Consider the following 56,155-nt stretch of genomic DNA (forward strand, 5'->3'; position numbering starts at 1 on the left):
ATATGTTCTCCAGCGGCCCCACCACTCACCAGCCGCGCAGCTCGATTCTGGACCAGTTGCAGTGGCCAGACCATCTTCAAAGGCAGCCCCACGTACAGCACATTGCAATAATCTATGCGGGATGTTACCAGTGTGTGTGTAACTGTCATGAGACTCTGCTCGTCCAGGTAGGGCCGTAGCTGGTATAATTTCCGCAGCTGAAGGAAGGCGCCTCTGGCCACCGAGTCCACCTGGGCTTCCAGAGTTATACTGGGATCCAGGAGTGGACCCTGTCCCTTAGGGGGAGTGTAACCCCATTCAGGCAGGGAAATGGCCCTCCAGCCTGTGCGGTGAAGCACCCACGAACAGCACTTCCGTCTTGTCTGGATTGAGTTTCAATTTATTAACCCTCATCCAGTCCATTATCAGATCCAGACATGACTTCAGCACAGAAACTGCCTCACCTGGATTGGTGGAAAATGAGAGGTACAGCTGACTATCATCAGCATATTGCTGACTCCTCAGCCCAAACCTCCTGATGACCTCTCCCAGCGGTTTCATGTAGATATTAAACAGCATGGGGGACAGTATTGAGCCCTGAGGAACTCCATGACATAAACGCCATGAGACAGAGCACCACCCTCTGGACATGGTCAGCCAGGAAAGAGCGGAACCACCATAAAGCAGTGCCCCCCCCCAACTCCCAACCAAGGCAGAAGGACACCATGGTTGATGGTGTCGAAAGCTGCTGAGAGGTCCAGGAGTATCAATAGGGTCACATTCCCCCTGTCTCTCTCCCAGCAAAGGCCTGAAACCCGATTGAAATGGATCCACAAAATCTGTTTCATCCAGCAGCGCCTGGAGTTGCCCAGCCACATCCCGCTCCAACACTTTGCCCAAATAAGGGAGATTCGCCACTGGTCGGTAGTTAACCACCAGCCTTGGGTCCAGGTTAGGCTTTTTAAGGAGTGGCTGAATTACCGCCTCTTTCAAGGTGGTATGGACCACTCCCTCTCTCAAAGAGGCGTTCACAGCCTCCTGGACCCAGGTGCGAACCCCCCCTGGCAGATCTTCCAATTAGCCAAGATGGGCAAGGGTTGAGCAGAGTGGTGGTAGAACGGACAGATCCAAGCACCCTGTCCACATCCTCAGGTCTCAACAATTGAAACTCATCCATTAATACTTGACCTAAGCACGGCACACTGGACACATCCTCTGATTCTGCAGTAACAGTGGAGTCCAACCCATTGCAAATCTGAGCTATTTTTCCCTCAAAATGAATGGCAAACTCATCACAGCAAGCTGATTGGCAGTCCGGGACCTCCACTGGATTTCCCGGTTGAAGAAGATCCCGGACCACCCGAAACAGCTCTGCTGGACGACATTCTGAGGAAGCAATATGGCTGGAGAAATACTGCCATTTAGCCAGCCATATTGCCACAAAATAGGCCCGATAATGGCCTCTAAGTCATGTTCGATTGGATAGTCATTTGTACACATGGTTCAAGTTCAAACAATCATGGAGTATTTACTGCTTACCAAAGCAAGAAATCAAAATAAAACATGCTTGACAGATGGCCATCAATCTTTCTTTAAAAAAAACTCTTAATGAAGACCACTCTACACCTTCTAAGGAAGTCCTTTCCACTGTTGAACATCTGAAGTGTGTTTGTGATGACCAGCTTGTTCTCTTGACAAAACTCTATTAGCCGTTGCTCTGCTTCGTTTTGAACTCCCAGGCCAAACTTACCTGTTGTTCCTTTTATCTCTTGACTCCCTGCTTTAGCATTCCAATCCCCTAGAATGAGGACATCTTTCTTTGGTGTCAGTTCTAGAAAGTGTTGTAAGTTTTCATAGAATTGGTCAATTTCAGTCTCCTCAGCATTGGTGGTTGGTGCAAAAACTTGGATTACTGTGATGTTGAAAGGTCTGCCTTGGATTCATATTGAAATCATTCTATCATCTTTGAGATTGTATCCCAATACAGCTTTTCCCACTGTTTTGTTGATTGTAAGGGATACTCCATTTCTTCTACAGGATTCTTGCCCACAATAGTAGATATTATAATTGTCTGAATTGAATTCACCCATTCCTGTCAAATTTAGTTCACTGACGCCCAGGATGTCAATGTTTATTCTTACCATCTCCTGTTTGACCACATCCAGCTTACCAAGGTTCATAGATCTTACATTCCAGGCTCCTATGCAGTATTTTTCTTTGCAGCATCGGACTTTCCTTTCACTTCCAGGCACGTCCACAGCTGAGCGTCCTTTCGGCTTTGGCCCAACCACTTCATTAGCTCTGGAGCTACTTGTACTTGTCCTCCACTCTTCCTCAGTAGCATGTTGGACGCCTTCCAACCTGAGGGTCTTATCTTCCAGCGTCATATCTTTTAGCCTTTTGTTTCTGATCATGGGGTTTTCTTGGCAAAGATACTGGAGTGGCAGTGCCAATTCCTGCTCCAGGTGGATCACATTTAGTCAGAACTCTCCACTATGACCTGTCCATCTTGGGTATCCCGGCACGGCATAGCCCATAGCTTCTCTGAATTACTCAAGCCCCTTCGCCACAACAAGGCAGCAATTCGTGAAGGGGAAGCAGTTGATACGTATTGTGAATAAATAAAATCACTGGGCAAAATCCTAATGTTGCATACATAAATTTCTGCTCACAGAAATGGATTTTCCCAAACTTTCCTTCTCATAGTGTGTCCCTGCAATCTGCTATAGAAGGCCGCCTAAGTATATACAGTGAAATTTATGCAGTTCAGGGAGGAACAACCCTCCTATCTGTCTCACTGAAGAAAAGCTATTAGCAGGAGAGGCTGAATGAAGGAGGATCACTGAGAACTACTACATTTAATCTCACATACATAGGTGCCAACACTTTCTCCATCTACGTTAGGGATTTAATATCCATTTAGCCAATTTTATCCCTGTACAAATGCAGAAACTGCACTCTTCAGCTCATCACTTAGCAGGATCCAATGACATTAAAATCTTTCTAAACAACATGTAAGTATTCAAGAATTGTAAAGATAATTGAAGCAATCAAGGTATTAGTGTGTAATTAATGTAAACAGATGAAGAAATAATCAGCACAAATCCTGAAAAAGAAGCCTCAAATGGGCAACTAGTGTAGTAACTGAATCATAATTAGCACTTTGTCTTAAAATGCACAATTGCATTCTCTTAAGACGAAAACATAATGAACCAACTCCCATTGTAAAAAAATTAATAGAAGGTTATATTTGTTTTTCTGCTATGCCACAGGCCTGTCAGAGATTAACTATACTGTAACTGTAATTATGTATAGGATTCTGATCTTGAAGAATGGTGCATTTATTTAAGCTGATTAAAAAGGTCTTAAATGCCCTGAATTGTAAAGCAGTGGCAAAAAACACCACTCCAATTTAATGTAGTTAAGACACAGTTCTTCTTGCTTCAGAGGCGCTACTATTTTGTGCTATTGTGTTTGAGCATTTGGAAACAGTTATACTATTTATTTTTGTTGTTAGCTGCCCTGAGTAATGCTTTCCACTAAGTCGGGCAGTGTGTGTGTGTGTGTGTGTGTGTGTGTGTGTGTGTGTGTGTGTGTGTGTGTGTGTGTGTGTGTGTGTGTGTGTGTGTGTGTGTGTGTGTGTGTGTGTGTGTGTGTGTGTGTGTGTGTGTGTGTGTAAGTAAATAAATAAATAAATAAATAAATAAATAAATAAATAAATAAAACAAGCAAGCAAGCAAGCAAAGCAAAGCATGCTGCTTATATAATGGCCCATAGCACTTGCAGCACTCTCTGGGCAGTTTACAATTTAAATATACAGGCTACACACTGCCCCCACTCCAGTGAGCTGGGTACTCAATTTATCAACCTCGGAAGGATGGAAGGTTAAGTGAACCTTGAGCTGGCTAATTAGGATTGAACCAAGGTTGTGAAGTGTTTAGATGATTGCTACTGCTATAAAATCTGCACCCAGAAGCTTGGAAGTTTGTGGAAGCAACAAGTCAACACTCTGGCTCACATCCACGCTCCTGCTTATCCTGGACCCTTGGCTTTGGAATCTGACTGCTGACTATGGTTTGTGTTTTGGCTTTGGCATTTTGGTATCTGATTTGCATCTTCTGGACTTCTGATACTGGACTGGTTTATTGGACGGTTGACTGTTGAAACCCCCTGGGAACGTGACAAGAGTTAATGACATCGACTGTACCTTCATTACCTGTAATAATAAACAACTTATATTTAGTTCTTTTTAAAATGAAACATTGCCTGGTCTTTTATCATTAATAATAAACAATGTTGATGTAATCAACTGATGGCAGTGACACAACACATGGCTTGTGCCCTTTGCTTGGTAAAACAACCAAGGGACAGGCGGGAACGTGACACAACCATGTTCAGATATTTAATTATTTGACCACTGAAATCAGACTTTATACCACAAATTATACAGAATAAAGAATTTCAAGTGTGCTTCTTAGCTTTATTGAAGGTTAATAACCATCTTTTCTTGTTACATCGTGCCTCTTGTTGCCTTTAAATAATTATCCATGGATACCTTTCTTTGAGACATTATTATAATTGGGACACTAAGTAAACTGTATGGATGATAACATATCCAATTTAATCTACAAGACATTTATGCTCCATCTAAAATTTCCACTAAGCAGAGCTTTTCTTTGAAGATTCTAATGCCAATGACCAAGTGATATTTCTTGGGTTTAGTGGCTGAGTTATGAATGAAATATAGTGATGAGACCGTCTGATTTTTTTATTCCCTAAAACACCCACTCTGTTGTCACTGATGTTTCTGTGCAGATTGAATGTATGTGTGCAATGAAATATTAAAACACATATTTCTGTCATTTTTGTTTGGTTGTATTTCTGTCAGCTTCTGCACATGAAGTTGAGGGAGCACCTTTGTCTCAGGCAGCAAAACAGGTTGGTTGATCTTGGAACAAGTACTTTTTTATTCCTAACAAACAAGGTGAATGACACTTCCTGGATTGGTGATGGTAAGCGTAGAGGGAAACAGACAGAAAGTGGTGGCCATGGTATGTCAGTGCCACACTTGCTTTCATTAGTCAATCATGTATAAACCAAAGTGAATATTTAAAGTACCGTATTTGCCGGCGTACAAGACGACTGGGCGTGTAAGACGATCACCCAACATTTCCACTCAAAATACAGTTTGTTATATACTTGCCGTATAAGACTACCCTCTCTTCCGCATACCTTCCACACACCAAACAAAAGGTGCTATTCATTGTCACCATTGTACGGCTGCAGCGCAACCGCAGCGCCTCCAGCCGGCCCCTGCATCTCCCTGTGACTGGCACTAGTGCACAACTGTGAGCTCTGCATAGACAAGGGGCGGGCTGGAGTGCCGCTGCTTCCCACCGAGCACCTCTGTCTCACTGCTGATGTTCACCGCAGCCGCGCTGGATACTGCGCGATACTGGACGATATGTAGAATGAGGTGGGCAGGCATCGGAAGGCCACTATGGGCAGCTATGTCTATCCCAATTGAAGTGTACCAGGTGTATAAGACAACCCCGCCACTTGGAGGCATGTTTTTCAGGGCAAAAAAGTAGTCTTATACACCAGCAAATACAGTATTTCCTGCAACTTTAACTCCATTGCAACCTGTTAATATCCATTATAGGTACTTTTTCCATAAATACAGCTCCCAGGTGGATCACATACATTTACTGGTCAATTCCATAACTGAACAATGTATATCTCTTCTAATAATACACCAATAAGCACTGAAAACAATTCAGGATTTTGTTTCATAATACATTATCTCTAAGTTATGACATTCACCTTTTCATCTTCATCAACTTCACTTTCATTGACTATTGTTACTTGCCCTAACATTTAACAATATATGTCAATGTTCAATTGATGTGGGATCAATTCAGTCAAAAGTTTCTCTCTGCAATTGCAGACAAGTCAGCAATGCATAATTCCACGTAAGAACCTGAGAGACTACTTCTATGCTGAAATTGCTCAAACTATGTAGAAAAATCCTTGGAACAACTAAAAGCTGGGATTCTACTGCCCTCTAGCAAAAAGATAAAATACTGAACCATAGTACTGTACTGTATAGTACTTTCCAATGAAGCAGCTATGTTACTCTGCCTCAGCATGTTGGCAAAAACTGTGGGGGCGGGAGAAGGGGGAATAATAACAATATTGTCTTAATGTTTTAAATTTTACCTATATTTCATATATGTCCATAATTTTAAATTTCTGATAAAAGACTTCAGCCATACACAACTCCTTCTCTTTTGACGGAGCGTCTAGCCCCTGCGTCATCCAAAATGTAATGTACACCAAAATCATTCTTGGTGTAAGCTTCAAGTTTCATGTGACTTGCTGGACTACGAACTGAAGAACCTGGTTTTCTCAAAATATCTGTACAGTCAAAGATCTTTCCATACAGTAACTACTGCAACAGTACATCCCAATCACTTGAATTATTCACTTAGAAACTTGTGGATCATAGTTTGCAAAATTAAATTAAATTAGGCCATTTGACGGTTACTGATAAGGAGTGATCTATCCTGTGCACTCTCCAACAAAGTTCAAGATCCTGGGCAATGAATCTGTGAAAATTTCTAAGAGCCAACTTGCAAAATTATTGGTTGGGATCTGCTTGCAGTTAGCCTTAATATTTCCTAGTGATTGATGGTCATTGATGAGTAAAGTTCATAGGTGTCAGGGCATACTGTTTCTTTCAATATGTCTTCTTAGAGAAAGAATCCAGAACCTCCACAATAGAAGAGAGCAGAATAGATCGGCCATTAGAAGTGACCTTGACTTGGTGTTGTGGCGTCCTTAATATTCACACACCTTCCAAGGTTGGATACCAATAATACAGTAAATTTCTTCCCCACCTCTTTCCCAAGAGAATTTTCACCCGCCAATACCAACTTCTGCTCATCCCAGTATGGCAACTAGGCAGATAATGAGTTAAGTCCAAGAATTTTGCTTGCTAATTACTGAGAGTCACCTCTTGAGGACACCGATTTTCCTTGTATCTTTCATAGCCTGGGTTCCAAATGTGGGGGTCACATCCCCAGGGGGGGCATAGTCTTTTCTGGGAGGTCCCCACAATTATTATTAGATTAACATGTATTAAGTTAATTATTTTTATGTATTCTCAAAGGCTTTCACGGTCGGGATCTGATGGTTATTGTAGTTTTTTTGGGCTGTTTGGGCGTGCTCTGGAACACGGCCAAACAGCCCAAAAAACCTACGTACAGCCAAAATAATTTTTATATTCATTATTTATTATAATAAATGTAAAGTATAAAGTATACACTATTCTGTTTTATTTTAATCTTCTTGGCCCACAAATAGATACATTTAATCTGAACTGGCACTACAGGCAACCCAGAGTGCACTTAGTTCTGTCTGTAGCCCTTTAGGCGCAACTGTTAAGAGTGGGAAGAAAGCTTTGTAGGCTTCCCGCCGCTGACCTAAACCCCATGCCAGCCTGAAAATATTTTAAAAATAAACTCTAACGTCAAGCAGTCATTGATTCTACACTCACTGTACAGTATTCTGTTCTACAACAACAAAGAAGTCCCATTTTTAAAACCCCCTCTCTGTCTCATATATTTCAATACAACCGCCGTCTTCCCGCGTTACCAGCAGTAGTGACGTAATCACCCTGCCTTCCCTCAGTTTCAAGATGGCGTTTTTCTCTCTCTCTCTCTCTCTCTCTCTCTCTCTCAGAGGCACACAAACGGCCATCTGGTACTCGGTCTTCCCGCTGTCTATGGTCATGCGGCGAGGTGCTCTATCCCTCACGCGAACTCGGTGGTAGAGGAAGTGGGTCGCTGCCATACCTGGCAGTGCTTATGACGCGAGGAGAAAAGGAACAAGCGGACGAAGGACTACAGGGGGCGCTGTGGTCATTTGTGGGCCGGAATGCTACTGCGGGGAGTGAGCGAGGACTTGATCCGGGGTGTGTGCGTGCGCTCTCCGCATCGGCGGCGGCGGCGGCGGTAGTGGTTCTTTTTCGCGCTCGCTCTTTTTTTACGGTACCGTCGGTTTCCCGCGTCAGTGGCCGTTGGGGCCGGGGCGGAATGTTTCGCAAGGCACGACGCGTGAACGTGCGGAAGCGGAACGACTCGGAGGAGGACGACGAAGAGCGAGACGAGGGGTCGCCGTCCTCCTCGCAGCCGCCACTACCAGCAGCTGCCGAAGGGCCTGCGGGGGAGGCCGAGCCTCCAGCTCCGAAGCCCCCGCTTCTGCCCCTTCCGACGGGCTGCGTGCCCCTCGTCTCTCCTGCCGCCGCCGCCGCCGCCGGCTTCGCTTTTGGCGGAGCTGAGGCGGTTGGTCGGGGAGAGGCCGGCCTCATGGCCCCCCATCTCAACCCGCCCCCGCCGCCGGTTCTCCTTTCTCTCCCGCCTTCCCCGTCGCAGCAGCCGCCGACGTCGGGAAACAACGGGCTTCTCTCGGCGGCTTCCAAGCTCAAGGAGCGGAAAAACAAGAGCAAGGACGCCGCCGCCCCGGGCCCGCCACGCGGGAGCCTCAGTCTCCTCAGCTTCCAGGATGAAGAGGAAGGTAAGGCGAACGCGGCCCGCTTTAGTTTTCGCTGGCGCGGGAAACCCACGGCATCCTCCTCCTCGGTCCTGGAGGCCTTGCTGCTTCTCCGGCCCACTGCCGGCTTGGTGGCGTTTGAGGCGGCCCGAGTTGGAGGGTTGCCTGCTGCTCCCCCTTCGAGGCCACTCCCGGCTGGCCTTCTGGAGCGGCCTCGGAAAGTCGGGCCCTTCATTCACGCGGTGTGCGTTTTTGCTTTCCAGAAAGTATTTCCGCTCGCGACGAAAACCCACCTGCGGGCCGGGTGTACTCTTTGAAGCATTTGTCACGTCTTGGAAAAGTGTGAAGATTGTTATTTTGTTGCAGGAAATGCATATACAGTACTTCTAAGCAGGCAGGTGTTCAGTACGGTTCAGACGTAAAGGAGATCGGGAATAGTCTCTGCATGTGAGAACTTTCGGGTGAAATTGGTAGAGGAAGCACTCCTATTTCATTTTCAGTCAACATCTAGTATGCATCTGTTTTCTAGAACTGAAGCACCATGAGAGGACTTTAAAGGGTTTAGGTCTCTGGCTGCAGAGCCGAAGGTTGAGAGTTCAATTTTCCACAGTGCTTTCTTGATAAGGACTGAACTCGATGATCCCTAGGGTCTCTTCCAGCTCTGCAGTTTGAAGATTATTACTAATAATATCTCTTCCTGTTCCCTTTTCTGTTGGAGGTTGTGTGTCATAATGATTATCATAGAAAAGTGAAGTTGGAAGGGGCCTCTAAGGCCATCAAGCCCAACCCCCTGCTCAGTGCAGGAATACAATCAAAGGATATCTGCCAGGTGATGATCTAAATTTTTCTTGTATGCCTCCAGTGTTGGAGCATTCACCAACTCCCGAGGTACCTGCTTCCACTGTTGTACGTACTGCTCTAACAGTTAGGAAATTTTTCCTGATAAAATCTGGCTTGCTTTAATTTGAGTCCATTGCTGCATGTCCTGCACTCTGGGATGATCGAGAACAGATCTTGCCCCTCCTCTGTATGTCAGCCTTTCAGATATTTGAAAAGTGCTATCATATCACCCCTCAACCTTCTTTTCTCAAGGCTAAACATGCCCATTTCTTTCAGCCTTTCCTCGTAAGGCTTGGTTTCCAACACTTGATCATGCTTGTTGCCCTCCTCTGAACCTGTTCCAATTTGTTACCATCTTTCTTGAAGTGTGGTGTCCAGGACAGGACACAGTACTCAAGGTGTGGCCTAACCAGTGCTGAATAGAGGGGGCCTAGTACCTCGTGGAATTTGGAAACCATACTTCTATTAAAACATTCTAAAATAGCATTATTTTGAATCCAGCAGTTGTAAACAGATCTTGTTTTGCATCCAAGCAGTTTCCCAGGTTCTTCAGCTAATACCTTCTCCATGTGTTTCTTTTTCTATTTTCCTTGAATGATCAAATTATCAACTAATTTATTCTTTTAAAATGTTTTCGAAAATACATTTTGGTTTGAGAGATGAAAATATAAATGAGAACATTTGATCTGTAAAAGACTGCCATTTTCAGTTGCTGTAATCTTTCTTGGTTATAGATGTCAAAGGAAGAAGTCACATCTTAGGTTTATGTGGGATCCTCTGAGAAGTTTTGTCTTTGGGTCATATATGGCAACAATAATTGGGAATTCTATCTCCTACCAAAATAAATTTGCAACCAAGACTTATCTACCTACCTAACTACCTTCATTCATTCATTCATTCTTGGTCTTATAAAAGCAAGTACATATTTCAGTCTACCAACTTGATGTTTTCTTTCATGTGTTACCTTGTTTCCCCAGAAATAAAACCTAACCTGAAAATAAGCCCTACTATGTGTTTTCAGGATGCTCGTAATATAAGCCCTACCCAAAAAATAAGTCCCAGTTAAGTGAAATCCTACCCTCCACCATTGTACAGCAACCAGAAGAAGATGACATGACTGTATTTGAATAAACATAGATCGTTGTACATGGAAAAAATAAAACATCCCCTGAAAATAAGCCCTAATGCATTTTTGGAGCAAAAATTAATATAAGACCTTGTCTTATTTTCGGGGAAAACACGGTAGTTTTGTTTCACAACTGCTCCTCTATGTCACACTCCCAGGATAACAGTTGAATCAACTTACTGTCCAGTACCCTGTGGCATAGGGGATAATTATCTACTGATCTGCAGCTGATGGGAACCATATCCATGGGCTTCACTCCTTTGCTTTGAAAAGACTGCCCTAGTAAAAACCCAAGTGAGAAGTATTTTCTAGATGTTTGCAAGCTAATTAAATAGTTCAAGTTCCTATATTAAAATATCTCAATTAGCGTAGACAATTAATGGAATTTAACAGATATTATCTTATTGGAGTTCCATTGATTCAGCCAATCTACTCTAGTTGGGGCTGATTATTAGATTTAGTCCATGTTAATTTTTCTTCTGAATGGAACAATATTTGTTAAAACTAAAGATATATTAGGATAAAAACACATTATTACTTACCCTTTAAGTTTGAAGTTATAACCTAAAAATTACCTACGTTCAAAGTCCTAAGGTGTTGGGCAAATATATTACTTTCTTTAAACTATACATTTTCCCTTCTTGAAATATTCTTATTTAGCTAGTATTCTAATCTCATCTAATTTCAGGCACCATTCTTTCTGTCTTGTATTCTGTTGATACCAAAATTGAGAGGGGTTGTTATAATATACAAAACTTTACGAATGAAGCATAATAACGTCTGTAGCATGATTAAGATCCACTTGCGAATTATAGGAATGATTCAAAATAAAACTTTGTATGAATGAAGATTAGACAAACTCAGGTTTTCTATTAGTATCCATAGCAAGAGTAGAGCACAAATCCATCAACCAAATAAAAACAACTGGGACAGGAGGTGAAATGTGGGGGGAAGTTAAAGCTCTGAAATAGCAACAGTGAAAATCCAACTAGTAAGGAAATTTTTTAAAGCCCTCCCCCCCATCAAAGAGGAAGTCAGACAAAGCTGCCAGGCACAACATTTGAAAGCAGTTGTTCCCTGAAGTAATGACAGTTTTAGACCTCATTGTGGAATAAAGACTACAAATTATATTTTTATACTAGGAAACAATATATTCATGTAATTTACGGACCAATAGTTCTTGGGCTGGCACTCCGGTTTTGTAAAATTTCCAAAGGCTTCTGCAATTCCCTGATATGTAGATCTAGAGATTAATAGCAATAAGTGATGAAAAACATACCTAAAGTCCTTTCTGGAGGTGTTTTTTTTCCTGGCGCTGTCATGTTGGGAATGCTTGGAAGCCTTAACGTCTCCTGGATTCCTTTTAGCAGTTTCTTTGAGTGATGTTTAATCCTTTAGATTGGCAGCCCTAGCTATTGTCCCTCTGCAGTGTTGTAGCTTTGCAGTGCCATAGAGGGTTCCCCTCAGATGTTGTTCCATTGTGTATCTCATGTGATCCTTCTCAATTGTGTTCCCTAGAATTGATGGGAGCTGCAGTCCTACAACATCTGAAGGGCCATTTGTTGCTCACCCGTGTATCAGAGCATACTCTACTGTTTTGTCCTTTGCATAATATATTTGTGTTTGGTTTCTATAACTGCAAAATTGGGAAACAAGACAAGGCAGATGGGATTCTGGCAATATATTTCCCCATTCAAAATATTTCACATTATACAGTGGATATAAAAAGTTTACACACCCCTGTTAAAATGTAAAGTGTCTGTGATGTAAAAAAATGGGACAGAGATAAATCATTTTAGAACTTTTATCAACCTTTAATGAGACCTTTGAATTGTACATTTGACCAAACTCCGGGAGGCAGTGGAAGACAGGAGGGCCTGGTGTGCTCTGGTCCATGGGGTCACAAAGAGTTGGACATGACTTAATGACTAAACAAGAACAACAATGAACTGTACAACTCAGTTGAACAACAAACTGAAATCTTTTGGGTGGAGGAAAGTAAAAATAAAAAACTGGAACAATATGGTTGCATCTGTGTGCACACCCTCTTATAACTGAGGATGTAGCTGTGTTCAGCAGGAAACAATCACATTCAAACTTATGTTAAGTAGGTGTCAGTACACCCTGCCATCATTTAAAGTGCCTCTGAGGAATCCCAAATAAAGATCGGCTGTGCTAGTAGGTCTTTCCTGACATTTTCTTAGTCACATCCTACAGCAGAAGTCATGGTCCACAGAGAGCTTCCAAAGCATCAGAGGGGTCTCATTGTTAAAAGGTATCAGTCATGAGAAGGGTATAAAAGAATTTCTAAGGCATTAGATATACCTTGGAACACAGTGAAGACAGTCATCATCAAGTGGAGAAAATATGGTACAACAGTGACATTACCAAGAACTGGACGTCCCTGCAAAATTGATGAAAAGACTAGAAGAAAATTGGTCAGGGAGGCTGCCAAGAGGCCTACCTTAACATTAAAGGAGCTGTAGGAATATCTGGCAAGTACTGACTGTGTGGTACGTTTGACAACAATCTCCCGTATTCATCATCTCTCTGGGCTATGGGGTAGAGTGGCAAGACGGAAGCCTTTTCTTACGAAGAAAAACATCCAAGCCCGGCTAAATTTTGCAAAAACACATCTGAAGTCTCCCAAAAGCCTGTGGGGAAAAGTGTCATGGTGTGATGACGCCAAGGTTGAACTTTTCGGCACTAATTCCAAAAGATATGTTTGGTGCAAAAACAACACTGGACATCACCAAAAGAACACCATACTCACAGTGAAGCATGGTGGTGGCAGCATCATGCTTTGGGGCTTTTTTTCTTCAGCTGGGTCAGGGACCTTAGAGGGAATTATGAACAGTTCCAAATACCAGTCAATATTGGCACAAAACCTTCAGGCTTCTGCTAGAAAGCTGAACACAAAGAGGAACTTCATCTTTCAGCATGACAATGACCCAAAGCATACATCCAAATCAACAAAGGAATGGCTTCACCAGACGAAGATTAACATTTTGGAATGGCTCAGCCAGAGCCCAGACCTGAATCTGATTGAAAATCTGTGGGGGTGATCTGAAGAGGGCTGTGCACAGGAGATGCCCTTGCAATCTGACAGATTTGAAGCATTTTTGCAAAGAAGAGTGGGCAAATATTCCCAAGTCGAGATGTGCCATACTGATAGACTCATGCCCCAAAAGGCTGAGTGCTGTAATAAAATCAAAAGGTGCTTCGACAGAGTATTAGTTTAAGGGTGTGCACACAGATGCAACCATATCATTTCATTTTTTTATTTTTACTTCCCTCCACCTAAAATATTTCAGTGTGCTGTTCAACTGAGTTGTACAGTTCATAGGTCTCTTTAAAGGTGGGAAAAGTTCCAAAAATTATCTTTGTCTATTTTTTTTACATCACAGACATTTGACATTTTAACAGGGGTGTGTAAACTTTTTATATCCACTGTAATAGGTACATTTCTGCCAAAGTACTCCATTGTTTAACACTTATTCAGTAATTTAAGTTTCCAGTGATTGGGAACCACTATGTGTGATGTGTACTTGGATGTTGAGGAGAGAGGTATATCCTACATATATGTCTTGTTTCTTGTATCTACCTTTCCCTGAAAATAAGACAGGGTCCAAAAAGACATTATGGCTTATTTTTAGGGGATTTGTTTTCATGTACAACAATCTACATTTATTCAAATACAGTCATGTCATTTTCTTCTGGTTGCTGCACAATGGTGGAGGGTGGGGTTTCACTTAACTGGGGCTTATGTATTTTTGGGGTGGGGCTTATATTACGAGCATCCTGAAAAACCATACTAGGGCTTATTTTCAAGTTAGGTTCTTAGTTTCAGGGAAATAGGGTAGCTACAAGAAGTGGTGGGGTCCGTTCTTGGAACAAACAAATTCCTAGCTAGATCCTGGCTGATACTGTTTTGAGGAGTAGAAATGAGATTTTCAGAAGGGTTACAACTTGATAATTTATAGAAACCAAAACAGTTTGTGTGATTCCTGTAGCATATAATACTTTTACTATAACTGCAAATTATGGGTATTTTGTTTGTGTATTGATGTTTCACTTTTGTTTTTATTTTTTTCTCCTGAAGAAAGTGAAGAAGTTTTTAAAGTGAAGAAATCAAGTTACAGTAAAAAGATAGTAAAGCTGCTTAAGAAAGAATACAAAGAAGACCTTGAAAAATCCAAGACAAAATCAGAAACTGTTTCTTCACTAGATGGTAATGATAATTGTATCAGATTAATCAATTTATATTCTGTGCTTCATCAGATTGCTCATTGAGATTACAGTGGTGCCTTGCTTAGCGAATGCTTCGTTTAACGATGAATTCGCATAGCGAGGGGGTTTCTGGGGGAAACTACTGCCTCGTATAGCGAGGCAGTCTATGGAGGAAACTCGCATAGCGATGTTTCCCCCATAGGCCCCCGGCGGGCGCTTCGGAGCGGCCGCGGGGAGACCTCTCCCGCGGCCGCTCCAAAGCGCCTGCCCTGAGAATGCCGGCTGGCTGGCCAGCGCTTTGGAGCAGCCGCGGGAGAGGTCTCCCCGCAGCCGCTCTGAATCGCCGGCCAGCCTGCAGGCATTCTCCGGGCGGGCGCTTTGGAGCGGCTGCGGGGAGACCTCTCCCGCGGCTGCTCCGAAGCGCCTGCCCCGAGAATGCCGGCCGGCTGGCCGGCGCTTCGTAGCAGCCGCGGGAGAGGTCTCCCCGCAGCCGCTCTGAACCGCCGGCCAGCCTGCAGGCATTCTCCGGGCGGGCGATTCAGAGCGGCTGCGGGGAGACCTCTCCCGCGGCCGCTCCGAAGCGCCTGCCCTGAGAATGGCGGCTGGCTGGCCGGCGCTTTGGAGCAGCCGCGGGAGAGGTCTCCCCGCAGCCGCTCTGAATCTCCGGCCAGCCTGCAGGCATTCTCCGGGCGGGCGCTTTGGAGCGGCTGCGGGGAGACCTCTCCCGCGGCTGCTCCGAAGCGCCTGCCCTGAGAATGCCGGCTGGCTGGCCGGCGCTTCGTAGCAGCCGCGGGAGAGGTCTCCCCGCAGCCGCTCTGAATCGCCGGCCAGCCTGCAGGCATTCTCCGGGCGGGCGCTTTGGAGCGGCTGCGGGGAGACCTCTCCCGCGGCTGCTCCGAAGCGCCTGCCCTGAGAATGCCGGCTGGCTGGCCGGCGCTTCGTAGCAGCCGCGGGAGAGGTCTCCCCGCAGCCGCTCTGAATCTCCGGCCAGCCTGCAGGGATTCTCCGGGCGGGCGCTTTGGAGCGGCTGCGGGGAGACCTCTCCCGCGGCCGCTCCGAAGCGCCTGCCCTGAGAATGCCGGCTGGCTGGCCGGCGCTTTGGAGCAGCCGCGGGAGAGGTCTCCCCGCAGCCGCTCTGAATCTCCGGCCAGCCTGCAGGCATTCTCCGGGCGGGCGCTTTGGAGCGGCTGCGGGGAGACCTCTCCCGCGGCTGCTCCGAAGCGCCTGCCCTGAGAATGCCGGCTGGCTGGCCGGCGCTTCGTAGCAGCCGTGGGAGAGGTCTCCCCGCAGCCGCTCTGAATCTCCGGCCAGCCTGCAGGCATTCTCCGGGCGGGCGCTTTGGAGCGGCTGTGGGGAGACCTCTCCCGCGGCTGCTCCGAAGCGCCTGCCCTGAGAATGCTGGCTGGCTGGCCGGCGCTTCGTAGCAGCCGCGGGAGAGGTCTCCCCGCAGCCGCTCTGAATCTCCGGCCAGCCTGCAGGCATTCTCCGGGCGGGCGCTTTGGAGCGGCTGTGGGGAGACCTCTCCCGCGGCTGCTCCGAAGCGCCTGCCCTGAGAATGCTGGCTGGCTGGCCGGCGCTTCGTAGCAGCCGCGGGAGAGGTCTCCCCGCAGCCGCTCTGAATCGCCGGCCAGCCTGCAGGCATTCTCCGGGCGGGCGCTTTGGAGCGGCTGCGGGGAGACCTCTCCCGCGGCTGCTCCGAAGCGCCTGCCCCGAGAATGCCGGCCGGCTGGCCGGCGCTTCGGAGGGGCCGCGGGGAGGCCTCTCCCCGCGGCTCCTCCGAAGCGTCAGCCAGCCCCAGCTGGTAGCCTGCCCGGGCCGCCTACCCGAGCCGTTCTCGGATGCCTGGACGTCTGAGAACGGCTGGGGTAGGCGGCCCGGGCAGGCTACCAGCAGCGGGGACAGAGGGGGGGGGTATCCGGAAGGTTTCCAGGTGAAAGCCTGGAAACCTTCCGGACACCCCCCCACCCTGCAGCCGCCGCTTGAAGCCTGCCCGGGCCGCCTACCCGAGCCGTTCTCGGACGCCTGGACGTCCGAGAATGGCTGGGGAAAGCAGCGCGGGGAGGCTTCAAGCGGCGGCTGCAGGGTGGGGGGTGTCCGCTCCCAGCGACCCCCCACGGCTTGGATCCAAGCTGTGGGGGCAGGCTGAGAGGGTGGTGGGATTGGGATGCCTTTCAGGCATCCTGGGTTTGGATCCCACCCGCCGCCGGTTACCCTAACCGGCGGCGGGTGGGATCCAAGCCCGGGATGCCTGAAAGGCATTCCAATCCCACCACCCTCCCCCCGCGGCTTGGATCCGAGCCACGGCGGCTACCCCAGCCATGGCCGGACTCTAGGGAGTCAAGCCATGGCTGAGTTAGCCGCCGTGCGTCAGATCCAAGCCACGGGGGGAGGGAAAAAACCGGATAATCCATTCCTATTGGAACGGATTAACCGGTTTCCAATGCATTCCTATGGGAAATGGTGCTTCACATAACGATGTTTTCACATAACGATGTTTTGTTTGGAACCAATTAACATCGTTATGTGAGGCACCACTGTACTTAAATAGTTGAAAACACCAGTAACAATAAACCATATGGTAAAAACATACAAAAAAGGTACTCAATTATAAGATCCATAAAATTTGAATGAAAATAGAACATAGACAGCATTTTAAGTGCCTGAACTACTTTAAAAACCAGGAGGAGTAAAATTGTGTTTGTCTGGTGCCTCCTGCTTAAGGAAGGCATTCCATAAGATACAAGGACCCCTCTCTGGTTAACATGTTCTGAAAAAGAGCAAACAGAGATTTTTCACTGTTTATCTTGGTGGGGTTAGGACAGCATTGGAGAACATTTCTTTACATAGCTCGATTTGATTTCACACCTTATGGCTTTAGAAGTCACTGTTGGTATTTATAATGGAATTCTTTCTGCCCTCTTGAAATGGGCTTTGAATAAATGGAATAGATTAAAATTCTGGCAGGTGTATTCTGAAACAGCTTAAGTTTCCACATATTGTGTGAAAGCCCTGTGTACAGTGTTCATAGTAATTTAATCAGGATATTACCTCGGGTGTGGATAAAACCAAGCAATAATTACCCTCATGTCAACAAGTGATAAACGCTATTGGCTGTCATCCAGTCTGTTGCCTGTACCAGATGCTAGTTAGCTATGACATTTTACTCTGCCTTTCATTGTCTGCATCAAAGTTGGTCCAGAAGGATACAGTGGAGCCAAGAGCCATCAAGGAAAGGAGTACTAACAATGTCTTATTACTCCAGCCATTTCTCCTAATAAAACTTGTCTACCAGGGTGAATATAGTTGTTTTGTGCCATAGCAAGGCCTGAAGCTAGGTTATTAGTAGCTGAACAATAGTCATTCCAATGCTTTTAGTCTAAGGCCCTTTAAAATGTATGTTCAGACATACCCGTATTTTTCTCTCCATAAGACTCACCTTTCCATAAGACGCACCAAATTTTTAGGAGAAGAAAACAGGAAAAAATGATCTGGGAATTTTGGCCTGCTGGGCCAGTGGGGGTGAAGGTCGGGGAAGCCTCCAAAGAGTCCGAGAGTGCGTTCCAAGACCCCTCAGAGGGTCTTTTAAAAAAAATTATGGAGAGGTCCCTAGGACCCTTTGGAGGCTCACCCAGCCCCCCCCCCCCCTGCGGGGCCAGAGGAGGCAAAATCGCCACTTTCAGGGACTCTTCTGAAGCCTCTCAAACCTCAAAAGAGTCACAGAAGGTGGCGATTTCGCCCCCTCTGGCTCTGTGGGGGGGGGGCAGGGTGAGCCTCCAAAGCAGTGGTGTCCAACCTTGGCCCTCCAGATGTTCTTAGACTACAGCTCCCAGAAGCCTTCACCACCACCTCTGCTAGCCAGGATTTCTGTGAGTTGAAGTCCAAGAACATCTGGAGGGCCAAGGTTGGACACCACTGCTCCAAAGGGTCCTTGGATGTGTTCCAGGACCCTTTGGAGGCTCACCCTGCCCCCCCCCCCCCGCAGGGCCAGAGGGAGGAAATCACCACCTTCAGGGATTCTTCTGAAGCTTCCCAAGCCTCAAAAGTGTCCCAGAAAGTGGTGATTTTGCCCCCTCTGGCCCCATGGTGGGCAGGGTGTGCCTCCAAAGGGTCCTGGAACACACCCTAGGGCCCTTTGGAGGCTCACCCAGCCCCCCCTTGTGGGGCCAGAGGGGGCAAAATCGCCACCTGCAGGGGCGCTTCTGAAGCTTCCCAAGCCTTAAAGGAGTCCCTGAAGGTGGCGATTTCCCTCCATAACATGCATAAACTTTTTTTTGGGAAATGTGCATCTTATGGAGCAAAAAATACGGTACATAAATATATTCTGAGATACAGTGGACCCTCGACTTACAGACTTTTCGAGTTACAGACTTCTCTGGCTGCAAAATTTAGATTCGACTTGCAGCCAGAGAATCGACTTACAGACCAGAAAAAAAAACAAAATGGAATAAAAATAGAATAAAAACCACTGGTTATGGGATTAATTGGTTTTCAGTGCATTGTAGGTCAATGGAGATTCGACTTACAGACTTTTCGACTTGCAGCCACCATTCCAATACGGATTAATTCCTTAAGTAGAGGGTCCACTGTACATGAATCAGAAAAAAATGTATTACTTGTAAGTAGAGTAGGTTTGATTGAAATCAAATTGATTTAAACCAAAATTTAAAATTTTAAAACAATCAGATTCTTTTGACAATTTAAATTTTAAAAAATAATATTTTAAAATTTAAATCATGATTGAAATCACTTTGATTTTCAAAAATCATTCATTTTTATCACCTTGCTTCTAGGTCTAACAGGGCACTTTTTAAATATAGTAATAAAACAAAGCTGTACGTAATTGTTTTTAGTATGATCAAAGATATCAAGCTGTTCAGAAGAAAAACTTAAAAGTATAGTTTCTGTATATTTTACATTTCGTCTGTTCAGATGAAGGAAAAAAAATACCTTTCCAAAGCAACAATTAAAGTACAGGCTTCTTTTACAGCTGAACAGTCTGCAGACAAAACAGGGCAAATTAAAGATACAACTCTAGAAGATGGAGCTACAAATAGTGAACAAGGGGAAGATGAGATGGAAGTTGAAAGTGAAAAGGAAGAAGAAAAACCAAAAGCTGCAGGAGCATTTTCAAGTGCTTTGTCTTCTCTGAATGTTTTGCGTCCAGGTTAGTATATTTTTCCTTTGTGGTAGAGGTTATCCTGAGGTGGCATTTTGATCTTTCTTGATTCGTGTCAGACAAAGCAGATTGTTAAATTTCTGTTAGATGGGAGCCATCCAGTTTCAGCCCCTCCTCTTCACAACATTCAAGTCTTTCTAGAACTGTCTTATTTTTCTTAGGAGAATAGGCATTTGTCTCTCCCTCCCTCTGTTTTAAAATGATCAGAAGAAGATGGGAGCCTGTTCTCTTTATTGAATCCATTCTTTTAAATCCCTTAATAAATTATTTATGGCTGCTCCTTTCACAACGCTCAGGAGTAGATCGCAGAAAAGCACAGAATGCTGCAACAAGCTTTGCTTGTGTCAGCTCTTCTCCCCTTGGTGCAGCCAGATGGAATGGCCTCCAGGGAGAAAGCCCCCGCAGGGGAGGAAATCATCAGCAATTGATCCTAGTCAAGCTGATGGAGTAGGTTGTAATGAGCAACCATGTCTAAATTTTATCTCTCCAATGTAACAGGCTGAAATTATAGCTTCTACTGGAAGGCAGCCCATCTAGGAGAAGGAAAACTCCGATTTCAAACCTCCACTGCCTTGTGGCTATATCCACTCATGGAAAAGGCTTCAGGAGTTAACCTCGAGGCAAAATCCGGAGATGGAGTCCCGAAGGCAGCATGTGTCATTCTGCCAACTCCTGCGACATTGCTGGAACCAGTTGTATTGGCTCTTGCCTTTCCATTGGACCATTTCAGCAATGTGGAAAGGGGGGATCTGCTGCTTGGGTAACAGCCTATCCTCCATATTACCTTACCCGGGCTTCATGCTCTGGAGAGGACACTCCTCGATTCAGAGCATGTTACCATAGTCTCTCAAGACTGAAGGATGCCTATGGAATGGACTGTAACATAAGCACTTATGATTGGATGAAACTCATGCTTTTAAAAAAATCTAATACTATATTTCAGGAGAAATCCCAGATGCTGCTTTTATTCATGCTGCTAGGAAAAAGCGCCAAATGGCTCGTGAGCTTGGGGACTTTTTACCCCTTGACAGTGATACCGGGAAAGGACGCCTTGTTAGAGAAGATGAAAATGATGCCAGTGATGATGAAGATGATGATGAGAAGCGGAGAATAGTCTTTTCAGTGAAAGAGAAGTCCCAGAGGCAAAAGATTGCAGAGGAAATAGGTAAGATGAGAAGAAAAATGGCAGTAAATTAAGTTTCATATTTAGGCTGGGTCTATTGGGGAGCAGTACCTCATTTCCTTCAAAAGAGGAGTTCTTACTTTCTTAACAGGATAAATTAGCATCTGAAGATGGAAGTGGATGAATAAATGGAAAATCACGTTTCCCCCCTCCACCAATAGCCCTGTACCCAGTCTTTTGAAGGCCCCTCCTCGGTGGAATGGGTTGTGGCATGGGCAACAGCAATCACCAAAACTCTGTCAGGTTGCTAGTTTTTCAGCAGACAATATCTTGTAATTGCCTTGAACCAGGCATAAAAGTAGGATTGGAAGTCTGGGTTTTGGCTTCAGATTCTTTTTTTAAAAAGTTTTTATTTTTATTTTTAAATGTTATTAAACAAACATCCAGTCTACACAACATAAACCTAAAATACAATTACATACACATAAAACAGCAGTGCCACCTTCACCCTCAGGGCTGTCATTAACAATTTTTTTAAAAATTCAGTCCATTTTTTTCTCCAAAACTTCATTGTTTCATCCCTCGGTGTATGCCCCCTCCCTCTCCAAAATACATATTCCAAGAATACCCTCCATGTTTTCTTAAAATCATCATTTTTGATAGGTTGTTTTCTTATTTTCATATCACATGTCAATTTATCATTAATTGCCATAATCCTATAATTCTCTAGACCATTCCTCTAAATTAAATTGGTTATCATTTTTCCAGTTTCTTGCAAAGATTAACCTTGCTGCCGTAACTGTTACTACCATTAAATCCTTATTTTCTTTCAACATTTGATTTTTCTTAACTACATTCAATAAAGCCATTGACGGAGACATTTGAATATTTAATCCAGTTATTTTCCTTATTTCGTTAAAAATTTGCATCCATTCTTTCTTTCTTACTTCACATAGCCACCACATATGTAACGTCCCCTTCTCTTTTTTGCACCTCCAACATAGTGATGATACATTTTTATTTATTATATTCAGTTTTGCCAGCATTAAATACCATTTCCATATTACCTTATAACAATTTTCTTTTATCCTTATAGACATGTTCTTCATAATTCTTTAGTCCCACATTTTATCCCATTCTTCTCCTAATGCTTCTTTTATCCAAATCATGTTGCCACTGTGCTTTTAATCCTTGTGTATCCTGTTCGGTTTCCATTAACAATTTATATATATGACTTACAGTTCCCTTTCTTTCTGTGTTTTTGTCTAATTTCAATCTTTTTTTCAAAGATCTCCTCAAATTTTGTCATTTTTCTACTTTTCCCTTCCTTTTCCATTCCCTTGTCCACCTTTCTATTTGAATCAAATTAAACCAGGGAATCCTCCCAATATCTCTTTTATATTTTTCCTTTGTCTTTCATCTTTTCCATCCTATCTTTTATCCTATTTATCCCTTTATCTTTTAATATATTCTTAAAAGTTTTTCTAAGATTTTCTGAAAAATTCTTTAAATCCACAACCTGGGATAAGGGACAGAGATTGGTGGGTTCAGTATACCTCTAAACTTTTTTCAATTTTCTAACATATTTTTAAGGAAGAGGTTAGTCATCTTTTTAATCTCTTCTCCAATCTTTTCTTTAAACAATATACTTTCATTTTTTCTTCCTTATTCTGCATTTCTATTTCTGTACAGATTAAATTTTTATTACCTTTAATAATATCTGAGATATGTTTAAGTTGGTTTGCTATATAATATAATTTTAAATTGGGTAATCCAAGACCTTCCTTTTTTGTGTTGCATACCATAATTTATTATTAATCCTCACTCCTTTATTTCCATTATAGTAAAAATTTATCATTATCTGCTATTCTTTCAATTGTTTTTCTGTAATTTTTATAAGAAGCATTCAAAATATAAAGTTTAATTTAGAAATAATTTTCATTTTACATAATGCTACTCTACCAAACCAGGAAATCTTTAATTTCTGGTAATATTTTATCCTTCCAATTATCCCTTTTTTCAATCTATCCAAATTTATTTTAATTATATCCTGTAAATTCCAGGTAATATTAATCCCTAAATATTTAATAACGTTTCCCATTTTCCTTCAAATATTGTTTTCATTCTTCCTTTCTCCTCATCCAAGTGGCTTAACAATAAACATTCTGACCTTTCCCAATTTACTTTTAATCCCATTATATCCTCGAATTCCTCCAAATGTGATTTAAGCCTCTCCATTGTTTCTGTTGGATTTTAAACTATTAATAATGTATCATCAGCATACAAGTTTAACTTGCCATTTTCTTTATGTTCAGTCCCTATAATCTGTTTATCATTTCTTATTATCTGTGCCAATAATTCTATTATCGGCACAGATAATACTGGAGATAAGGGCAACCTTGTCTTGTACCATGGCCTAGTGTATTGTCTCAGTTATTCCATCATTTACTATTAATCTAGCTGTATTCTGTGAGTATAATTGGTGAATTATCTGCTTAAAATTGGGTCCAAACCCTAAATACTGTGTTTAATTAGAATCTTTAACGTATCCCATTCCATTGAATCAAATGCTTTAAATATATCTAATGAAAGTACTCCAGCTTTAGAATTAGTTTCTTTAGCTAAATGTATTAAATTAAGTACCCTTCTCATTAAATTTGACATTTGTCTACCTTGTATAAAACCATGTTGATCTTTTTCAATATAAGTCCCCATAAAGTTATTTACCGTATTTTTCGCCCATAAGGCACACCTCTCCATAAGACACACCAAATCTTTAGGAGAAGAAAATAGGAAAAAAATAATCTGGGAATTTCGGCCTGCTGGGCCAGCGGGGGTGGGGGAAGCCTCCAAAGGGTCCGAGAGTGCCTTCCAGGACCCTTCAGAGATTCCTTCTCTTTCGATCCCAGTGTGAATAACTTTACAGACAATGTAAAATTACCTGACCATCCTAGTCTCTCCCCCCCCCCGCCCCCATTTGATGGTACAGGGTGATGCTGCAATCGATAGTATGGCGTCCTGTGCATAGAAGGCCAAACAGCCATTGCTGGGTTTGACAAGTGAGCCCTGGTTTATTAAGGAATAAGACAAGCTAGATTTGAGACATGGTACAGTTAAGGACAGACAGGCCCTTAAGGTCTGTTTCTGGGCAGTATCATGTTTTGTCTCTCTACATATAATTTCCTTTTATTTCCATGAGAAAATAAAAGTTTTAAGTATTTAAGCAAACTTTGGTGTATCAGCTACCAGGAGCTATGTGGCAACATTCAAACTTGTGGAAATAGCTCAGTTAACTCAAAGGTCTTTATAATCTGGAATTTGAAATTTTTCCTCGTTGTAAGGGCACCTTTTTGCCTCTATCACTGTGTATTTGAGCATAGTATTCAGTTTTACGTTGTCTTATTAAGTATTCTGTTCCAATTTATTTTTCCCTTTTTGCTCAGGTATTGAAGGAAGTGATGATGAAGCTCTGATAGCTGGAGAACAGGATGAAGAACTCAGTCGATGGGAACAAGAACAGATACGTAAAGGCATTAATATACCTCAGGCATGTATTTAAAACATACTGCAATCTATAATTGATGATGGTGGTACCCTGGACAAATCCAGCTCTCTCATTGTTGCCTCGTCCCCAGTTGCCAATGCTGGGGGTGGGGATAGAGAGGTGCGAGGTAGGAGCATTTGAGACATTGACATGTCGCAGTTGAATGTCTTACCTTATCGTGACATCATTGTCCTTCTCATACACTCCTTTCTCAAAGTGGTCCACTGGTTCTTCTCCAGAGTTCATTATCACACAGTAGGTTGGATCCAGACCAAGCTGACTTCATTTAGTGCATGATGAAATCAGTGTGGTTTAAGTCACTTGTAACTTTGAATGGGACTCGAGATCAACTAACAGTCAGGATTCAAGTTCGTTACATAATTTTAAGGTTCTGTAAGTGAAATGATGCAGTTATAATGGTGTAATAGAGTAGTATTTTAAAGGTCAGACTGTGGAAAGACAATTGGAAGTGGGCAAAATATTTTTGATAAATATTTACTGAAAAAAGAGAATTGGCAAATGGAATAACTTACCGTATTTTTTGGGCTATAAGACAAACTTTTTCCTCCAAAGAAAGTGGGGGGAAATGTGTATGCGCCTTATGGAGTGAATATGGTAAAAAAGGGTGCAATTTAAATTCTAACTGTAGGTGGTGTAAGAGGCTCCTTGGTAGCTCTTTCACCCCAACAGTTAGGAAAAAGCTGCTGAGGAACGCCAGGTAAGCTCCCAGAGGTCTACATGGGGGTGGGGTGGCTAGGCCTGTGGGGGTGGGGGTGGAAGATGGCTCGGAAGGGAAGGGAAGGTGGCGATTTCGGCCTGCTAGGCCTGTGGGGGGTGGAAGATGGCAGGGAAGAGAAGGTGGCAGTTTTGACCCTTTCCAGCCGCTTTCTATCCCCCCCATGGGCCTAGCAGGCAGAAATTGCCACCTTCCCTTATCTTCCCAGCCATGTTCCACCCCTCCACAGGCCTAGCAGCCCGAAATCGCCACCTTCCCTTCCCTTTCCAGCCATCTTCCAGCCCCCCCACGGGCCTAGCAGGCCGAAATGGCCACCTTCCATTCCCAGCCACCTTCCATTCTCAGTTTCATTCTTTCATTTCCAAACGGTCTCTCTCCTGCCTTGCGTCACACTTAGCTGTCTCTCCCCCCCCCCGTAGAGTGATTTCTGCAGTTTGAACTGGACCCATTGACCAGTCCATGGGTCCTCCTTTACCACTTCCACCCATTCCTCTTTGGTTTCTCCTTCCCTTGTCAACACCTCCTCCCAGGTATCCAACTGACCTCGCCTGGATAACTCCTTCCCCTTCATACTCTTTCTCCTGTCAAAACCTCCCCTCCTGATTGCCCTACTTTTACTGGGGTTTTCCCTTCGTTTGTTAGTCTTGTCTCTTTCATCCCTGCAGTCAAGTCTTTTACTTCCCCAGTCTCTTTTTCAGGATCAGTCTTTCCATCAGGGGGAGGGAACTGCACACCAACTGTCAACGCCTTTTCTGGTGTTCACTGCTCACACTAACCAGGATTGTATATCTAATTACGTCAAATCTTCTAAGAAGAGCTTGTTTAATTAAAATGCTTTTGTTTTTCAATGCAAATAATTACTATTTTTCATGTCCTTTTTTGTTTTATATATACATGTAGAAAAAACAAATAACTGGGTGGGTAAACTTCGGGAGATAATTTCTCAAAACTGAATCACCTTCATGGCAGATTTAGTTTTATAATAGGGTTTTCAAGATCTCAATTTGTTATGTATCACAAACATTTTGTTCTTGTAGGTTCAAGCAACACAGCCTGCAGAAGTGAATAATCTATACTACCAGAATACTTACCAAACAATGCCTTATGGTTCCTCTTATGGCATTCCTTATACATATGCTGCTTATGGAGCATCGGAGACAAAATCTCAAAAAACAGATAACACAGTACCTTTCAAAACTCCCAGTAATGAGATGACTCCTGTTACTATTGATTTGGTAAAGAAACAGCTTAAAGACAGGTAGGGCAGACCAACTTCTTAAAATGTAAGACCTGTCCTCTAAGTTTCAGTCTGGGGGGCAGATGCAGGAATTCATCAACGGAAGGCCACCGACTGTATCGTCATTATAAAAAAGAAGAAAACAAAAACTATGCAAAAGGCTACTTGGATGACCTCTTTGGAAATGAAGATTGGGGCACCTTCTGGACACAGGAAAATAATTTTGTAACTGAGAAATTGAAAGAACTGATGTTTAGCTTGTCACGTGTTTTTATGAGAAGTATGTATCAGTCTTTCCTGAGTAGGTAAACATTTTAGATAGGAGGTTTAAAATAATTTTTTAAAAAATATTTTAAAATACTATATTGTATTATTTAGAAATCCGAAGTACCTAATGTCATTTGAACACATGAGTCCTTATGTGAACAAATATAATGATTTGAAGGTGAGTCAAATTAGTAGAAAAAATGACACTGTTTAATCTAGGACGAGTTGTTTATGACTTCTTAATGTTAAAGTATAAGAACTTGCTATGTCTTCTAAATTTTGTTGAGACCAACAGGTATTCTTGTAGAAGTCCTAACTCAGTGACAGGATGCTTCCTTGGTATGCAGAAGGTTCTGAGTTCAGTCCTAGGTACCTCCAGACATAGTTGGGAAAGAATCCTTCCTGGAGCCCTGGGAAGACAATGCCAGTTAGTGTTGATAGTACTGAGTTAGGTGAAATAATTGGACTTGGTAAAAGGTGGCTTTCTGTCTTCCCGTGGTACGTCTCAGTGCTAAATAGTCCTCTTGTATGTAAGATATGGAATCTGAAGGAAGTATGTAAAAGACAGTTTATAGTAGAGGTGGCTAAACTGACTTACATAGTTTATTTTCATCTTGTGAAATAAATGTTCCCAGGCAATTCAGAAATTGACTGAAGCGGAATAAGAAGAAATAACCACTTTTGTGTGGATGAATATTTACTAAGGATCCCTGTTACATTATAGGTTAGATAAAAATGAATGAAAGCAGCATTAATCTGAATGTGGACAGTGTTTTTGGGTGTGGAGTGACATGCTAGTTCATTCAATGTCCCATGTACAAGGAAAAGCCTTGAAGCTGTGAGTGTTGGGGTTTTTTGAAGAGATGATTCACGGCTGGAGCAGCTACTTTTATATAAAGTGAAACCAAGCTTTAAAATAAGGTTCTTGTGGTGTTTTCAAGGACTGCCCAGTTTATTATGGCATAACCTTTTGTGGATTAAAAGTTTTATACCACAATATATCTGTTTTATTGTGTTATTATTTAAAGCCACCACAGGATTCTTGCAACAAAAACAGCAGCCATGGTTGCCCCTTTGGAGATAGATTCAAAGTGTTAATACCATATTGAAAGTTTTTTTTCTGTAAGAAAGTTAACTGTAACAGATAATCCTCTATCTTATAATAGGCTTCTGGATGTAAATGTATATGTCCATTGACCTTTAGGTTGGACACGATGAAAGAATTTCACAAAGCAAATCAGCAACAATACGAGAAGCATCAGCAAAGCCGTGATGACTCTACCAAGGCAATTGAAAGACTGGAAGGGTCTTCTGGGGGTGTTGCTGAACGGTATAAATTTCTGCAAGAAATGCGAGGGTATGTCCAAGACTTGCTTGAGTGTTTCAGTGAAAAGGTAAGAATGCAAAATATATTCATTTTTTTCAGTAACAAAGTTTAGCCTGTGCTCAGACATATTTTTTTGTATGTGCCAGTGAAATACTCAGCACATATTTGAAGGTTTGGTCTTGAATGGGGTCAAAGCAATGTAAGTCACTGTTATGAATGACAGATTTGACGTTTAAGTTGTGAATTCTGCCTTCAATCCAGGCAAGCCATTATAGGTCACAGCAATAAGTTAGATTCAGTTTTTTTTTTTTTTTTTTGCATTTGTAAGGAAAACTGTACAGCAATGTTGCACATAAAGGGTCTGCACAAATTACTTAGGAGTTAGAAATGGTTAAAAAGTATATTCAAATCTCTAGTTCTCTAGTGGAATATTAAGATCCTTGACTGTTTTATAGGGAACTTGTAGCTGTAAAAATAATGAAACAGCAGTCTTTCTACTAATGAGCGACTACTACAAGATGACCATTTGTTACAAAGTCCTGTATTTGTACGTACAGTGGTGCCTCGCAAGACGAATGCCTCACCGGATGAAAAACCCACAAGGCGAATGGTTTTTGGGATCACTGTGGTGCCTTGCAAGACGGCTTCTTCTGTGGCCGTGCTTCGCAGTACTTTTTTTTTTTTTTTGCAAGACCGATGCCTTGCAAAACGAAAATAATTCATTCGTTTTGCAAGGTTCCCATAAGAATGCATTGCAATGCATTCCTATGGGAAACCGCTTTTCGCAAGACGAAAATTTCTCAAGACGACGCTACTTGTGGAACGAATTACTTTCGTCTTGCGAGGCACCTCTGTACTTCTATTCTTCCTCTCCAGCCTGATTTTGGTAGTTCTGTATGTACTCTTTGCTTGTGCTTAAAGAGTATGTACTCTTTGCTTATGGTTAAAGATACAGAAAAGAATATTCAAAAACTTTATTGTCGGATTAAGGCCATAGTCCTGTACACATTTCGGATATGAGCCCAATCAAAAAAAACATGGCATACTTTTTAATAGCGGGAGGATTTCTATGACATGTCCCCCCCCCCCCGCAACCTGTGTTTGAGTTTATGGGTGGGTTTGAACATGTTTATGAATAAACTGATGAGAAAGGCAAGATTACTCATAAGCATGTTTGAACTTGTTTATGGGTTCAAATGTAGGTTGCAGAGAAAATGTCATAGAAATCCTCTCCCTCCTTATGAGTAAATAGCCATGTTTGGGCTGCAAGTTAAAAACATTTTTATTATAGATTAAAACTTTCAAAATCTATACAGAACTGAATCAGAATTCTTCTGTGGAGAAAATATGGTCTTGGTTATATTATGTTGTAAGTTGTTTGAGCAGGAATGTGGTTCTTAACACTCTTTAAGGTTATAATGACAGCACTGTATCAATAATGACATTATATCTAAATGCTGTGATAATATCTCCTTGATAGAAACAGATAAGAACAGCATATTCTAGAGAAGAAAACTCAATTAGAATATATTGAGTTAAATCCAGACATATTCTTCGATTCACAATGGGAACCAGGATTCAGCGTAGGCCTCCCATTGGAAAAAGCAGATAGAATGCCAAAACTCAGCACAGGTGTGGATCCAGTCCATTTTCAGTTGGATAAGCAAATTTTAAGCAGGAAGGAATGGAATATGGACTTTCAGAACATTGAATGACAAATAGATGTTGAGTAACTTTCAGCTTTAAAATCTCAACTATATATAATATATGGATTTAAAAACATCTTAAAGAACATTGTAAGAAAAGAAAATTTTGTTCAGATAATACTTTTACATAAAGTAAAATCCTTGGAATCTATTATCTAATGAGGTGGTTGAGGGGACAAGAAAAATTTAAAAAATGCTGAATTTTTATAAACAGAATCCAAACTGCAGTTACATATCTTCTGTTCATGACTGATTTAGCTTCCCACACTACAGGCATTGCTGTTTCAGAAGTCATGCCAAAACGTAGGAGCAGGTTGGATATGGAGAGAGGGAAGAAGAAGGCCAGAATATCTTGCTGTGTAAACAGAAATTAGTAGTTAAATCTGGATCTCTAAATTAAATTATAAGCACACTGGAAGTAAGTAGTTAATATTCAAGTGCAGAAGTGTAACAGAAAAATAAATAAGTTAAAAAGTAAGTTTTCAATCTGATTTGGTAATTTTTTTAATATGCTGAACCTTTGAAGTAAAAATATATATCTTTGTTCTGTAAGTGGAAGAATCAGTGGTTTCTCTTCTGTGCCAATTCGGTTTCTGCTAGTAAAATGAATTTAGAACAAGTCTGCTGCTCTGACAAGGTTTAGAATTTTTTTACAGCAAATAACAGAATATAGAAGGAGCAACATTAAGCAAGGTTGAAAGTAACACTGGTTCCAGCAAAGCTCAGAGAATGCACATGTTTTGCATATTGAAGCTGCTACCTGAATGATTCTGATCACCTTGCATCATTACAGTTAACTTTTCTGGATTTTAAGAAGCATAGGGGACAGAGTTGGATAACATTGTCTTGCTTGCCTTGGATGGAGTTCAGTAGCATACTGTGCAATTGTGCTGCTTGCCTGGTTTGGCAAACATCCAGTTATGTGTATTTCTGCTTTTTACTCCAATCCGAATTGAGAAAATTAGAATTGAGTATTTGAGAAAGAAAACAAATCTGTGATCTGAATTCCTAAGATATATTTAATTCTGCTGAAGTGAGGATAGAATGTATGATACCTGTGAAAGGATAAGACGTGGTTTTATGATAAGCCTTCTCTCTCTGGTCATACTCCTCGTGGCAAATATGTAAGTAGAATGGAAATTATGGAAATTTCAGATAATTTAAAAAAAGTCAAATAAAATCCTGAGAAGAGACACGATTATCTGTGGAATTTCTCCACAAAATTTAGTATCTGTTGTCTCTGTCAATGAAATATTATTACAGTTCATTTGGGAGAGAATTCTGCTGTAGACAAATTCATGGTTTTCTCCCCTTAAAATGTTCTGTCTTTCCTACCTTATTTTGACTCTTGTTTATGAATCATTTCTTCATGAAAAGCTGTGGCGAGCAGGAAGCTTCTGCCATGATCCAGAACAGTAGCTGTTGTTTTATCTATTAGTTAACATTGTAGTTACAATGTCTTTAGAATTATTTCATCTAAATTGTACAGGGAAAGGAGCTGATGATGGAATAAACAATCTTATACCCTACCCTCAAAATTTCCCAGTTTTAAAGAAAGTTTTATTGGTATTTAGAAACTTCAGTTTGTAACTTTAAATGTTAGATGTTTTTTCAAGAAAAAAATGCAGAATTAGAATTGTGTCATCTGACCTGATACTTTAAAAAAAAGGGTTTGCTGTTCACTTTTCAAACTACAATGTACATTGTCAGACTTATGTGGAGTTCTACTAGTTACATAGTTACTTCCAAACAAGTTCCACTGAAATGTTTTTCAGATAAAGTTGGTTAGGATAAGAGCAGTGTTCCCTCCGATTTTCCACCAGTGCTGGGCAGGGGCTCCATTGACCATGACCACAGTGCAGCACTGCATGGCCAGTGACACCCACACAGCTTAGAGGAAACATTGGATAAGGGTATTAGATGCAGTCATGCCAAAATTGGTCTTACAAGGAGAATGCACACCTTTTTGCTAAAATACACATTTATGCACATATACTTGGGTTCAGTGTTCCCTCTAATTTTTAGCACCCGCTGGGCAGAACTCTGGCCTCACATGGGCACGACTCCCCCCCCCCGGTTCTGTCCGGAATGGAACCAAAGGGGCTGGAACCAATGACTTTGGTGCACGGGAGCCCTGCATGAGGGGTGCAGAGGCATGTGTGCAGGCATGCACCTTAAAGGGAACTTGTATATATTAAAAGCAAATATATATAAGTTGCACTCTAAGAAAGTAAGTTTAAAAAAATAATACAGTGGTGACTCGCTTGATGAGGATAATTCGTTTCATTGAAATCGCTGTACAGCGAAATCCTCGTCAAGCGAAATGAAAGAGCCCATTGAAATGCATTGAAACTGGTTCAATGCGTTCCAGTGGGCTAAATACCTCAGCGTCCAGCAAAGATCCTCCATAGGGATGGCCATTTTCGGTGCCTGTAAAGCGAGGAATCCGTCCTGAAAACACAGCGGGGAGCCATTTTACACAGCGGGCTGCCAATTTAGAGCCGCAATCACCTGTTTCTAAATCATCGTTTAGCGAAAAATCAGTTTCCGAAGCAGGGAATCGATCCTCGTCAAGCGAAATTTCCCTATCTAAATATCGTTTTGCAATCGCAAAAGCGATCACAAAAACTTCATCGTCAAGCTGTTTTGTTGTTTAACAAGGTAATCATTAAGCAAGGCACCACTGTATCTCTGAGATTAAAAGGGTAATTGGAAGTTTACTTTTATTGATATAATTGTAATCAAAATTGTGGCTGCTGGCTTATTATTTTGTATTCTGATGATTATTTCAATGGATGGTGGCTTAGCAGATAAAAACCATTATTGCAGAAGCAAGTTCACTCAACAGATACTTCATTTTCCTTCTTACCTTTGTTTCACCCAGAAAGCCTCTGTAAAATTTCAGGACAATACACAGGACACTGTTAAACATATGTTAAGTGGGATGGTGATGGTAGAGGGATTTCTGAATTGGAATCTTTCTGTGAATAATACAAGGTTCTCATATAGTGGAGATAACACCATTGTTTGTTTGTACCTCTGAAAGTTGGGAAATTTTAAATCAAGCCTGTGGGCCCTAGCTGCATTCTAGTGGGAGAGGACCATCCCAGAAACTCCAGTTTAATTCCTGCCTCTACTCTTAGGTAGAACTCATTCTTCTTTGCTATCTTCTTTTCATTCCCCCACCCCATCATCTCTACTTCATTCCCCTTTTCTTCACCTCTACTATTGTGGTGCTATTGGTACAGGAAGAAGACAGTCCAGGCTTTTCCACACCACCAAGGAGCAGGGCACTGCCCTACTATCTGGAGGTGTGGAGGGAGGGCTAGTAGTACCCCTAGCATCACAGTGAAACCTACAAAGTGGTACTCCCAAGATGCCAGCCTTCTAGTCCTTTTAGGACATTGGGGCACCAAGAGGGAGCAACTGACAGAGGGGTGAGTAATGACAACAGAACCCCAGATTTGCTACTCCCCATCATCAGTGCACAATCTCTGAATCTGTTGTTCTACTCTTGGATGAAAGCTGGTAATGGCGGTGAATGGTTGAGTTGACGAGCCATGGAGTTTTTGTCACTTTCTCACCAGCTACTAGGTTAAACATGGGAGATGGATGGATGAAGAGGAAATGCCCTCACCAGTTTACAAGTGCATTCAGAGCCTCTAACTGGAAAAACAGAGAGAAAGAAAAACAACAGAAGGACCGTTCCTCTTCCTTGTATCTTCTTTAGAGTTGCCATGAATATCATCCATACTGAAGGATGATCTGAAGTAAATCATCTTGCTATTGTTGCCGTTGACTCTGTGGTGCATAAAAAGATTGCCAAGGGAATAGGTGACATTCTGAAGCATGCAGCAGGTATGCTAGCCTAACCCTTCTTCTGCCCCAGGGAACAAAAGTGAAAATAGATCAATACAATGCTTTTAGACCTGGAGCAATCCCTGTCTCCCCTCCCCACGTTGGAAAATAGGGACCTGAAATCCTCAGTCCCCTTCTTCTCCTCCAAATAAAGACGAAGGGGACTTCTTCGAGGAGGGAGAAGAGGACATGGGAAAAAGTTAACTCCCAGTCTTCGTCTTGCCTCTTGTAGGTAGACAACTTTTGAATTTTAAGGAACAAAGCCATGAAGATCTTGGGCCCCAAATATCTGGAAATCCCTGTCAAGCCTGTAGATTCAGGCCTCCACGAAGGCTCTGGATGCTTTTAAGAAGACCCCATCCACTGATTTTTTCTGATCCCACACAACAGTCAGAGAAATGGGATTCAGCTTGGTTTAAACTGCCACCTACAGTTAAGAGACTGTGATAGGTTGCAACACTTCTTATGTATCTGCTTTAGTATCTTCTTTCATATGCACAAAGAACAGGGAAGATACCTTAAAAAATCTAAATGACAGAAGAGCAAAGTCAGCAGTTTTAAAAAGTAAATGAAGCATTAGCAGTCAAGACCATCCACACCACAGTATTCATCATGACCAGCATGGCTCCATCTATACACATGCATTCTGAACAGGAGATCTTGCTATTGGCATGTTGCAGGGGACCCAAATTAAAGATGTTATAAGACCACATTGTGAGCTTTCATGGTTGGTTGAGCATGAACGGTAAAACAGCCCATAAGGCAATGGTTTCTGCAATCTGTTTTTTTCTCCACGAGGGAATTGCACAGGGTCTGACCTTTAACAACAGAAGGCAAGCAGCTGCTCTGCTGTTAGTCCCTTCAGTACCTTCTTAGTGATGATAACAAATTCTTGAGAGGTGTGACTAATCAAACTGCTTGGCATATTACATGTAGTACTGAAGGTACATGCAGAAGCTTCATTTAAATCTTTAACGCACCATGTTCCTCAAACATCTGTCACTTAAATTACTTTTTTCTGATCTCCATTATATGAGCACATAGAATATCAGAACTGGCACAATATTTTTAATGAAAAAATACTTCATAATTTTAGACTATATTGTTTATTCTAACGGTTAGTAGTTCTTTGCATAAGGTACAGGAAGTGATTTTTGTCTTTATTTCAATCCAAAGATTTCTAGACTGCTGGAGACGGAATGGCATAAATTCCGTATTAGAGATGGGGACAAACCACAAAAGTGATTCATCCTGCTTCATGGTCCGTCAGAGTTGACAAAGCATGACTCTCCTCCCCATGAACCAACAAACCACGAATCTATTTGTCGATTCATCGGGATTTTTTGTCTTTAAAAAAAGCTGACCATACCCACAGTCTGCCCCCTTCCCACTACCCCTGCTGCCTACCTACCTTGGCTGCTGCAGTCTCTGCCACCACCATCCATGGCAGTCTGCACCACGACGGCCTCCACAGTCACCATCCACTGCCGTCCGCTGCGATGGCCTCTGCTGTGATGGCCTGCCTTAAGGGATCTTTGCAAAGATGGTGACTGCAGCTTCCCTGCCTAAGAGAAGCTGCAGCCATCATTTTTGCAGAGGGCAGCCTAGATTCCCATAAGGCAGGCTAAGGGAATCCGGGCTGCCCTTTGCAAAGATGGTGGCTGCAGCTTCCCTGCCTTAAAGGAAGCCATAGCCACCATCTTTGCAAAGGGCAGCCAGTGTCCATTGTGGCATGCCATGGCTGCGGCGGTCGGCGATGGACGGCAGTAGTGGCTAAGGTAGGAAGGGGAAGGGGTGGGGAAAAGGCTGTGGGGTAGGTAGCTGTGGGGCTGGCTGGCTGCCTGCTGATTGACCCCCCAATCAACTGATTGGCAGGCCCATAGGCAGAATGGGAAGGCCATTCGTATGGGGAAACAAAAACAAATACTGTATTCATTCCTTCATATTCATTTGGGGTCTCTGGAGGTCACGAATACGAAGGGGTGAATAATGAATCAGCAATTTTAAATATTGCCATTCATTTTTTTATTCGTCCCCATGTCTATTCTGTATCCAAAGAGCCATAAAAACCTACCTTAAGAGGACAAGGGAATTCAGGAGGTCTGTTTGTTTCTTTCCAGTCTCTTAATATGGGGGAAGGTGAAAAGAGCCACCTTGGCTAGATATATTAAGGTTGCTATGGCCATATTGCATGAAAGCTCTAGAATGATTGCTTGTAGAATATCATGACTCACTCTACTAGGAGTGCAGTTACTATAGCAGTGTATGAGAATTAGAGTCATCCATTTGGATGTGTTCAGGGCCACTACTTGGAAGGTGCTTTCGTTTTGTTGGGCACAGTGGGGTCACTTTAAACGAGATGCATTGCAATAATTGGTGTATTGATAGTTCAGATGCTTTATGCTGGCTTGTTGATGGTGAGGGTTGGCAGCATTTAGCCCACCTTGGAATGAACTGAAGTTTTGGTAAGTGTCATGGTAAGGCTGCTCTCTGTTATGGGAGAAAGATGGATTAGTACTTAATTTGTTTATTCTCTGCAGAGGAAGGAAAGCATCCTTTACCAATGTTATTACCAATAGAAATAACATAAATGCTGTTAGTGATTAGTGGGGCTTTTCATTCCCTGGTGTTTGGACAGACTGAGAAGGGCATGTTCTTGTTTATCCTACCATGGTAGATAATACACAAGGTTACAATTAAAGCTATCATTGCTCAATTCTTTTATTTTCAGTTTGTTGTGTTTATTTTTTTATAGACTGTAACTTAAAGATGAGATTAGCATTCTAGGGTTGTCCTTTCCTCTATATAATGTCTAAGGCATACAGGGTTGATTTCAAAATACCCTCATATTAGAATGAGAGAGAATAAGCCATGGTAAGATTTTCCTTCCACTGTAGAGAATGAACATGTTACAGTACGTACTGACATAATTTCCTCCACCCAATTTTGGCCAGTTCCTATTTCCCACTGTAAGAATTGTTTCATAATTGTCTCTTGCCCAACGCCCACTTCCACCAATCTTGAAGCCTTAGGAATATAGTTGATTAGGACAGAGAATAAAATAATTCCAAAATTCACAGAATACAGGTGATCAAAAGCACAAAATTATTTTGGGGTAAGGCTGTGAAAGCCCTTTGTGAACAGCCATGTTTTGAGTTGTTTTCTGAAGCCAAGGAGGGAAGGGGTCAGTTGCAGTCAGGAGAGAGAGTTCCATCACAATGCAGCCGCCACAGAGAAGACCCGGTTTCAAGGTGTTGATCTGGGTGGCCACCCATAACATCCTTGTATGTGAGATGTAAGTTGGTCATTTTGAGGGAGAGGCACTCAGACAAGTAGCAAGGCCTTAGATCGTTCAGGGCTTTGAATCTCAATATAAGCACCTTGTATATAATGAGTAGTATCTGTACTGTATTTTCTAATTCTTCTAAAGGACGTGGTACTTGGCTTCAGAGCAAATGGGAAAACTTTGTGTAAAGTAAAAATGTTCCTTTTTTCGCTTCCATTTGCTAGTATTAGCATGTGATAGATGAGGACACTAATAATAACTTTTGTGAACTTCTTTCCATGCCCCTTTTTACGCTTTCAGGTGGATAACATGTTTGTAATTCTTTTTTATGCACATTTCTTGAGTCAAAAGCAATATCTTGTTAAAATAGAATAGTAAAAAGAAAGTGATGCAACCAAAAGTGCAGCAGTACACCTTGGAATAGTATGGTATCCCATACAGTTATTCACATGAAGACATTTTTTATTATGGAGTATTATATTTTTACAGGTGCTCCTGATAAATGAACTTGAATCAGCCATGCACCAGCTGTACAAACAGCGAGCTTCCCGCCTTGTCCAAAGACGACAAGATGATATAAAAGATGAATCTTCGGAGTTTTCAAGCCATTCAAGTCAGTCCATCTTGAAGGTTTTTATTATTCATTAAACAACCTTGTTTACTTAGTGCAGTTTTAACTTAAACTACAAAGCATGTTTGATTTGAATATGTTTGAAAGGAAGTCAGTTTAAAGAATCTGAGCTCAAGTTCTATGGTGCCTTTTTTGTTGTATGTCTCATGTGATTGAAAACAGTGCCATCTTGCTTTAATTCCTTTCTACAGATTAATTATGTGTGATTATATACTTTAGTTCACTCCTGAAAGCATTTTACAAGATATTCTCTAAACTGGAAAGTCATTAATGCTACTCTACGAACAATTTTTGTTTCAGTAACAAGGCTTTCTGATGTTTAAAAATTAAAAACACAAACTGTTCAGTTTGCCAAAACCTTCCTTACTTTAAACATTACAAGGATAGAAATAATTATTGAGCTAGCATTTTTGCATTTAATGCATATCTATATATATATATATGCATTGTATATACTATACAGTTTAGATGGGAGAGAATTAATAAATCATACTGTGCCAAAGATAGGTTAAAAGTAAGTATAATATTTCCTGCGATGTTACATTTTCTTTGGTGCCAGACTGGTAGGCCATGTTCCGCTACCAGTCCCCTCTGCCTTCTCTTCCTCCTCAGCTCCCAGTTTTGTCTTGCTTTTAATGTGCAGCATGTAGCAGCCATTACATATCAAGGAATATCCCACTTCAATGCTAATTGTCTAATACCAGCTGAAAATCTGTTAATCCTTGTTGCTAATTATGTTTCACCAAGAACAGATACCTGACCCTTTATAGATGTACTAAGGACTTATTTTTCTTCTCTTTTTTCACAAATGCTGAATACTCATGTCTTCTCTAATACAATGTTTATGTTATGAAAAGATTTTAAATATTTTTCTGTTTACTGAAAAGTGCAGAATATGTGGTGAGAGTGGTTTTATCCTTTTTATTTACTTTGCACACAATAATGAAGACACTAATTGACAAAGTTAGAAATCTTTCCAGAATATAACATCTGTTTTAGCTGTGGGAGTGGATGAGGAAGAGAATAGGCAGCTTTACAACTATATTATAGATATTTTAGGATTTGCTCTCAGAAACACACACAAGTGCAGTCATGATTATGCATTCTGAAACAGGAGATGAAGTTCTAATTTCAGTGTTTGTACTATTACAGATAAAGCACTGATGGCACCAAACCTTGATTCTTTTGGACGAGACAGAGCACTGTATCAGGAGCATGTAAAAAGACGGACTGCTGAAAGGGAAGCTAGAAGGTACAGCAGCACTGAGTCTTCCTTATGGGGCAGGCGGGGGGGGGGCATGGCAATTCAGGTATACAGCTCCATGGAGCATTGGTGGTGGTACCTGGGGCTAATAGGAGATGGAAGAACAATAGGTTTCTCACTCCTGCCTTTTATTTATTGGAATAGTATTTAACTACGCCATATAGTAGTGGTCTTTGTTGATTAGGGGATGTAGTTTTTCCCTACATAGTTACAGATTTTCAGATAAATAAACATGTATCATAAAGAATCACAGCCTTTAGATTTCAAGACTTGAGCAGGGATGTTAATGAAAGGACCTTTTAGAGGTCAGTAGTTCACAAGATTGCCATAACTGAGAGGTGATTTGGCATATAACAATAACATAAAAAATAGATGTGGTTCACCATCCTCATAAAACTGTTTAACACAGCATGAACAGTAGATTGTGGTGATTGGCTTCAACTGAGGTTCATATCTCTGTTTGCAGCAGAAAAGGAAAGGCTTTTCTTCTGTAACAGTATTTTTATCTTATCATACAGGAGAGGTTGGTATTCGTATGTTAACATTTTGTTTTGTGTTCCTGTTAACAGAGCTCGTCGTAGACTTGCTAGAGAGCAATCTGGGAAGATGGCTGATCATCTTGAAGGCCTTTCCAGTGATGATGAAGAAACTTCAACAGATACTACAAACTTCAATATGGAACGAGGTTAGATGACCACGCCTTACTCTAGAAGGCATCATAATCTCTAAATCACTCTAAATGACTATTTTAGCTAATGGTGGTGGAAAGTTGTAGTTCAGCAACATCTAAAGAGCAACACATTGTCCATCCTGTTCAAACTATGTTATAATAAAAATCTTACATTGAAGCTTATGTTATCCTATTCCTAAATCCTAAATCTCACCAGTGAATTGTTACTGTAGACGTTTCCCAAGCCAAGTAACTTGGTGCATAATAGGGAAGGCTTATGCTTAACTTACGGCAATTCTCAGCTGAGATTTATGCCAGTTGAGTTACACCAGCAGGTGTAACTAGTTGGATGTAGCTAGTGTTCTCTTGAGGTATAACTGAAGAAATGAAGTTAAAGGCAGCTTCTGAAAAGTGGATGGGGAAAACCAAGACTCAGTTTATTTTGTTGCAGTGGACTAACAGTTACTTGGGAAACAAAAGGTTGTTTAGCTAATGTAAAGAAGACAGTGATATAGGTAATAACATTTCTTGATAGTTTAGTTACTTGAAAATTGGTTTAGTAAACAGCATTGCACAATTGTACCCCTGGCCCATCACCAAAGGAAATAGGAAGCTTAAATTATTATTATTTTTATGATAATGAAATGTTTCTATCCTAGATCGCATTTTGAAGGAGTCTAGCAAAGTTTTTGAAGATGTGTTAGAAAACTTTTCCTCCATTGACTGCATTAAGACACAGTTTGAAGCCTGGCGTTCTAAGTATTTATCTTCTTACAAGGATGCTTACATTGGTCTTTGTCTACCTAAGCTGTTAAATCCTTTAATAAGACTTCAGTTACTTACATGGAATCCTCTGGAGGTGAGAAACATTTAAACTCTCAGTGGTTCCAGTTCATTTAATAAGGCAAAACCATCAAATGGAAGTGATTATGTATAACGTTGTAATATTAGAACAGGATTCTAAATTAACTGAGAAGCTGTCTTTTTGAAGTACAATGGTGCCTTGCAAGACAATTGCCTCACCAGACAAATGGATCCGGTGAGGTTTTTGGTGCCTCACAAGACTATTGTTCCTGTGGCCGTTTTTCGCACGACGAACGCTGCTTTTTTTTTTTTTTTTTTTTGCACCCTTTTCCCCTGCCTTCGGTAAGCCTCCGAACAGAAAAAGGCTTTCTTTTTTTTTCCTTTTTCCGTTCGGAGCCTTACCGAAGGCAGGGGAAAGGGCCGCAGTCTTCAAAAATGGTGCTGGGCTAGCCTCTGCAACTGCCGCTTTGAGGGCCCCCCGCCAGTCTTCCGATGGTGCAAGGAAAGCCCCGGGGGACCTCCTAAGGCGGTGATCCGGGTGAGGGGGCCCCTGCCAGTCCTCTGATGGTGCTTCCCCAGCTCCCTAACTGGTAAGTGACTTTTTTAAAAAATCCCATAGGAATGCATTAATTAAATTTCAATGCATTCCTGTGGGAAACCACAGCTCGCAAGACGAAAATATCGCAAGACAACATTAACCCCGTAACGAATTAATTTCATCTTGCGAGGCACCACTGTATTAGCCTGGTCCTATAATGGAAAGCCAATGTTTTATAGTGAATCAAATGATGGCCTAGCATTCAAGAGACTTGGGTTCAAATCCCTGCTTGCCCATGGAAACCAGGGCATGTGGCAGTGGTAAATGCTACTCCTTAAATACCTCGTATAGCTTGAAAACCTTGTTGGAGTTGCCACAAGTCTTAACTTCTTAGTCCAAATGTTAAGCCTAAAATACTTGCTTTGTTCAACTGCTTCAAGTAGAAAAGATAGACTTTGAGAGCCTTGGGCCAGATCCAGTCTGTTGAATGTCTTGAATAGTCCTCATCCGTCTGTGCTTCTCATGGAATCTTGGGTAGGCTGCTGGCTGGCTAAGCACAGGCATGGGGGCAGAGAGTTAACTTCACTGCTTTTGGGGAAAGACCCTAAATAGGCAATGCTTATCTCTGGAGGTTTTTGATTGCTTAAAGATAGCTTAGAGATGAGTTTTCTCTGCCCTGCATCCTCCCCAAAGCAGTCTCTCCATTTGCCACCACCCTAGAGTGGACTGCACTGATGCCTAGATTGGTGTGGATTTGTCTGCTCCAGCCTATGTTTACCCTTTTACATAAATGGGGAGACAGTGTTGCTGACTTCCCAAGGTAGGGTAATGTCAGATCAATAGACAGTGCCTTCTGATATTATCCAGCCTGTAGATAGTTACCTAACTGCCACCTGTGGCTTAAAGAATTATACAGAAGGCACTATAGTGAAGTGGCATTTGCAAATAGATACAGTGGTGCCTCGCATAGCAACGCTAATCCGTGCAGCAAAAATCGCTGCTAAGCGATTTCGTCACTATGCGATTTTTAAAAGCCCATAGAAACACATTAAAACCTGTTTAATGCGTTCCTATGGGCAAAAAACTGACCTTAAAGCGAAGATCCTCCATACGGCGGCCATTTTTGCTGCCTCTAAAGCGAGGAATGGGCGCGAAAACACAGCGGGCGACCATTTTTTTTACCCGGTGGCCATTTTGGAACCGCCGATTAACTGTTAAAAAATCATTGCTTTGCGATGATCGGTAAGCGAAACAAGGAACCGATCATCGCAAAGCGAAAAAAAACCCATAGGAAATATTGCAATGCGATCGCTTTTGCGATCGCGAAAAGCTAATCGCTATGCGGTTTCATTGCTAAACGGAGCGCCCGTTAAGCGAGGCACCACTGTACTAAAATAAAATATGACTTTAATGTAGCATGCAATGTACGAATCTGAGAGATTTTTAAATGGATTGTGTTCTGGTTTTAAATGGGTTTAGTATTGATTTTAATGCTTTTAATGTAAGACTTGTTTCTTTTTAATATTCGTATACTTCCTGTTTTTAACTTTTCAATATTGTCTTTAATTATGTAGGCTGCCTTGGTTCCTTTTAAAGAGAAAGGTGGTTTAAAAATATTTTAAATAAATAATAAAACAATAAATAGTGTATATAGTACTGGCATTGCAAGGACATTCTCACAGTAAAGCATCCAAACTAAACATTTGAGCTTGCACATGTAGGGAGAATTTACCCTTGGTTTGGTTGTGTTAAACATCTGTGTGAAACTTGTATTTGTATTCATAGGAAAAGTGCCAAGATTTTGAGAGTATGTTGTGGTTTGAATCCTTGCTATTTTATGGATGTGAAGAGTATGATCAAGAAAAAGATGATGCTGATGTTTCCTTGTTGCCTACTATTGTGGAAAGAGTGCTCCTACCTAAATTAACAGGTATTTGGGAATGACGTATGTTATACTATTGTTGTTGTTGTTTAGTCGTTTAGTCGTGTCCGACTCTTCGTGACCCCATGGACCAGAGCACGCTTTCTTTATGGTCCAGCTCTCACTTCCGTACATCACTACAGGAAAAACCATAGCTTTGACTATTTGGACTTTTGTTGGCAAGGTGATGTCTCTGCTTTTTAAGATGCTGTTGAGGTTTGTCATTGCTTTCCTCCCAAGAAGAAGGCGTCTTTTAATTTCGGGGCTGCTGTCACCATCTGCAGTGATCATGGAGCCCAAGAAAGTAAAATCTGTCACTACCTCCATATCTTCCCCTTCTATTTGTTATAGATAACAGTATAGTATGGATATGTTGTTTTATAGTGGTTGATATAACCATATTTTGCTATTTAGTTTTGCAATGTAGTAATCCTTCTTCTGTTTTTTTCTAGTACTTGCAGAAAATGTATGGGATCCATTTTCCACAACCCAGACATCTAGAATGGTAGCTATTACCCAAAAACTAATCAGTGGCTATCCTTCTGTAGTACATGCAGAAAACAAAAACACACAGGTAAGAATTATTGTTAATGTTATTTGCCAACTGCTATGTGTGGTTGCTACCACTGACATTTATTTTTGTGTTTGTTGGGAATCATTTCTAATTCAGTAAAGGATAAAGAAGCAGAATGAGAAAAGATGCTGGTACTACTGTATGTGCTAACTTGTTATTTCATGGGATAGTTTGATGTGCTTTCTGCACAGACATACAGTAGTGCAGGGAGGGGATGGAAAATCTCCAGCCTTCAGTTGAAATATCCTTCCTGTGTGGCCCACAGTGTTTTATCTGACTGTCCACTCCCCAAGCCCTGCCCCTTGTTTACACGGTATGGTACTGTACAGTTCCACACTTCTGTATTCCAGGAGGTGTAGCTGGTTAGGAGACAACATTTGAGAAACTTTTGTCTCTTGATTCTTACATTCATGTACAGAGCTTTTATCGTCTTCTGATTTCATCTCCATCACCCCTACTTCAGCTGCTTTCTTCACACCATTCCTAAAGTATATATACAGAAAAACTGACCAAGGAAGCCTCTTTAAAAGTCAACACCTTTCATATTTCAAAACTTTTTTAATCATAAAGAGCAGTGCTAATATTGGAACAGAGTAATGATTTGGAATGATCTCTAGGAGGTATCCATTGGGGGAAGTATAGTTTGATTTGAATTTAAGGATTCAGAGTGGTTATTGATTGGTTGGAGGCTATGTGTGAAAGACAATTGATGAATTAATGGGTGCATGCTTCTGTGACATGGTATTGATCATCTGCATGTTTGTGTGAACAAGTGGGAGGACTTTGGGAGACTGAGGAAAATAAATTTACTAGGTATTTGACTTCCCATGCACTTCCTGGAGCAGTCCTGGGTAAAGTGCGGCCTGAGGGCCACGTGCGGCCCGAGGGCCACATACGGCCTGCGAGCCACTCCTGTCGGTTGTTGCACCAGTTGTTCAAGCCCAAGACAGACTGGATTTCTCTCACTGAGAGAACATCAAAACCATTTATAGTTTTTTGTCTAAAGTTGATCAGTTGCTTATCTTTAACATACCGTAACAACCCTCTTTAGTATTTGTGAAGATTAACAAGTTTAAAATAAAAACAATCATAACATCACGGTTTCATTTTATTTTTAGGTAAAGTTGGTTCGGCCCACAAACACAGTTCAAATTTTTCATGTGGCCCACTTTAGAAATTAATTGCTCACCCCTGTCCTGGAGCCAACACAGTCCTGGGGTAGAAAAAAATCTTCCCCACTCTTGCATTGTTAGATCATGAATATTTTGCTTGTACTACATTCATTCCAATTTATTCTTAGTATTTCATGTAGTATTGTGGTACTGGAAAATGTGCTCACTCCCTTAGCACATACACAAGAGGAGAAAGTGTCCCTAACTTGAAGAATGTAAAGTCTTTGCTTTACAAATCTGAACTACTAGTAGTCTGGATTCCACATGCATTGATTAAAGGATATCTTTTGCAATAATTTCTAATTTACTAGAACTCTCTCGTGGAAACATGTAGAGCATCAAATGTCCTAAAAATCGTTTGTGAGAATTTTTATTTGACTTGACAATGTAGGCAATTTTAGTTTTCTTGTGTTCTTCATGGTCTCTGATTCATACATACGGGTTCTTCTGTGCCTGCACAGACAACCTCAGAATCTTCCAGAGCCTTAAAAGCCATTAGCCTGCCATGTCTCAAGTTACACATTCCACCACCCAACAGCTTGAGTGCTCCAACAGTGGAGCCATTCAAGAGAAAATTGGATAACCATCTGTTAGATCTGCTCTGATTTGGATTCCTGCATTGAGCAGGGTGTTGGGACTTGATGGCCTTATAGGCCCCTTCCAACTCAATTATTCTGTGATTCTATTCCTCAGTTCCTTTTTTGACAGCCACTGTGAGGCAACATAAAACTTTCAGAGCATTTTTGTAATCATAGGAAGCAACCAGAAAAGGCTTCTAATGTTGATGGTAGATGACAGATCTGGATTTAGGTTCGTGGTGTTTAGTCATGTGTCACCTGGGGATGGGCACAAGCCATGTTTTGGTATGGTTTGGTGAACTGGGCCCCTAAGGTGTTGCACGGGCATCCTGGATTCCCTGCTCCACCACCTCTTACAGCAGACCTGGACAAAGTGCTGCCCATGGCCCACATGCAGCCCGCGAGCTGCTCCTGTCCATTCTGCCCGTCACCATTCCTGTCCGGCCCACCTGTCGCCGCTGAGTGAGCCAGTCACCCAGTATGGCAGTAAGCAAAACTCACGGGATCCGACGCTGGGATCTCGCAAGTTTCAACTGTTACTCTTGAGCCATAGGCTGTGGAGCCTGCAGCTCAAGAGGCAGAAACAATCCTTGCGCAGGCGACATGATGACGCATCACGTTGCCTGTGTAGGATAGAAGACAGTTGGAGAGGAAGGCTGTGGGGGAACGGAGGACAGGTGAGTTAGCTCAGTGTCTGGGTTTTTTCCCTCCCCCCCCCCACAGTGAAGAAATTACAACACTCACATAGTTCACTCCCTAAAAAGTAGTTCATTCACCGCAGGGCCTCACCCAATGGGTTTCATTTTATTTTTAAGTACAGTTGGTTCAGCCCCCGAACACAGTTCAGATTTTTTATGTGGCCCCCTATAGAAATTAATTGCCAACCCCTGTCTTACAGGCATCCACCCAGAGGCAGTGCCCCGGGGTTCACTGCCCCACCTCCTCCTCTATTACTTCATCATACTAATTGACAAAGGAAACATTTTCAAATTCTTTTAAAGGACACTTCACAAGAGTGGTTGCTGCTTCTATAGCTTTCTTGAAGGGAATCGAGATGAACAGAATTTGGAAGGCAGCGACTTGCTCTCCTCATGTTTGCTAAGCGTTACAAACTGGATGTCAAGACAAAGATTGATGCATCCTAAGGCTATGCTTTAATATCATCAGTGTTAACATGATATCCCACCAACCCAGTAAGTTAGCTTGTCAGTCACCCACAGACACCACAAAGAAAAAAACATGTTACTAACCTGTAAATGTAGTTCTTCAGATTCACACAACCCACCCACTTTCCCTTCTGTCTGCCATGCAGATGTTGGTCTTAGGTGATGGAGCGTGTGCTCTGTTGCGAGAGTTGGGTTAATGGCTTTTAGGCTCTGGAAGATTCCAAGGATGTTGGTGCAAGTGCAAAAGAACCCATATATATGAATTACTGTTGCACAGCAGGTTATGGGACAGGTTCTTACAGTTGTGGTCCAGTATAACTTTATGTGGATATTTATGTGACATGATTGCCCAACAGGTACTCCCTGTGGAGAATAATGTGTCTCAGTACTGCGTAGCAATAATGAAGAGGTGGTAAAGTGGAGCAAGTCCCAGAAGTTATCATAGAGTTTGATAGGTTTCTCTGCCTCTTCTTCTCCTGTCACTTAGTGCTTTCCCTCCTGCCCCCAGTTAAATTGTGACTTATAGTAATTCTAAAAATTACAGCAGCTGCGGCTTCCTCTTCAAAAATACTTTTGAAATACTTTTGAAATAGGAATCACCAGTCAGACCTTCATTCCAGTTGTGAGCAATTAAAAAAATGGGAGCAGATTTTAATTAGAAGAGGAGAGCAGTTATAGGTTATTCAGCTGATGAGTTTAGCTCCAGTAATAATACAAGCTGGGGATTCCTAGCTCTAGCCTATTCCTTTGATGAGTTGCATTTAAATATTACTCTGAAGAGCTTTTTGTGGGATGCAGGCAGCTATAGCAAGGGTAAAATGACAATAAATTCCTGTTAGGTGAGCAAGAATCAATTTGCAGCTTGTAGAGTTTAATCCAGTGTTTGGCTTTGTGAGCTTTTTGTTCAATACATGCTGGAGACTGATCCCCAGTCTTCATTAGAAAGATCATTTGAGTTCCACTGACTTTACTCTTTTATTTTGACTAGATTAATTAGATACTATAAAGTAGAATAGACATTTGGTTACATATTTCTGTGTAGAAATAGTAAAATAATAGATAATTCATTAATTTAAACTAAAGGAAAGATAGTTGAAACAATCTCAGATCCAATCTAATTTATTTAGGGTTAATCTTTACAGGAGGGACGTGGTAGTACTGCGGGTTAAACCGCAGAAGCTTCTGTGCTGCAAGGTCGGAAGATCAGCAGTCGTAAGATAGAATTCACGCAACAGAGTGAGCTCCTGTCGCTTGTCCCAGCTCCTGCCAACCTAGCAGTTTGAAAACATGCAAATGCAAGTAGATAAATAGGTACCACCATGGTGGGAAAGTAACGGCATTCCATGTCTAGTCGCGCTGGCCAAACGCTTATTCTATGGCTTCGAAACAGGAATGAGCACCGCCCCCTAGAATCAGACACAACTGGACATTTGTCAAGGGGAACCTTTACGTAATCTTTACAGGAGTATTTGGTCGGGTTAGTTCTAAAATGCACTTTGAACGTTTTTTTTAAAATCTTATGTTAAATCTAAATTCTTTCAGACCTTATTAAAAGCCCTCCTGCTTAGAATGAGGAGAACATTAGATGATGATGTATTCATGCCGCTTTATCCCAAAAGGTATGATTGCATTTCTTTTTTAAATTTCATTTGTGTTCTTGGATGTTACAGATTTACATATTGCTTCTGTATTGTCATCCTGTTAGTGATTTATATCTCCTGTTCTACTGACACATAAATCTATCTCTCTCACTTTTTAAAGTGTCCTAGAAAACAAGAACTCCGGTCCTTATTTGTTTTTTCAGCGTCAGTTTTGGTCTTCAGTTAAGGTAAGCAAAGAGTTGCAGGTAATATCACTGAAATATTCTTTTGCCATGGATAATTGGCTTGTTTTAGGCAGAAGGCATCAAGACTTTAATACTGTGTCCTTAGATTAGCGATGGCGAACCTATGGCACGTGTGCCACAGCTGGCACGTGGAGCCCTTTCTGCCGGCACGCGAGCCATAAGTCGCCGGATCGCTATTCCCCCCCCCCCAATACACAAACAGCCAAACCTGATCAGGCAGCTGCAACCATGGTGCTGGTGCCTGGACAGGCAGCGGGTCACGATCTGGAGCAACTGGTGCTGGTGGAGGATCTGGAGTGGGGTCTTGAAGCACCTCTGTGCCTGGGATTCCTCCTTCCACTGGTTCTTCCACTGCTGCGGCATACCGCCCCATTTTTTTTTCCAATTTGGGCACGTGAGGCCAAAAAGGTTCACCACCACTGCCTTAGATCATTATGAAAGTTCTTGGTAGTCCCCTTTTTATGAATTGGCTCCTCCTGAAAGCCTGTCCAGAAGCCATAGGAAAATTGTAACAGTATATGTTGTATTATGGAGAGGGAAGGGGCAAACTTTACACATCGGGCAGAAATAGGGCATTTTAGGAAGTGTTAATGCTGTATATAGTTGTGGATGCTTAAAGGAAAATGTGTCCTTGTGTATCACTGTTAGAATGTCTTGTATTTGAGAAGTCATTGAGCAAATTGATCATTTCAGTAAACCTCCAAACTTTTCAGTAAACGAACTGAAATGCTATCTGTCCTAATCAAACTGCTACTGAGTTCTAATAACCTGTCTTATTTCTGGGAGTCTCCTACTATGTCTGGTCAGGGATCTTACATTTGATCATGTAGAGAATTCTTAATACTGCAGTGCCTACTTCTCTCCTGGCAGGAATATGCACTATTTCATACCGTATTTCCCAGAAAATAAGATAAGGTCTTATTTTAATTTTGCTCCAAAAATGCATTAGGGCTTATTTTCAGGGAAGGTTTTTTTTTTCATGTACAACAATCTATGTTTGTTCAAATACAGTCATGTCATCTTCTGGTTGCTACACAATTATGGAGGGTGGGGTGGGCTTTCACTTAACTAGGGCTTATTTTTGGGTTAGGGCTTATATTACGAGCATCCTGAAAAATCATACTAGGGCTTATTTTCAGGTTAGGTCTTCTTTTTAGGGAAGCAGGGTATTTGGTAGGAGGGCTTGATGTTTTACAGCAAACAAATTTCCATGAAAAGTGTTTATTGCTGGAGAAAAGAAATGACTTCTAAAAAAAACAGAAATTAGGATCTACATGTGCTTGCTTTTGACTGGATTTTACTACACAAATAGTTATTATGCTCATTTATATGTCCTCCCAGGTTGAAACAGACTCCAATAATAGAGCTACAACAAGCTAGTTATCTGTACATTTTGGGTGGTTAACATCATGTGATCACTTCCAAAATGGAGATGTTCCTGTTTGTGTTTCTGATGGTTTGCAGATGTAAAAATGGAGATGTTAATACACATCTATTGCTCTAATTTTTTTCTTGTTGTTGTTGTTTAATATTCCAGTTATTGGGAAACTTTCTGCAGTGGTATGGCATCCTTTCCAACAAAACCCTACAAGAGTTAGCAATAGATGGCTTGCTAAACAGATACATTTTAATGGCTTTCCAGAATTCTGAATATGGTGATGACAGCATTAAGAAAGCTCAAAGTGTAAGTTAACCGATCATTGTGGTATTTATATTTTCAGAAACTACCTTCTGAGACTTTTACAAATCTATCAGAAAAGCAGTGTGCCAGTTATAATATCAAGGGGTGGGCACTAAATATGTTTAATCTACATTCAGATCCATCCCTGAAGTTCACCATATCACCTAGGCCAAACCATTAGCTTTGCGTTAAAGTACCACATTCAAGGATCATACTAGCTTTTTAAATTTCATCAGCCAAATGAAAATTTGACCCGTAAACACCACTCAGCAACACACTGTGTATTGTCTTATAAGGCTGCTGACAGCCAGTATGATGTAGTGGATAGAGTGCTGGACTAGGACTCAGACAAATCCTTTCTTCTCAGCATTGAAACTTATTGGGGCAGGGTGCTAGCAGTAATTAACAACATTAACAGCTCTGGATATAGTTAAACATAGTATATTAAATCAGTAGTAATAATGGGAAGTAAAACTAAGTGATTAAACTCCCTATAGTCTATAGTCTTCCTCACTGCTGCATAGCTAGATTTGGTATCCTTCATGTAATGTAGAATGCATAAGCAGCCAGGCTGGCCCATAAATAAAATCCAAATTCCAGTGCAAGGTGATGCCTTGGTATGGCATAATAAAAATCTATTTAATTGGCATCTGGAAGTGTTTGGTACCTCAGGCATCACCTAAGGCAAGGGTCCCCAACCCCCAGTCCGTGGCCTGGTGCCGGTCTGTGGCCTTTGCCGGACTGGGTCACAGAGACAGATCTCCTGCCCCCGAACTCCCAGCTGCACAGCCCCTTTGTGCATGCATGTGAGTGTGGGGGGTGCCACACCTCCCGCACACAGACCCCCTTCGCCCCCAACCGGTCCATGGTGTCAAAAAGGTTCGGGACCCCTAGTCTAAGGAGTCCATTTCAGAACATGTAATTCGGTGTGATACTAAGTAGCTCCATGCATTTATTTACTTAAGCATTTTTTTCTCAAAGAATCTTTTTCTAATGTACTATTTAAAGGCAGAACTTATTTGAGTTTTCATGGTGTAACCAATACATGCCTAGTCAAAAGTACAGTTGAGTGTAAAATGTAGCTGTAGTCCTTTGTTGTAAATCTATCTTTTCTTCTCTGTCCTCTAGGTAATCAGCTCCTTTCCTAAACAGTGGTTCACTAATCTTAAAGGAAATAAGACAATATCTCATCTAGAAAACCTTTGTAGATATCTTGTTCATCTTGCTGATACACTATACAGAAACAGCATTGGAAGCTCTGATGTAGAAAAAAGGAATGCAAGGTAACTTGTTTCAAGTGTTTAGACTCCTGAGATGGATATTATATTTAAATAACGAGGCACTTTGAATTACACTGAGGGGGAAAAAGCCAGTTAAGCTGTTTCAAGTCCAGTGTTAAATAGTTTAGAACATTAGAAGTGTAGTCTCAGTCTGGGTAGAGCTATCCACTGTCCAATGAAATTTTTCTCTCATGTGGATTGAGCATCAGTTTATTCGCCCATATCCAATCCGTCGCTGAACCCATGCCTGAATACATGACTGGTGTCTACATACTGGTAAAACCTGACTACCAAATTCCAGGTGATCACTTGCAAGTGGCTTTATGGGGGATAGAATGGTCCTGAGGAGGCTTCATAGATAAAGTAATAAATCAGCTGAGCTTCTGAAAATCAGAAGTAGAACCAGTGTGACAGTGTTTCCCATTCTCTTGCTTGCCAGGTGCCCTGAAAAAATATAGTGCCAACAAATGCCATTGAGAAGTGCAGCAGGGGTGGATTCATCATTTAGGTCAGCGGTTGCCAACCTGGGTCCCCAGACGTCCTTGGAATACAACTCCTAAAAGCCCTTGCTAGTACTGCTAGTAGTAAAGGCTTCTGAGAATTGCAATCTATTTGAGGATCCAAGGTTGGGAACTACTGATCTAGCTCATCCACCAAGATACTTTTTAAGCTCCAAACCAAGATTGAATGCATTTTATCCACTTTTTTCCATTGCCTCCTTTAGAAAAGCTAGAATGAGGTATTTATAATCTCCAGTTAACTGTCCCTTACATTTTCCCTTACATTTTCCTTTGTTTGAAAAGATTGTTCCTATGCTAAAAGCTTCACTTTTGAAACACAGTGGTGCCTCACATAACAAGTGCCCCGTTTAATGATGAATCCGCATAGTGATGCGGATTTAGCGATCGCAAAAGCGATCGCATTGCGATAATTCTAATGGGCGAAAATCGCATTGCGATGTTTTAAAACAGCTGATCGGCGGTCCCAAAATGGCCGCCCGCAGCATTTTCGCGCCAATTCCTTGCTTACCGAGGCGGCGAAAATGGCGGCCGGATGGAGGAATTCCACTTAGCGGTGAGTTTTCCCCCCATAGGAACGCATTAAACGGAGTTCCTATGGGTTTTTCCGTTCCATATAGCAACGTTTCCAGATAGCGACGATTTATCCGGAACGGATTATCGTCACTATGCGGGGCACCACTGCACATGAATAAAAATGACCCACACAGGAATTTCCAAACTTTGAGAAAGTTTAGGGCATGGAGTACATGGCTTTTACAGCAAATTCATGAGTCGCGCCTGTGTTCTTATTTCACATTCCACTGATATTTGCTGTGTTGTGCCCTTGCTTCCACTATGAGAGGACCAGAAGAAAATAGTAAGAGCTCATTGCTACAATACTTCTCTGTATCAAAGTGACAGTTGCTACATATGCAGGCAGCAGTACTACATATGCCAGAAAGTACACACAGACATATACTGTATGGGCATATACAGATTTGTTTACAACTCTCAGAATAAAACTTCATTTACTAATCTCCCATACTGCCCTGATTCCAAAATAGGCAGTCACTACTTTTTAAAACATCTTGGCATTTTATTTATGTGAAACTGGTGTGCATATGCCTTTAGGAGATGACTAATTACAGGACATTTGCCTCCGATATTGGCTAGTGGAATACTATTGATGTGTGTACACATTCTCTGATGTATTTTGTAGCTTGTCCTCTCATCAGCCAGATTCATTCATATATCGTTCATTAAAAGGAAAAAAATGCTGACATTGTTCATTCTTTTCTCTTTAGGGAGCATATAAAGCAGATAATAAAACTTCTATCAAGTATTCGAGCACTGGACCATGCTGTAACAGTAGCAAATGACCATAATGTGAAAGAATTAAAAATTTTAAGCGAAGGGAAATAAAATTTTGTCAGTTAATTCTGGAATATGAAATCATTCCTGAAATGTAATTGTGTACATATGTAAAGTTTTCTTAATCTGTAAACAACTGATTGTTTTTAATACAAAGTGCATTCTTATATACAGCATCTGTAGTTGTATTAATGTCTTTAAGAAAGTGAAAAGAACACCAGGAAAATGTCCCACCTGCATCTTGTATACAAAGACTTTTATACCCTTGGTGGCTTTCTTAACAGAAAGTTCTGTACTGTAAGATGCATTTAACATTGGATGATCCTCCGATATTTAAACTCCTCATAGTTGTGTTTAGAATAATGGCATATTTTGAAGTCAGAATTTCAGTTGCTGGGATCTGGTAATAAAATTGGAAAAAATGTGAATATATGACATTGATAATAGTAAAGAATCTTCCAAATCAGTGCTCAGTGGTAGAGGTCTGTGTGCTGGTGACAGAAAATGTTCAAAACCTTCATCAGGCAAAAGTATTTTTGTACTTAACATTCAAGCAGTAAGTGCGCAGTTGCAGTGAATGTATTTCAAACATGTAAACTAGATTTTCATTCAGGAAGGAACGTTGTTAAAATCTTTATGTATTTTTTAAAAATCAGTTTTTAACTGGGAATTATTTCAACTGGGAATACATTCTCACAATATGATTTAAAGTCCCGTCCTCCAAAAATGTCCATGCTAAATATATACCAAAAGTTTCTTACATTGCTTAATTTAAATATTTAAAGAATAAACCTTTCACTACTGATAGTAGTTTGAATTCTTAAAAATATTCAGTATTGCCACTGTAGTAGATTCAAGTGTACTCCTTTATACTTGAAAAAAGCAGACATTGGAATACTTAATATTGAAACACTGTATTTTACAATGTTCCTGTCATGTAATGTAAAGGAAATATTAAATGTACAGTCTTTTAGACACGAAATCACTTTCTTAATTCCTTACAATAATTTTCAATCCACATGCCTAGCTAGCTTCTATTTCTCAGACTTAAGAGTATTAATACTATGAATGGTTTCCATCTATTGTCTATCCACTTATAATAAGCAGTCATGAGCAGACTGAGGATAGCAGTAATGTCCAACAACTTTACATCTGAATCAACTCTCTTGGTCTGATTTGGATGGAAGCTATGGGAACTGTGTCGTTTCCATTCTGCTGTTACATCCATCCACTGACGGAAGGTATTTTTCAGTGCCACTTTCTGACTCTTCAAGAATTCTGTATAATCCCAAATTATACAAATCCCAGATGCATTCTGATTGGTGAGACAGGCAAATGCCTGTGTAAGTGGGTGGTTTTGTTTAGAAACTTGATTTGAAGAAATCAAAGAAACATAGTTGGAAGGTAATAACATACTTAACATGGCCAGCAAGAAAATTCCAATCTTTTGGGTAAAAGGCTTCCAATAGTTCACCTCACTTACTGCCACTGTCACCAGCTGTTGCTCTTTTTCTTCCTTATTGCTACCACCAGCTGGCCTGCAAGGCAGAAAGACAATGATCAGACAGCAGTTAGGTGGTGAAAAGAAAGAACATCTGAGGGGGCTTAATAGGGACCATCTGCTTGGTTAAGGACTCATAGTAGTTCCTGATTATGCCTATTTTCACTGCCAGTCCTGAACTAAGTACTTATAAATGCTTGCTCCAAGCAGTTATGTTCATTTGGGCTGTCACAGAAAAATAGAAGTTGGTATCCAGCTGATATGTTCCTACAAAAAATGATAAATTTTTCGCATTCCCCGTTTGTTCCTGAGTCCTAACCTTCAGAAAATTATAGTATTACTGTGGGAAGAAGAAATGGGAAAAACCCTGCTTCATTCCTTTGATGACAGCAGAACTCTGTAGACTACAAGTCAGAATTTTTTAAATGCCACAGTGTCTTTGTCTTCTTTAATTTTTAATTTTTCTTTTGTTTTTGCCTGACATGCTAGCACAGATTAACACAGCTACCTCTTCTAAAACTATAAATTGACAGACACATTCTTTAATTCTTTAAAATTCAAAGGTTATTACATTCTTCTTAACAGAATGTCTGCAGTGGTTAACAGAATCATTACAGTATGATTTTGTTATTGGTTTAAAAGAGGAAGGTTTTTATCAAGTTACTTCGGTCTACATTCATCAAACTAGCCTATAAGCCTAATTACACTTCCTCAAAGTTAGTCCTGGATTCAATTAACTTGTTTTTTCTTAGTGTTTGCCTGCCTTAGAGTTGGGCTGCCATTTTTTATTATTTTGTTCTTTTTTCCCCTCCTTCCAATTTTATATTGTTTGTTTTCAACATTGTAAGCTACCTTGGGTCCTCTTAAGGGGTCAGGGTGTAAATATTTTAAATACTAATAGACATGCACAGGATTATACTCTTAGAGTAGTAATAGAAGAAGAAATCAAATATGTCCAGCAATTAAGTACAGTATTTTAAATTTAAAATAAGCTGAAATGCATTTTGACATTTCTAGTACCATTAAGGCAGAACTCTTAGAAAACAGGTCATACTCCAGTGTGAAAGGGGGCTGAAAACTGAGACTAGATTTGTCTCATTGGCAGCAATCCTAATGGAAGACAGTTTCCTAAAAGCCAACCCAGTGGGACTGTCTCATTCTGAATACATATTAATAATGTTATCCAACCTATCAAATTTATTCAAATTTTAGCCAAAGGCCATTAAAATATTGGATCAGTACATGAAGCCAATAACAAACCAATAAAACATCTTCATGACTATATATAAAAATTCCAAAAATGGTAAAATTTAATTTATACAGTATATATAAAAGAGTCTTATAAGATAGAGCTATTTTTACACTGTCATCCTGTAGTGACCCGAGGGGCCTTACTAGCCTAAATGACCTTAGATAAACATGCACTACTTAATGGGGTCTTTATCCATTTGGTTGGTCCAAACTTGCCTTAGCTTGATGGCTAAGTGTCCAAATTTGGCCACATTGTAAGTTGTAGCTTTGTTTCTGTCTTCCAGCAGGGTCTGGAGACAGCCCTTCCTGTTGCCTACCATCGCTGTTCAAAATAATTGAATTAATGTATCGTTCCTGGATCTGTTCATAAATTTTACAGTCTAATATCTGCCCTCCAAGATGGCAGAAGGCAACATGTC

The 56,155-nt window shown here is 41.4% G+C and overlaps 1 protein-coding gene across 1 annotated transcript; it reads left to right on the top strand.

The window, feature by feature from the left end:
- The first annotated feature begins 7,832 nt into the window (after nucleotides 1-7,832).
- On the top strand, nucleotides 7,833-53,966 carry PAXBP1 (PAX3 and PAX7 binding protein 1). Its single transcript, XM_020796259.3, has 18 exons — nucleotides 7,833-8,556; nucleotides 14,601-14,729; nucleotides 19,716-19,892; nucleotides 20,848-21,069; nucleotides 24,471-24,574; nucleotides 26,345-26,565; nucleotides 28,016-28,205; nucleotides 37,478-37,601; nucleotides 38,772-38,871; nucleotides 39,453-39,568; nucleotides 40,213-40,412; nucleotides 42,681-42,825; nucleotides 43,269-43,390; nucleotides 47,849-47,925; nucleotides 48,068-48,134; nucleotides 49,690-49,836; nucleotides 50,962-51,116; nucleotides 52,918-53,966. The coding sequence occupies exons 1-18, from the start codon at nucleotides 7,848-7,850 to the stop codon at nucleotides 53,033-53,035; spliced, it is 3,123 nt and encodes a 1,040-aa protein (XP_020651918.3). The 5' UTR covers nucleotides 7,833-7,847; the 3' UTR covers nucleotides 53,036-53,966.
- The last annotated feature ends 2,189 nt before the right edge of the window (nucleotides 53,967-56,155 follow it).

This window comes from Pogona vitticeps, chromosome 3, assembly GCF_051106095.1.
Source record: "Pogona vitticeps strain Pit_001003342236 chromosome 3, PviZW2.1, whole genome shotgun sequence".
In the NCBI taxonomy this organism is placed as follows: domain Eukaryota; kingdom Metazoa; phylum Chordata; class Lepidosauria; order Squamata; family Agamidae; genus Pogona; species Pogona vitticeps.

Excerpts from the sequence above, each read along its gene's own strand:
- PAXBP1 (XM_020796259.3), top strand. The coding sequence starts at position 7,848 with ATGACGCGAGGAGAAAAGGAACAAGCGGACGAAGGACTACAGGGGGCG. Across the intron at positions 19,893-20,847 it reads TCTGAATGTTTTGCGTCCAG|GAGAAATCCCAGATGCTGCT; the intron begins GTTAGTATATTT and ends ACTATATTTCAG. Across the intron at positions 38,872-39,452 it reads GCTGAAAGGGAAGCTAGAAG|AGCTCGTCGTAGACTTGCTA; the intron begins GTACAGCAGCAC and ends TCCTGTTAACAG.